Below are 72,089 nucleotides of genomic sequence, written 5' to 3'. Positions count from 1 at the left end.
ACGTACGTGGAAGATGAGGTGGTGAAAGATAATTTCACTGACCCTACCTGGCAAGGTTACATACATAGCGAGGACAGCACCGCAGAGGGAGAGGGAGGTGTAGCATCACTACAAGCAGGAAGAAGTGGGGTGGTCACAGACACAAGACGGGCAACTGTTTCCCAAAATACTAATACGAGTGAAGTTGCCAGTCCAACAGTTTGGTCTTTCCGAGTCTGGCTCTTTTTTAAAGACTGTCCAGTTAACCCAAAAAAGGCCATTTGTACAATCTGCCATGTCAGCATCAGCAGGGGCAGCAAAACTACCAGCCTGACAACCACCAGCATGCTCAGGCACATGACAGCAAAGCACCTGACTAGTTGGTGTCTGCGGGTGACACCACTGCCTGTTCCGCTGTTGTGCATGCATGCCAATCCCCTGTCCATGACGCAGGTGAAGATGCCTCCCACCTCGTGCCTGTTGTTGCACACTTGCAATCATCACCGTCAGCAACCACGTCCTTGTCAAAGTGCAGCATTTAGTTGTTCCTCTCCCAATCCTTGGAATGCACTCGCAAATACATTGCCATCCACCCACAGGCCAGAATAATAAACTGCCACATTTCTTGACTGCTTACATTGGAAATGTTGCCTTTCGGATTCATGGAGACAGAAGCTTTCTGAAACCTCATGGCGGCTGTCTCTCGGCACTCGGTCTCCAGCCACCACTATTTCTCCTGGTGTGCCATCCCCGCCTTACACAAGCATGTGTCCCAGAACATTACCCATCCCCTCACCAACGCAGTTACTGGGAAGGTCCACCTACCCACGGACACGTGGACAAGTGCTTGTGGTCAGGCACGATACATTTCTCTGACGGCACACAGGGTTAATATTGTGGAAGCCGGGATCCAGTCGGACTCTGGGACGGAACACGTCCTCCTGATGCTGAGGGTTGCCCCCACAGTCTACAGCTCCTGCACCTCATCCTCCTCCTCTTCAGCCTCCATCTCTGAAAGGACCACATCAGTCGCAAGTTGGAAACACTTCAGCACTGCCTCGGCAAAGCGGCAAAAGGCCGTGCTGAAGCTTATCTGCTTTGGCGACAAACCACACACCACTGCAGAGTAGTTGAAAGCTGTAACAGAGAAGGCAGATCAGTGGCTCTCACCATTGAACCTACAGCCAAGTGAGCCACTGATCTGGATGGTAATCTCTAGTCCCTGGCCTCAATGATGATTTTGTGCTATATGAATATTTCTTTAGTGAACCTACAGCCAAGCATGGTCGTGTGTGAAAATGGGCAGAACCTGGTGGTGGCTCTGAAACTTGGCAACCTCGCACACATACCATGCCTGGCCCATGTTCTCAACTTAGTGGTTCAGCGGTTTCTCAAAACCTACTGTAGGATTTTGTACTCACTTACTGAGGTTGAGGTAGGCACACGAAGCGTTTTCATCAGAGAATCCAAGCTGGTTTATTTTGACAGCATAAACTGCTCATTAAGCAAACAAAAAACAACCTTTTCCAGCACAAAAAGATATAACAGAACCAAAGTCAAATTAACAAGTCCATATACTGCACGTCCTCAGCCATTTAAATAAAGTGCTTTTCCAGCACTTCAGCAAGTCTGAGCAGCCCATGCAAGGCCTGCTCACCTTGCAAAACGCACACAGACTTAATGAGACTGACGCAGCTGTCTTAAATCAGGCCTTTCAAGACCTGGACTGGAGGTAAGTGAGCAGCTGATCCCCCCCTGAGCTCTTTCAGCTGCTTGTAAAACCCGGCCCTATAATCCGGGCCCATTAAACGCCTCTCAGCACTATATGTGCTGGAGCCTGCTTTTCCGAGTCCTACATCACCAAAGCTTGGCACCTTGGGGACACATACCTCCCATCCACGACCTGTCCAGCTGCAACCTTACATACCGCCTCTCCTGCCCAAAGCTGAGGGGCTTGGCACCTTCTGACAACATACAATACACCCTAGACAAGGCATCAGCATTCCCATATTGTTTCCCAGGCCTATGCTCCACCTGGAAACTAAAATCTTCTAGGGCTAGGAACCACCTAGTTACCCGGGCATTGTTCTCCTTCTTTTCTCGCATCCACCTCAGTGGGGCATGGTCCGACACTAACCTGAACCTTCTACCCAGCAGGTAATACCTCAGAGAGTCCAACGCCCACTTGATGGCTAAACATTCTTTTTCCACTTTGGAGTAGTTCTTCTCACGTGGAAAGCTTCAGACTGAGGTACATTATAGGGTGTTCTTCTCCATTAATTTCCTGGGACAAGACTGCTCCCAGCCCAACATCCGATGCGTCTGTCTGGACCACAAACTCTTTGGAGAAGTTGGGCGCCACCAAGGCTGGCTGTTTACAGAGTGCCAGTTTTAGTTCCTGGAAGGCCGCTTCAGCTTCCGGGGACCAGTTAGGCATAGCAGACTTCGTCCCTTTCAGAAGATCTGTCATCAGGGCTGCTATCAGGGCAAAGTTAGGGACAAATCTCCGATAGTAGCCCATGATGCCTAGAAATGCCCTGACCTGCTTCTTCGTGAGGGGCTGTGGCCAGTTCAGGATCGCCTCGACCTTATTTATTTGTGGTTTTATTTCCCCTCTATCAACCATGTAGCCCAGATACTTGGCTTCCTCCATCTATATAGCACACTTCTTTGGGTTGATGGTAAAGCCGGCCTTCCTTAGGGTGTCAAGTATTGCTTGAACTTTGACAAGGTGACTTTCCAAGTCCTGGCTGAATATGTCTATGTTATCTAGGTAGGCTGCTGCATACTTGTCGTGGGGTGCTAAGATCCAGTCCATGGCTCTCTGGAAGGTGACCGGATCTCCCTGCAACCCAAACGGCATCCTGACGTATTGATAACATCCATCTGGTGTCGAGAAGGCTGTCTTCTCCCTGGCCTCTTTGGACAGGGGAATTTGCCAGTATCCTTTGGTGAGGGCCAGGGTGGTGATGTACCGAGCGGGTCCTAGTCTTTCATCTACCCTAGGCATTGGGTAAGCATTGAACTTCGAGACCTCATTCAGCTTCCTATAGTCGTTGCAAAACCGCCATTCTCCATCTGGCTTTGGCACTAAGACTATGGGACTGGACCAGCCACTCTTGGACTCCTCAATGACTCCCAGGCTAAGCTTCCACTTCACTTCTTTCGAGATCACCTCTCTGCGGGCCTCTGGTATGGTTTTAGGTTGATGCGTACATGAGTCTCTGTGAGTACCTCATGTTCTATGACCTGAGTGAGTCCTGTCAACTCCGAAAACAGGTCTTTATCTCACTGTAGCAACTCTTTGCACTGTTGCTTGGGCACATGACAGAGACTCTTCCACCTTGACCTCTTTCACATTGGTGTCAGCTTCAGCCACTAAACAAAGAGCTTCCATGGGCTCCCTATCTTGCCAAAGCTTAATCAAGTTGATGTGGTACACCTGGAAGTGATTCCTTCTCCCTGGCTGGTGGACTTTATCATTGACCTCGCCAACCTTTTCAACTATTTTGTAGGAGCCCTGCCACTTTGCCAGGAATTTGCTCTCCACTGTAGGTACCAGCACCAGTACCCAATCCCCAAGGTTGAAGTGTCTCACTCTTGCCGATCTATGGTATACCCTAGATTGCGCCTCTTGTGCTTTGAGGAGGTGCTCTTTCACGGTGGGCATTACCCTGGCAATTCTCTCTTGCATTTGGGCCATGTGTTCGATTACACTCCAGTAGGGTGTAGACTCTCCCTGCCAGGTCTCCTTTGCCACATGCAGAAGTCCTCGGGGGTTTCGGCCATACAACAGTTCAAAAGGGGAGAATCCAGTAGAGGACTGTGGTACCTCTCTGATGGAGAAGAGAAGGTACGGCAGTAAGTAGTCCCAGTCTCAGCCATCCTTCTCTACAACCTTCTTTAACATGGCCTTCAGGGTTTTGTTGAACCTTTCCACCTAGCCGTCTGTCTGTGGATGGTAGACTAAGGTCCTTAATTGTGTGATTTGCAGAGTTTTGCACAACTCTCTCATCACCTTTGACATAATTAGGGTCCCTTGATCCATTATGATCTCCTTAGGTAACTCCATCTTAGAAAAAATATGGACCAACTCCCGGGCTATACACTTGGAGGAGGAGTTACGTAGCGGCACAGCTTCCGGATACCGTGTCGCATAGTCGAGTACCACCAGGATATACTGATGCACTCTGGAGGACTTGACCAGGGGCCCCACCACATCCATGGCTATACGATCAAATGGCACCTCAATGATAGCTAATGGTGCTAAGGGGCTCCGAAGGTGTGTCACCAGGGAGTTCAGCTGGCAGGTAGGACAGGACCTACAATAATTAACAATTTCTCGATGACAATCGGGCCAATAGAACCTCTGGAGGATTCGTTCCTGTGTTTTTTCTACCCCCAGATGACCACCTAACAAATGTTCATGGGCCATGTCTAATATCTTACGCCTGTATGTCCCCTGCACCAGTAACTGCTTGATGAGCTCCCCTCTCACCTTGGTAACTCGGTATAGCAAGTCCCCATTGACGGCAAAGTACGGGTATCTGGTGTCACCCCCCCGGCTTTTGAGAAACACCGTTAAGTACAGACACATTATCAAATGCCCCTTTAAGAGTTAAATCCCTGAGTTGGTCAGTTCCAAAGTTTCCCTCGGACACCTCCAGCTCAGGGATGTTGGCATCAGGGGATGCTGTCCCATCCTCATCACCCACAAACACACAGATGGGAAACTCGTCGGTTACGGCCTGCGGCGAGGTTTCTTCAGGGGTGTTCTGGCTGTCGTCCGAGCAACCAGGTGTCATCGCTTTCCCCCACATGTCCCAGAATAATACACAGTCCCGTCCGATTATTATCGGGTGCAACAAGTATTTAATGACCCCCACTTCCTGAGCTGTGGTGCCACAGTCCGTGTTTACATCCACCTGGGCGACAGGATAGTTTTTAGCATCCCCATGGATACACCAGACACCCACCACCTTCCCAGGAACCAGCCGATGAGAAAGTATGGCCCTTATCAGGGTCACCAAACTTCCTGAGTCAAACAGTTCAGCCACTTGCACCCCATTTACGGACACTGAGCACACCTGAGGGCCCTCGCCATGTTGCGGAACAGCACTACAGGACGGGTAGGCAAAATAGGAGCAATGATGGCCCATGTTGAAGTCCATCGGTTCAGAGTTCAAAAGACACCGGGCGGCTATATGGCCAGGGTCATGACATCTCCAACAAAGGATGGAATGGGACTGATTACCCAGCTGTGATTCAGCGGCCTCCTGGAACTTTGGACGCCCACCCAATGAGGATTCGGGAGCCATCGCTCTTCGGAAACCCCAGAAAGGTGACCTAACCCCTGCTTGACCACCCAGGTAACCATCTACCGCCCGGTATCTCTCCACTAGGCAAACCAGTTTATCTGCATTTTGGGGATCTCCCTGGGCAACCCAGGACTAAATCGGCTTCGGCAGAGCGTGGATAACCCGATCCATGACAACTCTCTTGACCATCTGGGCTGGGGAACAAATCTCTGGCTGCAGCCACTTCTGGACCAGGGGCAGAAGGTCAAACATTTGTGACCGGGGAGGTTTGCCCCTCTGGAAGCCCCAGAAGTGGACTTGTGCCCTGACTGCCAGGGTTAGACCCAGCCGCTCCAGGATCTCAGCTTTAAGTTTGCTATACTCCTTAGCATCCTGCTGGGCCAAATCAAAGTATGCCTTCTGTGGTTCCCCGGTCAGATATGGCGCTAGAACCTCCGCCCACTGCTCTGGTGGTAGTCTCTCATGGTCCGCCACCCTCTCAAACAAGGCCAGGAACGCCTCGACGTCATCCCCCAGAGTCATCTTTTGCAATGCCCCTTTCATGGTTTTCCTCACCTGGGTCTCGTCGCTTTGGCTTGGAGGTGGGGGGCTGCCCTGCTACGGATCACCTTGGCTAGGAGCTCAATCTGCTGCTTGTGCTGCTGCTGCATCTGCTGCTGCTGTTGCCACTGCTGCTGCTGGTGTTAATGCTGCTTCTGCTGTGCCTGCTGCTGCTGTTGCCACTGCTGCTGCTGCTGCTGTTGATGCGACTGGAGATTAGCCTGCACCAGTTGCTTTATCAGCTCCTCCATGCTGCCGGACGACCCTTGCTGGTTGGCAGCCTTCACCCAGGACATATATGGTTTTCTGTAGTAGTCACACTGCCCCTTGGGATTTGTGCCCGTGCTTCTAGCACCAATTGTAGGATTTTGTACTCAATCGGCTGCGGTTGAGGTAGGCACACGAAGCCTTTTTGTCAGAGAATCCAAGTTGGTTTATTTTTACAGCATAAACTGCTCATTAAGCAAACAAAAATACAGTCTTTTCAAAAAGATATAACAGAACCAATCTCAAAATAACAAGTCTATATACCGCACGGCCTCAGCCGTTTAAATTAAGCGCTTTTCCTGCACTTCAGCAAGTCTGAGTAGCCCATGCAAGGCCTGCTTACCTTGCAAAACACACACAGACTGACTGAGACAGGCGCAGCTGTCTTAAATCAGGTCTTTCAAGACCTGGACTGGAGGTAAGTGAGCAGCTGATCCCCCCAGCTCTTTCTGCTGCTTTTTGAAACCCGGCCCTGTAATTCGGGCCCATTAAATGCCTCTCACCACTATATGTGCTGGAGCCTGCTTTTCCGGGTCCTACATCACCATGGCTTGGCACCTTGGGGACAAATACCTCCCATCCATGACCTGTCCGGCTGCAACCTTACACTACCCAGTTCTGCCAGAGCTGCTTGTGAAAGTACGCTGTGTGTGCCCATTTTCAAAATTCAGCTACAGTTTCCGCTGCACTGAAAGTGTTTCAGCAGCGTTTTCAGCTTCCAGCTCATCGACTGGTGTGTGATGTCACCATGTGTTTGAACTCAACGTTGGATATGTTGGGAAACATTTGTGAGTGGCAGAGGGTAGTTGTTGAGTACCAGCCGCAAAACGTCCGTCGGTATTCAGGTCAGCCTCCGCGCATAAGAGCTGATGCGTTGTATGGATGTCTAACATCTGTGCCATCCTCCAAAACTTTGAGGACTCAACAAAGATGTTGAGTGGCGAAGACATCATAATTAGCCTCACCATCCCGCTTCTCTGTCTACTGAAACACTTGCTGCTCACAATTAAAGAGGAGGCATTGCAGGGGGAGCACGATGAGATGGAGCAAGGAACTATACAGGGTGATGCTAATCAGCCCAGACTAATCTCATCTCAACGTAGATTGGGTGATAATAAGTAGGAGGAGCAGGAGGAGGAGGAGGAGGAACAGGAGCTGGTTTCCTGCACTACAGACGGTACTACCCACACCACATTCATACCATCTGTTCAGCGTGGATGACCTGAAGAGGGGGAGGATGAGAGTGAGGACCAGGAGGAGGATGAGGAGGAGAACATGGACAGTTTTTCTCTTCGTGGGGACAGGGAAGTCTTGCCGATTGGCAGTCTGGCACACATGGCTGACTTTATGTTCTGCTGCCTTTTCTGTGAACCTCCCATTGTACGCATTTTGGGCAACAGTAATTACTGGTTGGTGACACTTCTAGACCCACACTACAAGTGTTGAGCTACTCCCATAGTGTTCGGGTTCGGTTCGGTTCGTCGAACACCGGGATGTTGGTGGAACTGTTCGTCGAACACCTTAGAACACTGTCGAACAACGTCGAACACCGTTAAAACCAATGGCAGGCAAATAAAAACACATAGAAAACACCTTCAAAGGTGTCCAAAAGCTGACAAACTGCTCAGGAGACACTCTCTTTAAAAAAGCCGGCCGGCAATTCAGCATCGGTACCCGACAATTTAGAACAGAAAGAATAGAGCATCACACATAGATTAGATAGATTGAAACATGTCAGTCACATATATAAGAAGTACAGTGATAGTGTTGATTACTGTACTTGTCATTTAGTGTTAAAATAAAGGATTTATTGAAAATAAATTGGCGTGGGGCTCCCTATATTGTTGTGTCCGGCCAGGTGCAAATAGGCAGCTGGTGGTTGGGGGCAGCCTGTTCCTGCCTGCAGTACCTGGCTGGACACAAAAATAGGGCAAATAAATAAAAAAAATTATCTGCCTAGCCTTTGCTAGCTATTAAAATAGGGGGGACCCCATGTCATTTTTTTGGGGGTCCCCCATTTAATAGCTAGTAAAGGCTAGGTATTCAGCTGGGGGCTGATATTAGTAGCCTGGGAAGCTCCGTGGGTATTACCCCCTTCCCAGGCTTCAAACATCTGCCCCAGCTATCTGCTTAACCTCCGCTAGAGACTAAAATTACGGGGAACCCCACTCCAATTTTTTTTTTAATAAATCCTTTATTTTAACACTAAATGACAAGTACAGTAATCAACACTATCACTGTACTTCATATATATGTGACTGACATGTTTCTATCTATCTAATCTGTGTGTGATGCTCTATTCTTTCTGTTCTAAATTGTCGCGTACCGATGCTGAATTGCCGGCCGGCTTTTTTAAAGAGACGGTGCATGAAAACACTATTATTTTTTTTAATAAATCCTTTAACACTAAATGACAAGTACAGTGAGCAACACTGTCACTGTACTTCTTATATATGTGACCGACATGTTTCTATCTATCTATCTAATCTATGTATGATGCTCTATTCTTTCTGTTCTAAATTGTCGGGTACCGGTGTATGCCGCTGCTGAATTGCCGGCTTTTCATGTAATACATTCTACATTATTCTTAGTTGTTTTCCTTCATGTAGAATTAACCTACAAGGAAAGAAAAGGTTTATTTTCATTCCGATATTTGTGTCCCATTGACTTGCATTGGTTACCGGGATCCGAATCGGCGATATCCGATATTTTTGGGTATCGGTCCGATCCAATCCGATCCGATATTTCCCGACATCGGAAGGTATTGCTCAACACTAGTGATAATCTATTCTTTCTTTTCTAAATTGTCGGGTACCGATGCTGAATTGCTGGCCGGCTTTTTTAAAGAGACGGGTGCATGAAAACACTATTATTTTTTTTTAATAAATCCTTAAACACTAAATGACAAGTACAGTTACCAACACTGTCACTGTACTTCTTACATATGTGACTGACATGTTTCTATCTATCTAATCTATGTGTGATGCTCTATTCTTTCTGTTCTAAATTGTCGGGTACCGGTGTATGTCACTGCTGAATTGCCGGCTTTTCACGTTTCACTGTGAGCACTGTTCACATGATTTGGGCAACCACTGTATTGCCACAACCACCGTGGCTGTGGCATTACCGTGAGTGGCAGACAATCCCTGCATGATGTGAAAAAATCCAGTTACGCTTTTGGTTAACGAACAGTTATCGAACATAACCTCGAACAGCCAAATTTTTGGCAAATTGTTCGCGCTCGTCGAACGACTCGAACACCGCCCAAAACAGCTCGAATTTGAGATTGGCGAACAGTTCTAGTCGAACACTGCTCATCTCTAGCTACAAGGAGAATTTTCTATCTCTCCTTCCCGTGGCGGACAGGTTTAATAAAATGGTGCAGTACCAAAAGGCCCTTGTTGAAGAATTATTAAAAACAATTCCCATCTGACAACGCTGGAGGCAGAGGAAACAGTTCCTTGTGCAACCAAGGAGTACAGGCAAGGAAGACACAAACCAGATGCAGTAGAGGCAGGTGAACACTGTCAGTGTCTCACGGTCCGGGACTGTTTTCTCAGACCCTCCCAGCGCTCAGGCCCTGATGCACGGGGTACTCTGACAAAGAGGGAAAAAGGAGTACCTTGGCGACCGTACCAGCATCCTCCATGATTCCTCTGTGCCTTACAAATATTGGGTAAGGCACAGAGGAAACATGGAGGTTGAGAATGCTGACAGGCTGACTCTTATCAAAATTAATAAGGGCTGGATTGGCCCAGACTTCTCAACACCACCAGATGACAGCAGCAGAACAAAAACTCAAATCCAGTGGGGTTTTTTCTGGTCTAGTCCCATGCACCCCTTCACACCCAGACATGGGTATATGCTTCAGGATTTCATATTTTCTATGTCCTTCTCCTCATCCTTCACCACCATATCAACTGGGTGACCATCATGCAACGCCCCCAATATTTTTTTAAGAGTGTTTATTATGCCCGTAGGAACAATTTTTCGAGGCCTACCTCTAACATTCTGTAAAATATATATGTATACCCCCCAGGGGTAAATGTTTTTCAGCCAATTCACTAAGTGCATTGGCATTACCAGTCTAGGAGACCCACTAATTAATAACGGGAAAATTCTTTTTACTGAGGCCCTCCACTACATCTCTTCAAAGGGGTATTGGAGTAAGTTCTACTTTTTTGCAGCCCTTGCAATTTCTGCATATGCATTAACAGTATAGAAGACCCACTCGTTAATAATTTTTAATACAATTTTCTGAGGCCCTTCACTATGTCTCTGCAATGGGGTATTGGAGTCCGTCCTTCTTTTTGACAGCCCTTGCATTTACTGCATACGCATTAACAGTATAGGAGACCCACTCCTTAATAATGAGAAGGTCAATTCAAATTGATTCTATATTCTACAATATTACCTCTCTTTTCTTCAATTCATTTACGGGTGAGCTATCACCCTTTGGATAGTGAATTACAAGCATGCAGACAGGGATTATTGCCTTATACTTTGTGCTGCTACAATCAAACAAAAAAAAATCTATTCTATTCCCTATTGATATCACTGTTAGCTGCATTTAGGATAGGTACAGGTGCTGGGTATCATCTGCTGGAAATGAGTGTTCATTCTGGTGGCATACATCTCTTTCACAGTCTATAACTTGATTGATTCTTTTCGTTAATCCATTGACCGATTCATAATTTTTATGGTGATCTCTACTTAGAAATTCATCAAAGCAGGTAGGCTTGCTTGCATTCCTTCACAGTTTGGTGGCTGGTTAAAATCTGTTTTATTTTCTACAATATTACCTCTCTTATCTGCGATTCATGTACAAGTGATTTATCGCACTAGGGATAGCGTATTACAGGCATCTAGTCAGCGATTATTGCCTTATATTCCGTGCTGCTACAAAAAAAGATCAATTTTTTAGCTATTTATACCGCTGTTAGCTGCATTTAGAATAGGGACAGGTGCTAGGTGGTAACATCTGCTGGAAATGAGTGATTCTGGACAAAAACATCTCTTCCACAGTCCATAACTTGATTGATTTTTTTCCATACACTCATTGATCGATTCATAATTTTTACTGTGATCTGTACTCAAAAATTCATCAAAGTTGACATAACTTTAATATAGTTGACAGAAATTCATCGAAGTTGGCAGGAATTTGTAAAATTTGACAGAAATTCATGAAAGTTAACAAAATTTACTGATTTAATGTGTTATTCGCAGTTTGTCTTCAGCTTCTGAATGTAAGAGGAAGTGATGGGAAACTTGATGCTACTGGAGCTGGAATTATCAGTTCAGAACTCTCCAGTGCTTTGTTTCCAACCACTTCTGGGTGCATCTTGAAGTATGTTTGGGGTCATTGTCCTGCTGGAAGACTCATGACCTAGGATGAAAAGCCAGCTTTATTACACTGGGCACTACCTTGCGACCCAAAATCCTTTGGAAAACTTCACATTTCATGATGCCTTGCACACAGTCAAGGATCCCAGTGCCAGTGGCAGGAAAACAACCCCTAAATGTCTTTAAACCTCCACCATATTTGACTGTGGGTACAATGTTCTTTTATTTGTAGGCCTCATTCTATTTACAGTAAAGAGTTGAATGATGTGTTTTACCAAAAAGCTCTATCTTGGTCTCATCTGTCCGTAAGATGCCTACTGGCCCTCTAAAAACAGTGGAGGCCGCCAGCTGGCATTCTATAAATTGTGAGGGCTACCTGATGGACCTCCAAATTTCAAACTTTACAGAAAATATTAAAAAAAGAAAATTTGACCACCATGCACCATATTCTTTGTATGGCACCATATGGCCATGCAAAGAATAGCCTCCTGCTGGCCCTCCAAGTTTCAATCTTTACAGTATTAATATGAAAAATATAAATTATATTTATATATTTTTTTGGGATAAATTATGCAAAGCAATAGGGAAGGCTGACTGATGGCCCTCTAACAATAGTAAGGGCCGCCTGATGGTCCTGCCTGCAAAAAGAGGCTTTGTGACTTTCAGAGTCCATCCTTTATAAATGAAACAGAATGTGTCTGATTATGTCTCACACCACATGGCCCGATAAGGTAATACAATTTTAAAGTTACATTTACTGGTGAATGTATTTTTCACCGTTGAAAGAAATGCCAAAGTGCAAAAATGCATCAAAAACTCTAAGTGTGAACAGAGCCCAAAATGTGGAGGAACATTTTTTTTCCTGCTATTTATTTTGCCTTATATACAAGTCATTAGCCTGGAAAGAATGTTTATTAACATTTTTTCCAGGAAAATCAATTTTATCTTCATTTTTGTATGTTTTATTGTCAGTCCATAAAAGTAGCTTAACAATCTGACAACATTTTCACAGCAACGACCTGGGATTCAGAGATGCTTCCAGAGGTCATCCCCATGCTGTTCCCATGCCATTTTAGCACTGTTTCCATCGATTTGACCAATTCTTTGACCCCCTCCAGATCTCCAGGGAGGGGGTGGGGGTGCTATAAAAATGCCCGAGTTTTCCACTGACTTCAATTATACTTGTTACTCGGATCGAGCACTCGAGCATTACGATTTGCTCCACCCGAGTAACGAGTACCTGAGCATTATAGTGCTCGCTAATCACTAGCCAGCATAAGTAAATTTTTTTTACAGAGTTCATAATTTGTTTAAGTAGCTATGGTATAAAAAAAACTTGATTATGTTATCAATGTAATCATACTGATCTGGAGAATCATGTTACCAGGTCATTTTTACTGCACAATGAAGACTTAAAAACAAAACCCAAAACAACAATAGAAGAAGTGTAATTTTTTCTTCACCATTTCAACTCACTTGAAATTTTTTCTTACTCATTTTTCAGAACATTATATGGTAAAGTGATTATTTCATTCAGGGCATGCTCACACTAGCGTATAACACGGCCGAGTTCTATCCGATGTTTTATCGGATAGCATTTGGCCTAATGTTGTACTATTTGGAAGTGCAAGTCTGCTTTTCTCATGCCGATTCATGCTGTGAATGCATCCGATTGGATCACGCGTGCCCATACAAGTCTATGGATGAGTGTGAAACATCAGACTGCACTCGGATGTCATCCCAGTGCAGTCTGATGTACGTGCACATACATAACGAAGAAGATGGAGAAATTAAGATCTCCATTTCTCCGCACTTGTGTTGCAATTCTCTCATGCGAGAATCGGATCACAATCAGGTGACACTTGGTTCAAACTCTGACAGAGATTGAACCAACAGTTATTCGCATAATTAGCCTCTTTTCTCACATGAAACAATCCTCGAAAGGCCACGGCCCGACTATCAGTATTTGGTTAGTATTCGTTCAGTATTTTTTCTCAGGATTGGGAGCCAAAACCAGGAGTGGGTGATAGATGCAGAATTGGTGCATTTGTTTCTATTATACCTTTTTTCTGGTTGTTTCTCACATGTGTTTGGCTCCAACTCCTGAGAAAAAATACTGACCAAATACTAAGAGTGTGGCCATGGCCTAAGTGTGAGGAAACCCTCAAAACTTCAAATCCTGCCACAATAAACAAGCCCTCATATGGCTATGTCAATGGAAAATGAAAAAAGGTATTGCTCTCATAAGGTGAAGAGGAAAAAATGATCGTGCAAAGACAAAAATAGCCACATCTCCAAAGAATTAAAATTAAAAATCTACAAAACTTTACATTAGCAAAAGAATTAGCTTACAAGCAGCCCAATTCATCCTTTGTGATGTATTGCAATCACTTTCTCTTTTTTGTCTTGTATTCACAGATTTCAAAGATTAATTTTAAAACAAATACTTCAAAATGGTGCATGTGTTGCATAAAATGGGTGAAAAATCAAAAAATGATCTTTTTTTGTCTTTAACCATTTTTTGAGATTTTTTTTTCGCACCAAAAGTTGCAAACGATTTGAAAAGAAAGTGCACCGGATCGAAAACTTTTTCTGAAAATTTACTGGAGAGAGATGCAGATGCATCCAAAAAATATGATATTTAGTTAACATTTCATGATTTTTTCCAAAACATCGGGGTTGTCTAAACAAATAAAATAAAACAACAGAAAACTGTAAAAACATCAATGATGAACCAGGGCCATGTTTTTTTTTTATTTATTTTTTTATAGAAAATGGACTTGAGTCTAATACTTTAAGTACTTGCCCAATATTCCTCTCACCTTTGGAAAAAACATCTGTATAAAACTAAATATCAGTAGTGTCAGAGATATCAGTATATTTTGCAAAAACAGTCCTTTGCAAAATATGTAAAAGCTTTATCAAAAATAAATATCCAAGTCTCCTAACACATTGAGAGGAAAGCTAGCTCTCGGCTCCCTCTGCCTGTGCAGAATTAAGTGTACGGGCTACAGCTGTGCATTAGTCACCATGGAGACATTTTGAGTTTGACTATAACTATAAATTTAGATGCACCACTTCGCTTTGGTGTCTCAAAAATAGGCATTTTAGCCTCCCGATCACATACAGACAAGAAAATGAAAGCGAAAAAGAAGCATAAATCCTTATGAGTGTTCAGATCCAACAGGTCCATTTACTTTAACCTTCTCTGCACCAGGCATATAGCATCTATGTGATTCTATTATATGTCAGAGCATAGAGAGCGGTGCTTTATTAACACCCCGGCCTGCTCTTTTTTGCATGAGATGTTTTAAAGTCTTTTCAAGTGTGCTCTCATAATAATGACTCACCTAGTTAGTTCTACAAAGATTATCTGCTAACACAAAGCAGAAATAAGAGGATTATTACTGGGATACCATTAGAACCAGGCATAATAATAAGCAGTAATCATAACTGAAAAAGTACATATTAGAGCTGCGGTCAACCACTTTCCATTTACTTACCACTCAGAAGCTAATTATCTACAAAAATACACTTTTTGGTTCTACTACAGCAGAACTTTCTCATCCTATTTCCAGCCTCTCTACAGTCAATTACCCAGTGCGGTATTATTTTATTAGCATGATGCGCGACTTAAAATCTTTGTACAGTTCTGGTTCCTTGCTGAACAATAGATATAGATGACTACAAATTTCTTAGTGGATACAGCATCAAATCTGCTCTACATTAAACACATGACAATAGAAAGTAACATTTTAGTGAGATTATTTACATAATGTACATAAAAGTTGGATAATTATACTTTATATACTAATTAATCAGCTCATCTGCACCATCCGTGCACGTGATTACCAATCTACAGAAAAGGCACAATCCAAAGGGTCGGATTGAGCATGTAAGTAAAACAAACTTTACTTTTCTTCTGTAAATTTCACAAGAAGATGTTCCATAACAAAAAAGTGTCCAAAAAGGAAATCATAAATCCCGCAGGAGATGTAACATATTGCCACGTTTTGAAGCATGCTGCTTCTTATTCACAATCTTAGTATAATTATTGGTGATGAGCGAGCGTGCTCGCAACTGCTCAGTACTCACCCTAGCATCACCCTGCTCGACAAGCTCGGCGCTTGGTGAGTATATCCTGGTTGCTTGGGCAGGAGCTCGGGTCCCCGCCCTGCATGTTTGGCACGCTTTAGAGAATCAATAAACATGCAGGGATTGTCTGCCACACACTGTAATGCCAAAGCCATGTTGGTTGTTGCATTACAGTGATTGGCTGGCTGCATAGTGTCATGGGGTCTATAGAAGACCTGGTGACTCTAGTCTCGTCACAGCATATCCCGGAAACAGACAGAGTAGGGAGAGGTGCTGCTGTATGAGGGACAGAATTGGTGGTGTCCTAATTAGGCATAGGTAGTGGTACTCCAGGAGAACATATATATCCATCTGAACTAACAGTCCTTCTGAGGACTAATCCAGCTGCATATATTCATCCTGATAGCAGGAGTTAGGCAGGCAGGTCCATTGCATGTTCTGTCTGCTCCTGCTGTTACAGATATCCATAGACATAGTCCCAGATATCAGGGGCTAGGGATATTTTTTTTTTTATCTTAATCCTGATTACTTGCTTAAAAAACAATACAGAGTACACCATTTTAGTGCTCCATTTGCTTGTAAGTACTGCAGAATACAACAAGATCTTTTCCATCATCAGACATGATTGCATATCACAGCGATAAAAATTCATAAATTTGTAGTGAAATTTCAAGCCCGCTATTTAAAACCGTGGGTGTCCGTCAGACGTATCACATATAACTGCGGTACAAATCCAGCCATTTGTAGGGAATGTGGAAAATATTGTCCTCCATTTAAAGTTGTGCATCAGTGTGTCAGGGCAGCTATTCACATGTGGTCACTGTGAAGAATAATAAACTACAAGCACGCTATTTAAAACCGTGGGTGTCCGTCAGACGTATCACATATAACTGTAGTACAAATCCAGTCATTTGTAGGGAATGTGGAAAATATTGTCCTCCATTTAGAGTTTTGCATCAGTCTATCAGTGAAGCTATTCATATGTGGTCACTTTAAAGACTAGTAAACTACAAGCCTGCTATTTAGTACTGTGGGTGTCCCTCAGACGTACAACCTATACAGTTTGTAGCAGTATGTCAGTGAAGCTATTCGCACGTGGTCACTGTGAAGAATAGTAAACAACAAGCACGCTATTTAAAACCATGGGTGTCCGTCAGACGTATCACATATAACAGCGGTACAAATGCAGCCATTTGTAGTGAATGTGGAAAATATTGTCCTCCATTTAAAGTTTGATGCAGTGTGTCAGTGAAGCTATTCACACGTGGTCGCTGTAAAGAATAGTAAACTACAACGCCGCTATTTAAAACTGTGGGTGTCCGTCAGACGTATCACGTATAACTGCGGTACAAATCCAGCCATTTGTAGGGAATGTGAAAAATATTGTCTTCCATTTACAGTTTGTAGCAGTGTGTCATTGAAGCTATTCACAGTTGGTCACTGTGAAAAAAGGAAACTGCAAGCCTGCTATTTAAAAACGTTGGCGTTCATCAAACGTATCACATATAATAGCGGTACAAATCCAGCCATTTGTAGGGAATATGGAAAATATTGTCCTCCATTTAGAGTTTTGCATCAGTGTATCAGTGAAGCTATTCACATATAGTCACTTTAAAGACTAGTAAACTACAAGCCCACTATTTAAAACTGTGGGTGTCCGTCATACGTACAACATATACAGTTTGTAGCAATGTGTCAGTGAAGCTATTCACACGTGGTCACTGTGAAAAAAGGAAACTACAAGCCTGCTATTTAAAACTGTTGGCATTCGTCAGTGGTATCACATATAACTGCGGTACAAATCCAGCCATTTGTATCGAGCGTAGAAAATATTGTCTTCCATTTACAGTTTGCAGCAGTGTGTCAGTGAAGTTATTCACACATGTTCGCTGTGAATAATAGGAAACGACAAGCCTACTATTTAAAACCGTTGTCATCCATTAGACGTATCAAGTATAACTGCGGTACAAATCCAACCATTTGCAGCGAGGGGGGAGATTATTGTCTTCCATTTACAGTTTGTGGCAGTGTGTCAGTGAAGCTATTCACACCTGGTCACTGTGAATAATAGGAAACTACAAGCCCGCTATTTAAAACCATTGATGTCCGTCAGACATATCACACATAACTGCGGGAACAAATCCAGCCATTTGTAGCGACCATGGAAAATATTGTCTTCCATTTCCAGATTGTAGCAGTGTGTCAGAGAAGCTATTCACACACGGTCACTGTGAATCATAGGAAACTACAAGCCCGCTATTTAAAAAAATATTATCTTCCATTTAAAATGGGCAAGACGCGTGGCAAGGGACGGGGAAGTGGACATAATGCTGATGGTGCATGCAGAGACCGAGGCCGAGGCTGTGGGCAAGCTGAAATTGTGCCACAACAAACACCCACATATTGTCGCCTGACCTTCCTGTCCGAATTGCAAGGGGACCACAGCACACCACTATTGAACCCAGAGCAGTGTGAAAAGGTTATTGGTTGGATAGCAGATAATGCTTCTAGTCAGTTTGCCACTACCACCACCACCCTGTCTTTCACATGGTCAATTTTCAGTAGGAATAAGTCTGGAACACATATTCCTCACCCTGATTCTCCTTCCTCCCACCATGCCGAGTGCCCGAAGTCAACTGATCCCACACTTGGACACTCAGAAGAGCTGTTCACTTTTCCATTTGTAGATTCGGGCTTCTCGCCCGGCCAGCTTCAAGAGGGGCAAGAGGAGAATGCATGTAGCGATGCCCCAATATTTGAGCAGCCAAGGTAACATAAAGGCAATGGTGGGAAAGCGCAATCACTGTCGCAAGAGGTGGATGATGATCATGAGACACAATTGCCAGAAAGTCAGGAGGAGGACCAGGGTGCGGAAGTGGAAAAGGAGGTGGTGGACGATGAAGTCACTGACCCAAACTGGCAAGGTGACATGCAGAGCGAGGACAGCAGCACACATGGGGAGTGAGAAGTAGCACCACCAGAGGCAGATACAAACAGAGTGGTGGCCACAGACACTATGCGGGCAGCCGCTCCCTGGAACAACAACACAACGGAAGTTGCCAGTACAACTGTTGGGTCTTCCCGAGTCTAGTTGTATTTTAAAGACTCTTCAGATAACCCCGAAAAGGCCATTTGCACCATCTGCCAGGCCAACATCAGCAGGGGTAGCAAAACTAGCAGTCTGACCACCACCAGCATGATCAGGCACATGACAGCAAAGCACCCGACTAAGTGGGCCGAACGCCAGGATCCAGAAACAGTGTCTGCAGGTGACACCACTGCTTTTTCTGCTGTTGTGCATGCACGCCAATCCACTGTCTATGGCGCATGTGAAGATGGCTCCTGCCCTGCACCTGTCGTTGCACACTCTCAACTACTACCATCAGCAACCACGTCCACAGTCTTGTCTCAGGGCAGCATTCAGTTGTCCCTACTTCAGTCCTTGCAACGCAAGCGCAAATACGCAGCCAACACCCCACAGGCCGAACTACTAAATTCCCACATTTCGCGAATGTTTGGCCTCGAAATGTTGCCTTTTAGGCTCGTGGAGATAGAAGCTTTCTTCAACTTGATGGCAGCGGCCGTCCCTCGGTACTTGGTCCCCAGTCACCCCTATTTCTATCGGTGTGCTGTCCCCGCATTACACAAGCACGTGTCTCAGAACATTAGCCATGCCCTCAAAAACGCAGTTACTGGTAAGTTCCACCAAACCGCAGACACGTGGACAAGTGCTTGTGTGCAAGGATAGTACATTTCGCTGATGGCACACTGGGTTAAAACAGTGGAAGCCGGAACCCAGTCAGACTTTGGGAAGGAACACGTCCTCCGGATGCCAAGGATTGCGGGCCCTTTGTCAATCAGGGTTGCCTCCACATTCTACAGCTCCTGCTCCTCCTCCTCTTCAGCATCCATCTCCAAAATGCCCACATCAGTTAAAAGCTGGAAGCACTGCAGCACTTCCTTGGCCAAACGGCAACAGGCTGTGTTGAAGCTAATAAGCTTAGGTGACAAATCGCACAACGCTGAAGAGTTGTGGTCAGCTCTGAAAGAGCAAGCAGATCTGTGGCTGTCACCACTAAATCTACAGCCAGGCATGGTAGTGTGTGACAATGGCCGAAACCTGGTGGCGGCTCTGAAGCAAGGCGAGCTCACAAATGTACCATTTCTGGCCCATGTGCTTAACCTCGTTGTTCAGCAGTGTCTCAGAGCCTACCCAGATCTACTGCATCTGCTTGTCAAAGTACATTGCATGTGTGCCCATTTTAGTAAGTCAGCTCCAGCTTCCGCTGCCCTTGTCGTGATTCAGCAGCATTTGTAGCTTCCAGCTCACCGACTAGTGTGCGATGACCCCATGCGTTGGAACTCAACTTTGCATATGTTGGGAAGGAATTGTGAGCAGCACAGGGCAGTTGTTCAGTACCAACTTCAAAACATCCTTCGGTATTCAGATCAGAGTCCGCACCTTAGAGTTGAGGAGAGGGCATGGATGTCAGATATCTGTGCAGTCCTCCAAAACTTTGAGGACTCCACCAAGATTGTGAGTGGCAATGATGCCATATTAGCATCACCATTCAGCTTCTTTGTCTAATGAAATGCTCTGTGCTCTCAATTAAAGAGGATGCATTGCAGGTGGAGCATGATGAGATGGAGCAATGAACCATACAGGGTGATTACACACAGCCCAGCCTCACCACAGTGTGAATTGGGTGACATTGATAAGGATAAGGAGTTAGAAGAGAAGCTAGTTTCCTGCGCTATAGACGATACTACCTGCACAACTGTCATACCAGAGAAGGAGGAAGAGGAGGAGGATGAGGATGAGAGCATGGTAAGTCATCCTCTTGGTGAGGATATGGAAGTCTTGCCTCTTTGCAGTCTGGCACACATGGCTGAGTTTATGTTATGCTGCCTTTACCGTGACCCTCGCATTGTCCAAATTTTGGGTGACAGTTATTACTGGTTGGTGATTCTTCTAGAGCAATGCTACAGGGAGAAATTTTTTTATGTCTCTTATTCCTTTGCAGGACAGGCCTAATAAAATGGGGCAGTACAAAAAGGCCCTTGTTGCGGAATTAGTGAAAAAATTCCCAACTGAAAACGCTGGCGGCAAAGGTCACAGTTCATTGGACAACCAAGGAGTACAGGAGAGAGAGCCACAAATGCAATCCAGCGGAGGCAGGGGAACACTGTCAAAGTTCTGGGACAGTTTTCTTAGACCCTCCCATCTCACAGGCCCTGAGGCGTGGGGTACTCTCACAAGGAGTGCAAAGTTTTGGAAGATGGTGAGGGAGTACCTTGCCGACCGTACCAAGGTCCTCTGTGATTCGTCTGTGCCTTATAATTATTGGGTATCCAAGCTGGACATGTGGCATGAACTGGATCTCTACACCTTGGAGGTCCTGGCCTGCCCTGACGCTAGCACTTTGTCAAAGCGGGTTTTTAGTGCCGCCCGTGGAATTATAACTAGAGATAAGCGGTGTTCGACTCGAACTGTTCGCCAATCTCAAATTCGAGCTGTTTTGGGCGGTGTTCGAGCCGTTCGGCGAACACGAACGATTTGAAAAAAAATCGTCTGTTCTAGGTTATGTTCGATACCTGTTCGTGCACCAAAATCATAACTGGATTTTTTCTCAGTAATGCTGAAAATTAATGTTAATACGCAGTTTGAGTGTACAGCAGGGCGGGGGGAGGGGCAGGGGATGGATCTCTGCAGGAATAATGAAGATCTCCATTTTTTTTTCTCCTATCAGTAGCGCACACACGGAGCGAAGTGCTTTTTTTCACACAAGCAAGGGCAGGTGTCATTGGCAGTGTATGTCACTTGTCCTTGCCCTATAAGACCCAGCCATTTTCCCCGTCGCCACCATTTTCTCACTGCTGCAGCTGCATGTTAGACGGCACCGCTGTTGCTGTGTGCACTATACTTTGTTAATTTAAAGCCAATTTTCGCACAAATCTACAGATAGCTTGGGAGTAGGGAAGAGTTGTGATTGCAGTCCTTTTAAGGACTAGGTTACATCATTTCATACGACTTTTATCAGGCAGGTCTGTGCTCTTAAATAGATAGGTTGGGAGTAAAGACTAATTGTAATTGAAGTCCTTTTCAGGGCTAGGTTACATCAGTTCCTATCACATTTTGCCAGGCAGGTCTGTGCCAGTGCTGTGCAAGTTTTTTTCACAGCATTTGGCAAAATCTAGCAAAGCAATTCCTTTTTGTCCTATTGCAGAGTGTGTTAGTCAGTGGAGTAGCCTATCTGTGTTGCAATCTATACCACCTGTGTATAGAATACAATTTTTTTTACTGCACCTAGTGAAGTAAAACCTTTTGGGCATAGCATCATTCTATTAGTCCATCTATACTAACCTCCACCAGGTTGCAAATTCAATATAATTTTTTTCTGCATCGAGCTCTGAAAAAATATTTAGGCTTCTAGCAGTGTGTGGGACTTGTTCTATTAGTCCATCTATACTGACCTCCATGTGGTTGCAAATTCAATATAATTTTTTTCTGCATCGAGCTCTGAAAAAATATTTCGGCTTCTAGCAGTGTGTGGGACTTGTTCTATTAGTCCATCTATACTGACCTCCATCAGGTTGCAAATTCAATATAATTTTTTTCTGCATCTAGCTCTGAAAAAATATTTCAGCTTCTAGCAGTGTGTGGGACTTGTTCTATTAGTCCATCTATACTGACCTCCATCATGTTGCAAATTCAATATAATTTTTTTCTGCATCGAGCTCTGATAAGATATTTCAGCTTCTAGCAGTGTGTGGGACTTGTTCTATTAGTCCATCTATACTGACCTCCATCAGGTTGCAAATTCAATATAACTTTTTTCTGCATCGAGCTCTGAAAAAATATTTCGGCTTCAAGCAGTGTGTGGGACTTGTTCTATTAGTCCATCTATACTGACCTCCATCAGGTTGCAAATTCAATATAATGTTTTTCTGCATCTAGCTCTGAAAAAATATTTCGGCTTCTAGCAGTGTGTGGGACTTGTTCTATTAGTCCATCTATACTGATCTCCATCAGGTTGCAAATTCAATATAATTTTCTTCTGCATCTAGCTCTGAAAAAATATTTCAGCTTGTAGCAGTGTGTGGGACTTTTTATATTAGTCCATCTATACTGACCTCAATCAGGTTGCAAATTCAATATAATTTTTTTCTGCATCGAGCTCTGAAAAAATATTTCAGCTTCTAGCTGTGTGTGGGACTTGTTCTATTAGTCCATCTATACTGACCTCCATCAGGTTGCAAATTCAATATAATTTTTTTCTGCATCGAGCTCTGAAAAGATATTTCAGCTTCTAGCAGTGTGTGGGACTTGTTCTATTAGTCCATCTATACTGACCTCCATCAGGTTGCAAATTCAATATAACTTTTTTCTGCATCGAGCTCTGAAAAAATATTTCGGCTTCAAGCAGTGTGTGGGACTTGTTCTATTAGTCCATCTATACTGACCTCCATCAGGTTGCAAATTCAATATAATGTTTTTCTGCATCTAGCTCTGAAAAAATATTTCGGCTTCTACCAGTGTGTGGGACTTGTTCTATTAGTCCATCTATACTGATCTCCATCAGGTTGCAAATTCAATATAATTTTCTTCTGCATCTAGCTCTGAAAAAATATTTCAGCTTGTAGCAGTGTGTGGGACTTTTTATATTAGTCCATCTATACTGACCTCAATCAGGTTGCAAATTCAATATAATTTTTTTCTGCATCGAGCTCTGAAAAAATATTTCAGCTTCTAGCTGTGTGTGGGACTTGTTCTATTAGTCCATCTATACTGACCTCCATCAGGTTGCAAATTCAATATAATTTTTTTCTGCATCGAGCTCTGAAATAATATTTCAGCTTCTAGCAGTGTGTGGGACTTGTTCTATTAGTCCATCTATACTGACCTCCATCAGGTTGCAAATTCAATATAATTTTTTTCTGCATCAAGCTCTGAAAAAATATTTCGGCTTGTAGCAGTGTGTGGTACTCATTGTATTAGGCCATCAATACCAAGCTCCTCCAGCTTTGAAATTAATAATAATAATAATAATTTTTAGTTGCATCTAGCCCTGAAAATAATTTTTCTTCCCACTACTGGTAGCAATAGAAATATGGGGCACGCGCCTGGCTAACAAAAATATATGCTTCATAACAAAAAACAACAGCCTAGCGCACTGCATTAATAAGATGGCATCATCGTCTTTCCCAGTGCTAGGCCTACTACGCCGGCTAGCATTCCTGTGCCTAAAACACAATGTATGGGTCCGCGCTAGCCACGATGCTGAGGGGTCTAAAGCTGCTGCTAACGCTTTATCACAATTCAATTGGCAGATTTTCACAGAGCTCTTCCCCAATGCCCACCCATCGGGCAACAGTTGCCCACCCTCACTATGGGATCTAGTGGCGAATAGTTGATGCCATCAATCAGAGCGTCAGTTGCCCCGTCGATGTGGCAAGCATACGGTAAGTCATGGGAAGAGTGGACTCGACTAGTAGCAGGCAGACGGGTTGACCAATGTGAACAAGCCAGATCACAAGTCACGATAGAATTTCTCCACCAGCTAATGACGAGGGGCATATCAGGGGCGTCAGCGCAGCGGTGTCTGACTGGAGTAGCATTTCACTTCCAACTACTGAATTGGGGAGTTGTGACAAAGATTCATCATCAGACAATCCATAAAAGGGTGGAAAAGGGGTCAGCCAAGTCAGGAGTGTAGACGTCCCATCCCGTGTCACTAAAACTGATTTCTCACATCATATCCCTAACACCATTAACATGACACTCACAATTTGAAGCAACACTACTGTCTACTGTATTTGCGATCGCCTTCTTCGGGGCACTATGCATAAGCGAATTAGTCCCTCAATCCAAAATTACCACCAGTGGAGGCTTATTACACCAGGACGTAGTCATAGCCAATAATGCAATACGTCTACGCGTACGCCAATTGAAAACGGTTCCAGCGGGCAGGGGCACTTGGTACTTCTACAACCCACAAACGGTACACTGAGTGGGGTAACAATAGTAAAAACATATACAGTTATATGAAAAAGTTTGCGCACCCCTATTAATCTTAAGCTTAATGTTTTCTTAAAATTGGTGTTTTTGCAACAGCTATTTCAGTTTGATATATGTAATAACTGTTGGACACAGTAATGTTTCTGCCTTGAAATGAGGTTTATTGTACTAACAGAAAATTTGCAATCTGCATTCAAACAAAATTTGACAGATGCATAAGTATGGGCACCCTTATCATTTACTTGTTTTAAATACTCCTACCTACGTTTTACTGACTTACTAAAGCACTTTTTTTGGTTTTGTAACCTCATTGAGCTTTGAACTTCATAGCCAGGTGTATGCAATCATGAGAAAAGCTACTTAAAGTGGCCACTTACAAGTTGTTCTCCTGTTTGAATCTCCTCTGAAGAGTGGCATCATGGGCTCCTCAAAACAACTGTCAAATGATCTGAAAACAAAGATTATTCAACATAGTTGTTCAGGGGAAGGATACAAAAAGCTGTCTCAGAGATTTAACCTGTCAGTTTCCACTGTGGGGAACATAGTAAGGAAATGGAAGAACACAGGGACAGTTCTTTTTAAGGCCAGGAGTGGCAGGCCAAGAAAAACATCAGAAAGGCAGAGAAGAAGAATGGTGAGATCAGTCAAGAACAATCCTCAGACCACCTCCAGAGAGCTGCAGCATCAACTTGCTGCAGATGGTGTCACTGTGCATCAGTCAACTATACAACGCACTTTGCACAAGAAGAAGCTGTATGGGAGAGTGAAAGAAGCCGTTTCTGCAAGCACGCCACAAACAGAGTCGGCTGAGGTATGCAAAAGCACATTTGGAGAAGCCAATTTCTTTTTGGAAGAAGGTCCTGTGGACTGATGAAACTAAGATTGAGTTGTTTGATCATACAAAAAGGCGTTATGCATGGCGGCAAAAAAACACAGCATTCCAAGAAAAACACTTGCTAACCACAGTAAAATTTGGTGGAGGTTCCATCATGCTTTGGGGCTGTGTGGCCAATGCCGGCACCGGGAATCTTGTTAAAGTTGAGGGACGCATGGATTCCACTCAGTATCAGCAGATTCTTGACAATAATGTTCAAGAATCAGTGATAAAGTTGAAGTTACGCAGTGGATGGATCTTTCAGCAAGACAATGATCCAAAACACCGCTCCAAATCTACTCAGGCATTCATGCAGAGGAACAATTACAATGTTATGGAATGGCCATCCCAGTCCCCAGACCTGAATATCATTGAACATCTGTGGGATCATTTGAAGAGGGATGTCCATGCTCGGCGACCATCAAACTTAACTGAACTGGAATTGTTTTGTAAAAAGGAATGGTCAAAAATACCTTCATCCAGGATCCAGGAACTCATTAAAAGCTACAGGAAGCGACTAGAGGCTGTTATTTTTGCAAAAGGAGGATCTACTAAATATTAATGTCACTCTTCTGGTGAGGTGCCCATAATTATGCACCTGTCAAATTTTGCTTGAATGCATATTGCACATTTTCTGTTAGTACAATAAACCTCATTTCAAGGCAGAAACATTACTGGGTCCAACAGTTATTACATATATCAAACTGAAATAGCTGTTGCAAAAACACCAATTTTTATAAAACATTAAGCTTAAGATTAATAGGGGTGCCCAAACTTTTTCATATAACTGTATAACCATCAGATCACAAATTAATTTCTTCCTATCGCACATTGATGGAACGCCATTATCAAGATACCAGTTCCAAGCTATATTTAATAAATGCATAACATCGGCAGGGAACCACCCCAAAGATTCCGAACACACTCATTCCGCATAGGTGCGGCCATGGAAGCAGCAAGAGCAGGACTGTCAGAAATGGAAGTTCAGAGGATAGGGAGATGGCGATCCACGTGTTTGGCGAGATACATAAGACTGGACTTGTTATCCTAGCGTGGTTTGTTTCTTTTACAGGTGAAGCTAAGCCAACAGTGAGGGTGATAGGCCACTCGTATATATATTGGGCAGAAAAAAGGGCGAATTTCCACCCAGGCAGGAGAAAATTAGAGTTTCATAACACATATTTCAACTGGAGAGGTATTAGAGGCCTGCTATGGCCACAGGTACTAATGGAGGTAATCAAGGTAGTGAAAGAGGCAAGAGTTCTGGTCATCTTAGTTATACAGGCCGGGAGAAACAACCTAGGTCATCACGAGAGCGCATAACTAATGGCAATAATGAAACTAGACACTGAGCGCTTCAGAGAATTTTTCACAAAACTAACTATACTATGGTCCGAGATTGTGCCAATAGCGGTAGAGCAAGGTGCGCGAGACATCACGGCCATCGAACGGACAAGACGGGTGGCAAAATTTAGAAGAGACAGAGGCGGTGTAGTGGTACGACACCGACAACTGGAAGGAGATAAAGCAGGCCTCATACGGCCCGACGGTGTTCACTTAATGGATATTGAACTGAACATATTCCTGTCAGGAGTCCAGGATGGAGTGGAACAAGCATTAAGAGTGATGGGTGGGGGTCAGAGTCCTGCATACGAGTATGCAGGATCCTTCGTGGCCTGGAAATAGAAAGGACATGTTGGAGAGTTACACTTGTTGGCCAACTTGCCGGAGTGGAGACCCAGGGCATGCTGCAACAAGCTGAATTATTTTAGAAATAAAATGTCTTTCTAATGGAATGAGTATAAAGAGTTAATAAAGCTGTGACCGATCCTCACCCATCCAGTTGTAAGAGTTACATTATTGTATTTTCAAGGAAAGGGGGGCGGTAGGGGGGCTGAGCTTCTGGGTTTGGTTGGGGGTTCCCACAGTCTGCCTAGGCTAGATGCATTTAAAAATTCTTATTAGATACACAGTTGGTGCAGCTTGCTTCGCAGCTGGGCTACTACACCCAAAGTTATGCCTAGGCTAGATGCAGTTAAAAATTCTACGCTGACTAGCAGACACTGAAGCTTTGGAGCAGACCTCTGAGTAAACAGCTCTTCAGACTCAACCATCTGTGTTACCCAAAGCCATAGTGTATGTAGTTTCTTACAGTTAAAAGGGGGGGGGAGCGACCCAACCCACCTGAAATTGACGATGCCAACGTCACGTAAGACACAGCAAGGGGACTACAAAAAGAGTCTCCATTTTTTCCCAAAATTGTGGCTCAGACACCACTTATCCCTAGAACGCATACCAGGGGCCTCGCAGGCCCACCCTGTTAATTGTTTTCTATTTTCTGCAAGATTGCTTTAGTTAGAATTTTGAAACTCTAGGTATTCTTCATGTATATAGTTGTTTGTCATTTGACTTTGAGTTATTCCATGTTATCTGCACACGGGCCTAAAAGGCCCCAGGTATGTGAAAGTGTAGATTTTTATGGTGATGCGTTCTAGGGTTAAGTGGCATCAATTGCCCCACAGTGGCTTAAAACGGTTGGTGAGGTGATTTTACCAAATCCTCAAGCTTTTAGTCTCCCCAGGATGACACAGGGGTAGAAAAGTCCTTGCAAATCCATGATTTGTTCATCTTTATGAACGTGAGCCTGTCTATATTCTCAGTGGACAGCCGCGTGCGCTTATCTGTCAGCACACCACCAGCAGCGCTGAACACACATTCAGAGAGAACACTGGCTGCAGGGCATGACAAGATCTCCAAAGCGTGAGTGGCGAGCTCTGGACATTTTTCCAGATTGGAATCCCAAAATGAGCAAGGGTCCAGTGACACAGTCATGGCTTAGATGTTCACTTGGAGATACTCCTGTACCATCCTCTCTAGGCGTTGAGTATGTGTCAGACTTCTTGTCTCCTGTGGCCTTGCAAAGGATGGTATAAAAAAGTGGTGAAACGATTCCACAAAATTGCTGTTACCAGCAGATACTGTGTTACTGTTACGGTTTGAGTGATGAAGACTCGACAGTCACACGGTTTGCAAGTTAGAACTGTGAGATTCACTACGTGCACCACTGGTGTTTTGTGAAAAAGCACATGTAAGATTCTGCAACAGCGTCTGCAGATACTCCTGCATGCGTGAATCCCTTTCTATGGCAGGAATTATTTCGGCAAATTTACTTTTGTACCGGAGATCTAAGAGTGTGGCAACCCAGTAGTCGAGATTACTCCAAATTCTGACTATCCGAGGGTCATGTTGCAGGTAGTGCAGCAAGAAGGCACTCATGTGTCTTGTGCATCCAGGAGTACCAAGTCCTTGTTGTGTTGGTAGCGAGGTAACAATCATGCTTCCTTCCTCTGCCCTCTCCCCCCAACCTTGCACAACAGAAATGTGATCAAGGTCTCCCTCATCTGATGAGTCTTACATGTCCATTGCCAGTTCATCCTCCACTTCTTCCTCGACTCCTGCACCTTCCTCAACAGTTTGGCTGCTACCATGTGCCCTGGTTAATACCTCTCCCCCACCCTCCCATGCCTGCCGCCTTGGTGCTGCTGACCATCTGGACCTTGGAGATGTTATCCCTTCCGCATACTACTCCTCCTCTACTTCCTCCACCTCCTCTTGTCCCACCACCTGACTCTGAATTCTGTTTAATGTGTGCTCCAGCATGTAAATCACCAGAATAGTCATGCTGATAATGGCATCGTCGTCAGCACTAAACATCTTCGTCGCCATTTCAAAACTGTGCAGAAAGGTGTGTGGCGCCCCTGAGGGTGCAGTCGCCACAGAGTTACTGCATCTCACCCAGAGGTGTGATATCTCACCCTCAGGTAAGGAAGGAGTATGGCTCGGGACCCTAACACCTGCATCCAACACATACCCGCAGTGGGGGTAGGGCGAGATTGCTCCTAAGGGAGAACACAGTCCCAGGTCACTAGCTGGCGGGAGGGTCCTATGTAGTGGGTGCTTAGGGGAGCAGCTTAGGGGAGCACATGACAGGGAGAGTATAAATAGGAAGCCATCTTATAAAGAGCAAGCCAGTCAGAGGAGGAGAAGTGACAGGAGCAGAGGCTCTGCATGAGCTCTGCTCCTGAGGCGGGCCTAGCCTGGGAGGCCCAGGACTGAAGGAGAGAAGAGAGGAGTGGGAGCAGGAAGGCTCCAGGAACCGAAGGGACCCTAGGGGTACGGGCAATGCAGAAGGCCACCCGTACGCCCGCTGCTACCAGGAGGTAGAGGGGTCAGGCCAGATAAGGGGAACCGGTCCCTCTACTAGCGGAGAACCAGCAAGGCTCAACTAGAAACCGGAGGCTGCAGCATTTCATGTGATGCAGGCCAAAGACCACTAAGTCTCACTAAAAAGGTAGCCACATAGGACCCAGGGGACGGAACACACGTCGCCCGCCAAGGCCCGAGGATACCGGATAGAAGTGTCTCTGGGTGTGAGGTGCAGGAAGAAGGCCAGAGAAAGGACACAAAGAAGGGGGTCCTGCTAAGTACTCCAGAGCTATCTGGGGGTGGACTGAGCCCCTCACTGAGTACGCACAGCACGACGGGGGAGATTGCTCTGGTACCTGTAATCTGGACTGCAACAACTGTGAGTAAAGATCTTGGGACTGCATCACACGGACTGTGTTCATTACTGACTCCCTGCACCGCAACCACCATCATCCACCCACACTGCCCTGAAGCTACACTCTTCCTGTGGGGAGTAATAATACCATTGCTGCAAAACCACCAGCTTCAGAGGACTGTTCCGCAGCGGCGGCCCCTTTGGCCGCACTCCTCAGGTGGCGTAGTCGGACATTATAAAACCCATATATACAAATTACCCTTAGATTGACCGCCCTAGGTCACGGACCTCCAGTGGAGACAACCATTGATGAAACTGGGTCTCCAGAGCTGACCACAACTCCTCAGCTGTGTGACTCACATGTCCCAGACATTTCAAAGTAAACACTAATGCCGTTGAGCCCTGCTGCCAGCATAGTAAGGAGTTGTGCAGAATTCCTTCTGTGCAGTTAGAAAGCAGGTGGCATTACCAGACAGGCTTTGGGTGCAGGTGGAGGACCGATAGGAGGTTGAGGAGGCAGAAGCAGTGGAGGAACTTCGAGATAAAGAGGATTGACGCACAACTCGTGGGGACGGTAAGACTTGGACAGCAGCCCCTTGTCCTGCTGTCACCATAGTTACCCAGTGCCCAGTCAGCGACATGTAACGCCCCTGTCCATGCCTACTCATCCAAGTGTCTGTGGTGAAATGCACCCTGTCACACACAGAGTTTCTCAAAGAAGCGGTGATGTTGTGTGCGACATGCTGGTGGAACACTGGCACACCTTTCTTTGAGAAGTAGTGCCGAATGAGCATCTGGTACTGGGGCACTGCGACGGACATAAGGTATCGAAAATCCTCTGTGTCCACCAGGCGGAAAGGCAGCATTTCTGTAGCCAAGAGCTTGCAGATGGTGAAATTCAACCTCTTAGCTTTGTCATGGCTAGGAGGAAATGATATTTTACTTGTCCACATCTGAAGGACCGAGGGCTGGCTGTTGTGCTTAGACGGGGTTGAGTAGGGTGTCCCCGGCAAACTGCCGGTCTGTGAGGAAGATGCAGGCGGACATGTTAGGTTGCCTTGATCCAAAGGTGGTGCTCTCGATGTCAGAGAGCGCTCAACACCAGCAGGTGTTTCCACTTCCAAATGAACTGACAACCTGCCAATCAAACTGGCTTTTGCGGGTAAAGAGGTGGCAGGTCTGCGTCCAAAAACATGTGTAACTGCTGTCCCCCCAGTCACAGAGGATGAAGAGCCCGCGGATGCACAAGATGGGGCAGACGGTGGTTGGCTAGGCCACATTGTAGCAAGGGTGAGCTTCCCACTGCAACTTATGCTTCATATCCATGTGACGGTTCATGCATGAAGTACTCAAACTATGGATTTTTTGGCCTCTACTTAGCTTTTCGTGAGAAATATTACAGATAACACAAGTTGGGTCATCCTTATCGATCTGAATAAATGCCCAGGCTATGCAAGGCTTAGAGCCCATGCGACCTGAAGAGCCACTACGACTTGTGGTCAGAGGCAGAGTTGTGGTTGAGGATGCAGTTGTTGACGTGCTTCCAGTACTCCGTCTCTGTCCACTAAGGCGCAACCTAACCTCGTCGTCAATAGCATCTGTGACGCCCCGCTGCGCTTGGTATCACAGATCCTAGAAGAGTGTATTGATGGAATCCTCCACAAGAGGCCCCCATAAACATTCACACATCTCCACCTTCCACCTCAGACCAGCAGAGGGAGCCCGTTAGGGATATAAATAGGGAAGGTGGAGCTAGGCAGTTCAGTTCCTCTGAAGAGTTCCTGCAGTAGAGAAGCCTAAGAGAGGTCAGTCTGCAGTGTAGCTCAGTCTAGTCTAGAGAACTCAGTTAATAGTTCAGCAGTGGATCACGAGGCTCCTGCTAGCTAGATTCACGGAGCCCAGTTACAGCTTAAGGTGTGCCGGCGCCATAAGATCGGTGAAGCACGGCAAGCTGCCGTTAGTGTGTATAGCCTAGTGAGGGCCAAAGTAGGCCGAAGGCGAGTGGCGAGTTAGTACATAAGGGGCAGAGGAGCTTAACTAGTTCACCCTGTAGCATTTACCGGACACCGGATCCGAGCTTACCGGAATCTCTATGACCCTGTAAGGCATAACCGGAATCCCTGGAGAACTACAAGTCCAAGGATTGCTAAGGTGCTGATACGTAACAGAGCCAGGAGACGCTTAGGCCCCGCATACTGGGAGCGTGAACTCCAAGACAAGGCCCTACCATAAGGTCAGCCAGCGCAGGACAGAGACAAAGTTAGGCCTAGCTCCAGGCAGGTCAGAAACTTACTACGCAGAGGCAAGAAACAGGAGGCCCTACACCGCTCATTGGGGAGGATCCTGATATGCACCCTTCACCCTACAGTGCTCCGGGATGTGCCTGAATTTCCACCAGTAAAAGGTACTGAAGTGACTACCGTGTCCGTTCTCATTCTTACTCTGACCCAGCTGGGTCTCGCCTATCCTGCATTCCCCCTGCATACACTTTTCTGAGGCCTAGCTCCACCTGTGGGGAGCTATACCATCGAGCTGCTTTATCACCGGCCTCAGTGGACTGCTGCAGCGCTGGTGCTTCTCACCAGATACCACAGGTGGTGTCACGAACTCTTATAAAATGAACAATTATCCACCCTTTTAAAGAGTGACCCCAGAGTACTGTCCCGGGAGCCGACCACCGCAACATCCCCAAGGCCAGGCAAAGGCCCGGGTACTGAGTCCCCTGGGCTAGTCACATCCTCCTCCACCTCCTCTGCTGACCTCATCGACTGGCTGACTGTGGGTTGACATTAAGTGGGATCTCCAACCTCGTCATCGTCACCCTGTGTGTTCTCACACCCGTCATCCTCAGAGCCAACCTCTTCCTGCCCTGACCAAAAAGTCAAGATGTCGTTCAAATCAGGTATTTGAGTCTCATTATCGTCTTCATCATTGTCTCCACCAACAGGAGTTACAGTTTGGGAACGAGGGTCTACATTATGCTCAGAACCTTCTTCATCTGGTCCTGGATCCGACTTATAAAGATTATGGGCATCAGTGCAGATCATTTCCTCGTCTGGATTAACAGAAGCTCTGGAGCAGACCTCTGTTTCCCAGGCTATAGTATGAGTAAACAGCTGTGCAGACTCAACCATCTGTGTTACCCCATACTCAGACGAGCAGCTGGAGACTTGGGAGCTGTGAGAAAGCAAGTGCGATTGGGGTGACACCTCTGAGGACTGGAGTATTTGTGATGTTGAAGTTGAGGTGGAGGAGAGCCCACTTAAAGGAGCACTTGATATCCATTGAAGCACCTGCTGTTTTTTTGCCTCATCTGGAATTTGTAGCGATGGGCATGTCCGTAAGAAAGGGATCGTATCACATTGTCCACGAAAAGAAGTAGACATCTTAGTTTGGCTGGAAGATGGTCTTTCTTCTGCAGATGCTACCCCCCCCACCACAGGGGGGGCTCGACCCCCCAGCGGACAGGCACCAGTATTGGGAGAGGGGGGCTGGCCGTCAGGGTCCACCGCGGCTCTGGCACAAACCCGGCGACACGGAGGTCGCACGGGTAGGAACGGACTGGCCGTGTCGGCTTTGCACTTTTTTGGTTTTAGAAGGGCATGACATGCCTATATCTGTGTCTCCCCCTCCTTTCACTCCTCCACCTCTTTTCTTTTGGCATGACTATATGTACTTGTCACTTTTCCATGTGTTAGGTGTGTCTTCTGAGCAGTTTGTCAGCTTTTGGACACCTTTGAAGGTGTTTTCTATGTGTTTCTATGTGTTTTTGTTTGCCTGCCATTGGTTTTAATGGTGTTCGAAGGTGTTCGACGAACAGTTCGGCGAACATACGGGTGTTCACCGAACCGAACTGAACTCGAACACTACGGTGGGGGGCTCAACACTAATTATAATCGATAGGCGCATTCACCTGTCAACTGAAAATGCTGACAGGCTAACTGTTATAAAAATGAACAAGGGCTAGATTGGGCCCGACTTCTCAACACCACCGAATGATAGCAGCGTAACATAAACTCAAATCCAGTGTCTTTTTTTGGGGAGGTCTAACTCTATTCCCACGCACCTCTGTCTTCACACCCTGACGTGCGCTTACACTTCCTGATTTTGTTTATTTGCTCTTGTCCTTCTCCTTCTCCGCATCCTCATTCTCCACCACCATATCACCACCATATGTACCATATCAACATATCTACGTCTCTTGCAAGGGGCATTGGAGTTCCTCCAAATTTTTGGCATCCGTTGCTTCACTGCATAGGCAAACACTATGGGAGACCCACTTCCTAATAATGGGAATATTGTTTTTAGGAGGCTCTCTGACCTTTAAGTCTCATGCAAGGGGCACGGGAGTGCCTCCAAATTTTTGGCAGCCCTTGCAGTCACTGCATACGCAATAACAGTATAGGAGACTCACTCGTTAATAATGAGAACAATAAAGCATAGCCGGCTGATGGTTCTCTAACAATAGCGAGGGCCGACTGCTGACCCTTTAAGAATATTAAGGGCCACCTGATGGCCCTATAAAAATTGTCTTTGTGACTTTCAGAGTCCCTCCATTATAAATGAAACAGGATGTGTCTGATGATGTGTTACACACCACATGGCCAGATAAGGTTGTAAACTGTTAAAATTACATTTCTCGGTGAATACATTTGTCTTAAAAAATAACGTAAAAAAAAAAACATAGTAGGATCTTTCTTTAGTATAAAAACCAGAGTCGCCTATGTAACCTCAATGTAATCACATTGTTCAGCTCCTGCACCTCCTCCTCCACTTCGGCCTCTATCTCCGAAACACCACATCAGTCACAAGCTGAAAGCACTACAGCACTACCTTGGCCAAGCGGCAACAGAGTGTGCTGAAGATAAGATGCTTAATGCTTAGGTGACAAACCGCCCACTGCTGCAGTTGTTGAAAGCTGTAACACTGCAGCCTGATCTGTGGTTCTCACCGCTGAACATACAGCCAGGCATGGTCGTGTGTGACAATGGGCAGAACCTTGTGACAAAGAAATGACAGCCGGAGTAGATACAGTTTCCCAAAAGTCAGTCCTTTCACCGAGCTAAAAAATATGGCTGTGGTGAAATACAACTCACCGACAAGCATTGGACTGGCTCCTTACTGTCCATGGCCACATTAATTTGTCCACGTGTTTGTGTTTAGGCAGTCCTTCTCAGTAAGTGTACTGGGGAGGGCACGGTTAATGTTGTGGGACCCGTGCTTGTGGAAGGCGGAGATGACACCGGGAGAAATAGTTGCAGCTGGGGACCGAGTATGGACACCCGGCCGCCGCCGGCATGAGGTTGTGGACAGCTTCAATCTCCACGAGCCTAAAAGGCCACATTTCAAGTGCAAGCAGCTGTAGAGGACTTCCTTGGAGAAATGACAGCTGGAGTAGATACAGTTTCCCAAGTCCTTGCACCAAGCTAAAAAATATGGGTGTGGTGAAATACAACTCTCAGAAAAAAAGCTGTAAACTGGCTCCGCACCGTCCCTGTCAATAGTTGCGGCTGGGGACTGAGTATAGACACCCGGCCGCCTCCATGAGATTGTGGACAGCTTCTGCCTCCATGAGTCTAAAAGGCCACATTTCATGTACAAGCAGCTGTCAAAAATTTGGCAGTATAGTATTGCAGCCTGTGGGTAGGTGGGTGGCTGGCTGTATATTTTTGCTTGCATTCCAAGGAATGGGGTAGGGACAACTGAACGCTGTGCTGGGACAAGGACGAGGACGGTGATTGTTGCAAGTCTTCAAGGACAGGTGCATGGCGGGAGGCATCTTCGCACGCGCCAAGGATCACTTATGATGCTTTTGTTGCCATTTTCTGAGACCCGTTATGTTTTCATTTATCTCGATATGGGGCTGTGTGAGAGTTTATTTTTTGTTCCCTGAGCTGATATTTTTATGATACCATTTTGGAGTAGATACAATGTTTTGATTGCCTCTTATTGCATTTCATTGCAATGTTGTGGCAGCCCAAAAAAAAGCGTAGTTCTGGCTTTTTGATTTTTTTTCGCTACTTACCTTTTTCATATTTTTAAAAACTTATCTTTTAACTTTTTACTGTATTTAATAGTCCTCTTAGGGCACTTGAAGCTGCGATCATCTGATTTCTTGTGCTATACATAGAATTGCATCAGTACTGCTAATGTACGTATAACTAAAATCACAATCTTCCTGGATCATAATGACAAGCACGGGGTTCATCAGCAGACTCCTGGCTGTCATGGCAACCCATCAGCGCCCTGCAATCACATCACGGGCACTGGGAATGATGCACCCCTACAACCCCCCACTGATGCGTTTTAAATTCTGCTGTCAGAGATTTAACAGGTTAACTGTTAAAGGCACATGATGGCTGGTTAAATGTGAAAAATGTGTGCTCAGTGTGTGAGCCCACATAAAAGTCAGGGATACGACTTTTGATGTACATGTATGTCAAAAGTTATGAAAGGGTTAAATATGAGGGACCTTAATGGTCGAGCCCAATGTAAGTCTAAGGGAGACACGAGCATTTTTGCGGCGGCACCCCCGGCAGTCTTTTAAAAGCCTAACAAGTGCCCAAAATGATAGTGACAGTGCTCAAATGACATGGGGACAGCATGGGGATCGCCCCAGGAAGCATTTGTGACCTCCAGGTCACTGTTGTCAACAACGTGGTCAGAGATATTAAGCCACTTTTACAGGCTCATAATAAAACGTTCAAAAACGAAAGTGAAACTTTTTCCCTGTGAAATATGTTAAGGAATTTCTTTTCCAGGGTAAAGGCTTGTGTATAAGGTAAAATAAATAACCAAAAACAAAAATACTCCTCCACACCTTGGGCTATGTTCACAAGTAGCATTTTTCATGCGTTTTTGCACTTTTGTATTGCTTTCAACCGTGACAAATGCATTCACCGGGAAATGTCATTTTAACATTTTACAACCTTATCTGGCCATGTGCTGTGTGACACATGCATACAGTGCTGAAAAGACATGGGGACAGCATGGGGAAGACCCCTGGAAGCATCTCTGACTCCCAGGTCACTGCCTAAAAGTGTGCCCATCAGAAGTGATCCTTGCCGCATCAGAAGATGCAGACTTGCAACTATCCCCATGCAAGTCCTTGTCCCAGGGCAGTGTTCAATTGTACCTCCCCCACTCTTTGCAATGCAAGCACAAATATGCAGCCAACCACCCACCCATCCGCAGGCTGCAATACCATACTGCTAGCTTGCACTTGAAATGGGGCCTTTTAGTTTTGAGGAGGCCGAAGCTGGCCACTACCTCATGGCTGCTTCGGCAGCGAGGTATCCATACTCAGTCCCCAGCCGCCCGGCGGCCGGGGGTCCACACTCGGTCCCCAGTCGCCAGGGGGTGGCGGTGTGTCAACGCTCGGTCCCCAGTCGCCAGGGGGCGGCCATGTGTCCACACTTGGTCCCCAGCCGCCCCGCTGCCGGGTGTCCACACACGGTCCCCAGCCACCTGGAGGTGGCCGGGTGTCCATAAACGGTTCCCAGCCGCTCCAATTTCTCCGCGGAACATCCCCACAGACTTATATTAGCCCGGCCTAGTTTAGGGCAGCATTGGAAAAGCCCACCAGAGAACCAGACTCCTCCCGTGGGCCCTGGATTCTCCATCAGGGCAGTTGAGAGTGCCAAGGTGAGGAGCATGATGATGATGATAGAAGTTAGCATCTGCTTTGTTTTGTTGGAATGCAAGCGTAAGTGTGCAACGTGCCACCCACCCACCCCCAGGCTCCAATACCATACTGTGAGCTTGCCTGCACTTGAAATTGGGCCTTTTAGGCATGTGGAGGCAGACGCTGGCCATCATGTCATGGCTGCGTTGGCGATACATTTATCCATACTCAGTCCCCAGCCGCCCGGTGGCCAGGTGTCCACGCTCGGTCCCCACCAGCCAGGGAGCGGCCGGGTGTCCACACTCGGTCCCCAGCTGCCCCGTGGCCGAGTGTCCACACTCGGTCCCCAGCCGCATGGGGCGGCCGGGTGTCCATAGACGGTCCCCAGCCGCCCCGATTTCTCCTGTTACCAACCCACACACTTTTCTTAGCCTGGCCTGCTTTAGGGCAGCATTGGATGAGCCCACTAGAGAACCAGACTCCTCCAGTGAGCCCAGGCTTCTCCATCAGGGGAGTTGAGAGTGCCAAGGTGAGGAGCATGATGATGATAGAAGTTTGCATCTGCTTTGTTTTCTTGGAATGCATGCACATGTATGTAGTAGCGGCTAGGCCTTAGTTGGTCAGCATTTTGGCGCATATCCTACCTCCTCCGAGAATTGCTGGATGTTTTCCTGCTACTATCCCAGTTCTATGACTCCTGTTAAAACAAAGCTTCAGGTGATAAATGATGAATGAGGTGATGGCAAAGGAGAAAGAGCAGGAGGAACAGGGACCATTCACATCAATATCAGGCCTGTCAACCACATATGTCTTGTAGTATATGTTTCTGTAACAAAAGATGCGGTTCAGCTACACAGTTATAGGGCATACAGTGAGTGCAATGCCTACTGAACATTTCAAGGCACTCCAATGCCCCTTGGAAGTGACATGGAGGTCAGAGGGCCTTAACTAAACTGTTTTTTCCATTTATAGCAACTGGGTCTCCGGTACACTGTTGGCCTAAGCAGTGAATGGAAGGCATTCCAAAAATTATGAGGAACTGCAATGCCCCTTGAAACAGACGTGGATTACAGAGTACTTAAAACTTTCAACCCATTATTGGGGAGTGGGTCTCCGTTAGTTTTCGCCTTTGCATTGAAAAGCAAAAGCTCACTAAAATTAGGAGGAAATGCAATGCCCGTTTGAAGAGTCGTGGAGGTTAGAAGTAATTAAAAATAACATTTCAATGTCCCTCGGAAGAGACGTGGAGGTCACAGTAGCTTAACAAGACGGTTTTAATGCCCCTTGAAAAAGTGGTGGAGGTCACAGTAGCTTAACAAGATGCTTTTAATGCCACTTTGAAGAGACATTGAGGTTGCAGTAGCTTAACAAGACGGTTTTAATGCCCCTCAGAAGAGACGTGGAGGTCGCAGTAGCATAACAAGATGCTTTTATTGCCCCTTGGAAAAGTGGTGGAGGTCGCAGTAGCATAACAAGACGGTTTTAATGCCCCTCAGAAGAGACGTGGAGGTCAGAGTGGTATAACAACACACTTTTAATGCCCCTCAGAAGAGACATGGAGGTCTTAGTAGCTTAATAAATGCTTTTAATGCCCCTCAGATGAGACGTGGAGGTCGCAGTACCTTAACAAAACGGTTTTAATGCCCCTTACAAGAGCCATACAGTACAGCATATTACAAACATTATTCCCATTATTGGGAAGTGGGTCTTCCATAGTCTTTGCTTATGTCATCCAAGCAAAAGCTGCCAAAAATTAGGATGGAGGAACTTGCAATGCCCCTTACAAGAGACATGCAGTACAGCACATTACAAACATTATTCCCATGATTGTGGAGTGAGTCTCCCATAGTATTTGCTTAAGCCTTCCAAGCAAAAGCTGCCAAAAATGATGAGGAAATGCAATGCCTGTTCGAAGAGTCGTGGAGGTCCCAGTAGCTTAACAAGACCGTTTTAATGCCCCTCAGAAGAGACGTGGAGGTCAGAGAGGTATGACAACACACTTTTAATGCCCATCAGAAGAGACCTGGAGGTCAGAGTGGTATAACAAGACAGTTTTAATGCCCCTCAGAAGAGACGTGAAGGTCACAGTAGCTTAACAAGACACTTTTAATGCCCCTCGGAACAGTGGTGGAGGTCGCCGTAGCTTAACAAGATGCTTTTAATGCCCCTTACAAGAGCCATACAGTACAGCATCTTAAAAACATTATTCCCATTATTGGGGAGTGGGTCTCCCACAGTCTTTGCCTAATTCCTTCCAAGCAAAAGCTGCCAAAAATTAGGATGGAATAACTTGCAATGCCCCTTACAAGATCCATACAGTACAGCATCTTAAAAATATTATTCCCATTATTGGGGATGAGTCTCCCACAGTCTTTGCCTATGCCTTCCAAGCAAAAGCTGACAAAAATAAGGATGGAGGAACCTTCAATAATGGCAACACGGACCACGTTCACCCTGGTGGTATTGTGGTGGTGTAGGCTGAGGATAAGGAGAAGAACATAAAACAGCCGAAATGAGGAAGCGTATACCCATGTCTGGGTGTGAAGCGGTGCATGTGAATACACCTCCCGAAAAAACACAGTCGATTTGACTTTATGTTACTCTGCTGTCATTTGGTGGTGATGAGAAGTCTGGCCCAATCCAGCCCTTGTTCATTTTGATAAGGGTCAGCTTGTCAGCATTGTCAGTTGACAGGCAAGTGCGCTTATCAGTTATAATTTCCCCAGCAGCACTAAAAACACGCTCCGATAACACGCAAGCCAGGACCTCCAAGGCGTACAGAGCGAGTTTATTCCAAGTGTCTAGCTTGGATACCCAATAATTAAAAGGTACAGACAAATCACCGAGGACGCTGGTACGGTCGGCAAGGTACTCCCTCACCATCTTTTGAAACTATCCACTCCTTGTGAAAGTACCCCGCGCCTTAGGGCCTGTAAGCTGGGCGGGTCTCAGAAAACTGTCCCAGAACATTGACAGTGTTCTCCTGCCTCTGCTGGATTGGAGTTGCCTCTCTCTCGCTTGTACGCCTTGGTTGGTCAACGAACTGTGTCCTCTGCCGCTAGCGTGTTCAAATGGGAATTTTTTTAACAGTTCTGCAGCAAGGGCCTAATGGTACTGCCCCATTTTTGTAGACCTCTCCACCTCAGGAATAAGAGAGTGAAAGTTCTCCTTGTAGCAGGGGTCTAAAAGTGTCACCAACCAGTAATGACTGTCACCCAACATTTTGACAACGCGAGGGTCATGGTTAAGGCAGAGTAACATAAAGTCAGCCATGCATGCCAGACTAGTAACGGGCAAGACTTCCGTGTCCTCACCAAGATGACGAATGACCATGCTCTCCTCCTCCTTCTCCTCCTCCCCCACCCTGTCCTCAGGCTACCCACGCTGAACCGATGGTATGACAGTTGTACAGGTACTATCATCGACAGCGCATGACACAAGCTCCTGTTCTTCTTCCTCCTCCTCCTATTCCTCCTCCTCCTCTCCCTCATTGTCCCCCAATGCACATTGGGATGAGATGAAGCTGGGCTGTGTGTAATCGACCACTATGGATTCTTGTTCCATCTCATCATACTCTAGCTGCAATGCCTCCTCTTTAATTCTCTGCAGAGAGCGTTGCAAAAGACTGACAAGTGGAATGCTGATGCTAATGATGGCATCATCGCCACTCAACATCTGGGTGGACTCCTCAAAGTTTGTCAAGATGGTACATATGTCAGACATCCAGGTCCACTCATGAGGCCTTATGTGTGGAGTCTGACCTGAATATCGACGGCCTTGTTGCAGCTGGTACTCCACAACTGCTCTCTTCTACTCACAAATCTTTTTCAACATGTGGAGGGTAGAGTTCTAACATGTGGGGACATCACACACCAGTCAGTGTGACGGAAGCTGCAAACGCTGCTGCAACACAGCAAGGGCGGCGGAAGCTGTAGCCGACTTGCGAAAATGAGCTGACAGGCGGCGTACTTTGACGAGCAGATCTGGCAACTTGGGGTACGATTTATGAAACCGCTGAACCATGAGGTTAAGCACATGAGCCATGCATGATACGTGTGTGATCTCGCCTCGCCTCAGAGCCGCCACCAGATTACGGCCATTGTCACACACGACCATGCCTGGATGTAGGTTCAGCGGTCTCAGCCACAGATCTGCTTGCTCTTTCACAGCTGTCCACAACTCACAAGCAGTGTGAAGTTTATCTCCTAAGCTTATGAGTTTCAGCACAGCCTGTTGCCGCTGGGCGGATGCAGTACTGCAGTGCTTCCAGCTTGTAACTGATGTGTTGATATCTGAGATGGAGGCTGAACATGAGGAGGAGGAGGAGGAGGATGATGCGCAGGAGCTGAACACTGTGGGGGCAACTCTGACTGACATAGGGCCCGCAATCCTCGGTGTGGGGAGGATGTGTTCCGTCCCAAGGCCCGACTGGGTCCTGGCTTCCACTTTGTTTACCCAGTGTGCCATCAGGGAGATGTACCGTCCCAGGCCACAAGCACTTGTCCACGTGTCCGCTGTCTGGTGGACTCTCCCAGTAACTGCATTGTTGAGGGCACGGCAGATGTTTTGGGACACGTGCTTGTGTAGTGCGGGGTTGGCTCACCGGGCAAAATAGTGTCAGCTGCGGACCGAGTACCGAGGTATGGCCACCGCCATAAGGTTGCGGAAGGATTCCGCCTCCACCAGCCTAAAAGGCATCATTTCCAACGCAAGCAGTCATGAAATGTGCGAATAGAGGACTGTGGCCTGTGGGGCGTTAGCTGCGAATTTCCACTTTCGTTCAAAGGTCTTGGATATGAACAATTGAATGCTGGGGTGGGACGTGGACGTTGATGCTGTTTCTTGACAAACTGGCATAACAAATGAAGACTGAGAGGAGGGAGCATCTTTGCATGCAGTATGGACAGGGAATTGCCTTGCACACACAACAGGGGGTTCTATTGCATGCACAACAGCGGAAGAAGCAGTATTGACACCCGCTGACACTGGTCCTGGACCCTGGGGTTCGGCCCACAAAGTCGGGTGCTTTGCTGCCATGTGCCTGATCATGCTGGTGGTGGTCAGGCTGTTAGTTTTGTCAACCCTGCTGATGCTGGCATGGCAGATGGTACAAATGGCCTTTTTTGGGTTATCAGCAGAGTCTTTAAAATAATTCCAGACTCTGGAAGACCTACCGCTTGTACTGGCAATGTCCCTCGTGTTTGGTGTTACGGGGAACGGTTGCCCGCCTTCTGTCTGCGGCCACCAAACTGCTTCTTCCTGCCTGTTGGGGTACTCTGCCTCCCTCCCCCTGTGTGCTGCTGGCCTCACTCTGCATGTCCTCCTTCCACTTTGGGTCAGTTACTAGATCATCCACCACCTCCTCCTCTTCCACTTGCGCACCACGATCCTCCTCCTCACTTCCTGGCAATTGTGTCTCATCATCGTCCACCTCTTGTAACAAATTGCCAGCATCTACTTCCTGTGGCCATGGCTGTTCAAATATTTGTGCATCGCTACATGGGATCTCCTCTTCCACCACTTCAAGCGGAGCAGGAGAGGGGCACAAATCTGGAAATGGACTAGTGAACAGCTCTTCAGAGTGTCCAAGTGTGGGATCAGTTGCTGTCTGAGGTCACTCGGCATTGTGGGAGGAAGGAGCATCAGGGTGAGGAGGAGTATGCGGTCGAGACACACGGCTACTAAGAATGGTGGTGCCCAGGTAACTGGAAGTATTATCTGGTATCCAATTAATAACCTGTTCACACTGATCAGTTCACAATACTGGTGTTGTTCTGTGCTTCCCTAGTAATTCGGTCAAGAAGTGGGAGCAAGAAGATGTGGCTGTTGGTTGTGGCACATTTTCACCTTGGCCATGGCCCCATCCTCTGCACGCACCATCACCAGAACGTCCACTTCCACATCTCTTGTCACGTGCCTTGCCCATTGTAAAGTAAGTAAAATAGCTTACACTCGCACTATCAATGGAAAAAGGGTAATAAAAAGTAGATTAGAACCGTGGGAGAGGAAAACCTCAGTTCTATTTCTCTGGCCTACACCCGACTCTTTTAAACAATCAGGGAGAAATTATTACTGTTTTTCTTTACGGAAAAAATACCAAAATCTGAATAGTAGAGATTTTTGACCTTGGAACAGCAAAACCACAGTTTTAATTTACTGGTGTATACCAGACATTTTTAAATTTATATATATTTGCGGCTGAGCAGAGAGCGACACACTTAAACTGTTTTTTTTAGATACAAATGGCCCAAAAGTGGATAATACAGAGGTTTGAACCGCGGAACTTCAAAACCACATTTGTATTTCTCGGGCCTACACCAGACTATTTTCAACAGATATATTTGTGTCCGAACAATCAGGAGACACTATTATTTTTTTTTTACGGCCAAAAATTGCAAAAAGCAGGATAATACAGAGATTTTACCCGTGGAACTGCAAAACCACACTTGTATTTCTCGGGCCTACACCAGACTATTTTCAACAGATATATTTGTGTCTGAACAATCAGGAGACACTATTACTGTTTTTCCTTATGGCAAAAAATGCCAAGAGCAGGATAATAGAGATTTTTTACCGTGGAACAGCAAAACCACACTTGTATTTCTCAGGACTACAACAGACTATTTTCAACAGATATATTTGTGTCTGAACAATCAGGAGACACTATTTATTTTTTCCGGCAAAAAATTCCAAAAGCAGGATAAAAGAGATTTTTTACCGTGGAACAGCAAAACCACAGTTATAATTTACTGGTGTATACCAGACTTTTTTAAATATATATATATTTGCGGCTGAACAGTGAGCGACACACTCAAACTGTCTTTTTTTTTAAGATACAAAAGGCACAAAACTGGATAATACAGAGATTTCACTCGTGGAACTGCAAAACCACATTTCTGTTTCTGTGGCCTATACCAGACTCTTTTCAACAGATATATTTGTGTCTGAAAAATCAGAGACACACTTTTTTTTTGGGGGAGGGACGACACTAATAGGTTAATAAGACGGGTATTTGTACAGTGTGAAAGAGGAAAAAAAAGAGGATTTAGATGAACAAAAAGTATTTTTCCTGGCCCCCGAGACCTGGAGCTAAGTCCAGCAATTTCAGAAACAGGAGCACACAGGACAGTAATGCAGCGTTTGCTGGTATAACCCCACTGCGTCTCCTATACAGCCTGCCTGTCTGCCTGATGTCTGGGATGGATATTAGTCCTGAGAAGGACTGTTTGTTTGATCTGGCATGCTTTACAGACCCTACACTAACTATTTTGCAGGATAAATCTCTCCCTAGCTCAGCATCGCTGTCCCTACACTGTCTAATCCAAAGCGACTGTGTCCAAGATGGCGGCGCACAGATTTAAATACTCGAGGTGACGCTGTGCTGCCAGCAAATCACTGTAATGCCCATAAACAACATGGCTGCGGCATTACAGTGACAGGCTGGCAATCCCTGCATGGCTCTGTAAAGAGCGCCAAACATGCAGGGCGGAGACCCGAGCTCCCGCCCGAGTAACCCGGAAATGCTCGGTGCTCGCCGAACATCCCGAGTAGCGTGATGCTCGGGCAAGTACCGAGCAGTATCGAGCATGCTCGCTCAACACTAATGTTTAACTTTTTTATACATTGCACATAGCATTTTACATGGAGTAGCACCATATTATTTGAGAGACTGAAGAAGGATAAGTGTATGATGCCCCAAACCTTCACTGTTTGCTGGTATTGAATTGTTTAGATCAAATTTTTGTTTTCTTTTTGGAGACAAATTTTAAATGTTTTGAATCGTATAGACCGAAAATCATGGCAATATATATAAACCATAATTCAAAATCAATTATGATATAAATGAGCACTCCCAATTAGATATAGCCTACAGTGAAAATGGAGTAAATAAACCCCATAACGAGTCATTACAACATCATAGTGACTTAAAGTAAGAAAATCAGCTTTATTAAATATCAAAAAATATAAAAAGAATGTCACACAAACCTTCCTGAATTAGTCACAAACAATAAAATAGCAGGTCATAGGTGAGGACACAAAGAAAACAGAAGGACAACAAGTTTAGTCCACAATAGGGTGCATGAGGAAAAGCAACAGTAAATCCAATCCAGATATAAATAACATGGATTAATGGTACAATAAATAGGTGGCACCAAAATAATGGAAGGGAGAATCTCTATTCAGCATGCACAGAGTTCTAAGTATAGGGTAACAGTCAGAAGTATGCTGACAGTACCTGGAGAGAGACTTGTCATGCTAAGTAAAGGTAACATCATAACTCAATCATATTGGTATCAGGACTGGTGTTGCCTTGAAGCCCTGAAGCGCGTTTCGCATGAGCTTCCTTGGGGGGTGTTGTTTCTTAAAATGTTGCTTCTTTCACTGTATATTATTGCATATTCACAATTTTGAAATTTGTTAGTGTAAAATGCATTTATGGAATGCCACAGAAATAACAGAAACTACCCAAGATACTTACAAGATTGTATGCTACTATAACTAGTCAATTGAATTCTTTGGGAAACAGAAAACTTAAAGGGAGTCTCAGCACAGAATGACTGTTCAAACCAATCATAGCATCTTGTAGGGGGCAAAGACCCAGGGGCGTAACGATTGCGGTTGCAGAGGTCGCGACTGTCACCAAGCTCATGCGGGTGAGGGCCAGCTGACGCCAACACATAATTCAGCTGGATGCGCATCTTAAACCACATATTCAGCTGAATGTATTGCAGTTCACAGCTACAGATTGGTTCGCAAAAAGTATGATTTTAATTAGAGCTATGTCATCTTCAAGGTGCTGTGCTTGGTTTGAACAGTCATTTTGTGCTGGCAGACTCCCTTTGATATAATTATAGCAAAGCTCCACCTTACGACATATAGATATCAAATAAAAGGAAAGGTCCAGGATATTAGCAAGACATGAATATATCAATTACACATGTAGAATGTCAACTAGCAGGGTAGCTGCTGGTTATTATTCCCATCATGGCTTTTTTACCATTATTATGCCTGTCTGGATCATTAACACCTTCATACTCCCTGTAAAATTGATATTTGAATATTCTATTGTGTAGGAAAGGTTATTGCCACATGTTATATTGGCTAGAAGGTCAGAGAGCATGACTCATGAGTGATGCTCTTTACTAACGACAGAAAAAAGTGACCTTTCTTTCTTACTTCTAAGTCAATGAATCACATAGTAAAATAAGGAATAAGTGGTTTTAAAATACTTCCAATTTCAACTATACTTTTTTAGATAATTCAATTATTTAGGAACTAGAAAAGTATTTTATACATCAAGAAAATAATTGATTTTGGCTATTTGTGAATTCACTTATTTCTACATTTAATATAAATTTCACCTTCCTCTACCCACTCAAGTAAGCTCTGTACAGCCTCTGATTATAGCTTTGTGTAAAGCTAACTGAATCTTTGGCCTGGAAAAAATTGTGTCAATGAGGTATCAGCCTCATCAAGCCACAATGTAGAAAATATGCAGTAATGGCGAAGAGGAGAAAGCACAAAAAATGTAAGGTAAAAGAGTACAGGAAAGATTAATCCTAGTTAAAGAGGTTGCCCACTACTTTAACACTGATGACCTATCTTTAGGATAGGCTATTAATGTCTGATCGGTGGGGGTACGACATCCGGCCACAGCTGATCGGTGTCTTATAGCATATTTTGGTAGTATCTCTTCCACAGGTGTAAGAGGACATCCACACGATGCAAAAGAAAATGTGACTCACTCGTAGATTTGCTTCTATTTGACTTGATTTTCATCTAATTTATTTGATTGAATTTGCTCCGATTGCCAATTAAAGACATTTAAAAAATAAAAATATAAAAATATATGGTCTAAAAAAAATAATAGTAAATAATGATTGATAATTTAAATGTATGTAATGTAAATGTATATATAATGATATATAAATTTAGATTCACCCGACCCCCACATGTTCTGCTTCTGCTACTCCCAAAGCTTCTCAATCTCCAGCTCTCGACTTCTTCTTTTCAGACTTCACTCTTCAGCACCTCCAGGACTGACTAGGCCTCATGTAGACAGCACGGCCATCTGATCTCAGTGCTGTAGTTTAGTTATAATATAAGTGCTGCAGCCTATAAAAAAAGACCACAGCAGTGTTAGGAGAGACATCAAGGCAGCGGGATGGGTGAATAAAAGCTTAGTTTGCTGTCTTTTAGATTGCTGAGCGTATGGAATAATAATATTTGAAACGGGATATTCCCCTTAATAAAGATTATACTGATTTTATAGACCTTTATACTCTTGTATTTGGTGAAGGCTTGTTGTGTGTGTTACATAGTTACATAGGTTGAATAAAGACCTAGGTCTATCAAGTTCAACCTTCCACCTCCAATTGTACATTTTGTCTAATTTAACTGTAACCCACAATGTTATGTGTATTGAGGAAATCATCCAGCCCTTTTTTGAAAACTGTTATAGTGTCTGCCATTACTACCTCTTGGGGTAGGGTATTCCACATTCTGACTGCTCTGACTGTAAAGAACACCTTCATATTTAGCTGTCGGAATCGCTCCATGGTCCTTAGTATAGTCTTTGGAAGAAATAAGTCATGTGCTCGTCCTTTGTACTGACCACACATATATTTATACATATACATGAGATCTCCTCTGAGGCATCTTTTTTCTACTCTAAACAATCTCAACTTTTTCAACCTCTCATCATATGAGAGGCCTTCCATCCCTTATAATAATCTAGTTGCCCGCCTTAGAGTGAGTTCAAACTTCTGAATATCCTTTTTAAAATGTGGAGCCCAAAACTGCATCCCATATTCTAGATGAGGCCTCATCAGTGATTTATAAAGGGGTAACAATGCGTTGGGATTACGGGATTTTATCTCTCTTTTTATACATACTAAAATCTTGTTTGCTTTTGCGGCTGCTGCTTGACATTAGTAGTACTGCTGTTCAGTAGTCCTGAGTATACTCCCATTTAATGTACATGCACAAGTAGGATTACTCCATCCTAGGTGCGTTACTCTACCTTTGTCTACATTAAACCTCATTTGCCAAGTGTTTGCCATTCAGACATCTTATCCAGATTGGTTTGAAATATCATAATGTCAAGATCAGATTTTAATATACTACATAGTTTGGTGTCATCAGCAAAGACTGACACTTTACTCTCAATTCAATCCACTAGATCATTAATAAAGAGGTCAAAAAGAATCAGTCCTAGCGCAGATCCCTGCCGTACCCCACTGCTGACTATATCCCATTTAGAGAACATACCATTTATGATGACTCTTTGTTTCCTATCATCTAGTCAATTCCTTACCCATCTGCATATAGTTCCCCCAAGTCTTTGCTTTGTTGGCTTCAGTATAAGGCTGTTATGTAGTACAGTATCACATGTCTTTGCAAAGTCCAGATAAATCACATCAGCCGCATTACCAATACCCAGATTTGCACTTATCTCCTCATAGAAACCCAACATGTTGGTTAGACACTACCTATTTTTCATGAATACATGCTGATTATCATTTATTATATTATTCTCTGAAATATAATGCTGCAGGTCATCTCTTATGATGCCCTCAAATACTTTGCACAGTTGTGATGTCAGACTTACCAGATGGTAGTTAGCTGGATCCATCTTCTTACCTTTCTTAAATATCAGTAACACATCAGCCATCCTCCAATCCTGTGGCACCACTCCTGTTAAAAGAGTGTCTAAGAATAAGAGATACAGCGGTCTGTCACTTACTGAGCTCAATTCTCTCAGTGTCCATGGATGAATGCCATCTGGGCCAGGGGATTTGTAATGTTTAATTTGCTCAGACGCAGGTGTACTTCATTTTGTGTTAAATTAGTTATATCAGGTGGTGAATTTTGATTTTTGCCTTTTTAAAAGATCCGTGGAACAGACGGTTTGTTGGTGAACATGGATGAAAAGTGCCTGTTTAATATCGAAGCCTTTTCTTTGTCCTCTATAATTATCTTGTTATTATAGTCTTTTAAAGGGCTGATACCTTCTGTTTTTTTCTTTTTGGCATTGATGTATTCATAAAAAAAATTGGGATTTATTTTAATGTCGCTGGCGATTTGTTTCTCTGTAGATAACTTTCCTAGATTGATTTCTTTTTTACATTTCTTATTTAGATCTTTATTCTCTTGAAATGCTATTTCTGTTTCTTGGCCTTCAATATTTTGAATGCCCCTAATGGTGTCTGCTCTCCGGTGGCTTCCTCTGTCTTCGGCATCCTGCGGCGTTCTGAAAGGACCTGCAGTGACATCATTTAGTCATGTGATGGTCACGCGACCTTTGACGTCGGTGGTTGCGTGACCTGTCAGCTGACTAAATGACGTCAGTGCAGGTCCTTTCTGAACACCGTGGAATGCCGAGGACAGAGCATGCCACCGGAGAAGGAGACCGGGGGCCACCGGAGAGGTAAATATATATATATATATATATATATATATATATATTTTTTACGTTTTAATTATTTTTTTTACTATTGATGCTGCATTTAAAGCAGCATAAGTTGATCACACACTATAAATCCATGCCAGTTGCATGGATTTATGTTGTGACCAACTTGTCAAGAACTTTTCCAAGTGTTGCTCCAAATCGCTTGGAAAAGAGCTTGAAAAAACGCTTATTCTTGGCAGAAAAAACGCATGTAAAATCTGCATGTTTTTTTTTCTGCCAAGAAGATGCAGAAATTCTCAGGAAATGTCTTCTTCATTTCTGCATCGTGGGCACATAGCCTGAATTTTTGGATAGCTAAAATCCCCCATTAAGAGGACCCTATTATTATTTGCTGCCTTTTTAATTTGTTGCAGCATTTCATCCTCTACCTGTTCAGCTATATTAGGTGGCTTGTATAAAATTCCAATTAGCAGTTTTCCATTGTTGTCATCCCCATGTACATTTACCCATACTGACTCTACATTGTTGAGGCTTCCCCTAATGTCATAATTGAACACAGGTTTTAAGTTGTATCTTACAAAAATACACACCGCACCTTTCTTTATCTTTCCTGTCCTTTCTAAATGTAGTTTATCCATCTACGTTTGTCACGCAGTCATGGCTTTCATCCAGCCAGATTTCCATAATTTCCACCACATTGAAATCTGTGACCGACATAAGAGTCTCCAGTTCATTCATTTTGTTTGCGAGACTTCTTGCATTTGCCAGCAGACATTTAATACTACAAGCACGTTTGTTACTCCTACTCAGCTCCCTACTTTCCTTGCTCATCCCAGCCCCCCTAAATCCCAATTAACCCCTACTGTCTCACTCTCTCTGTATTTTCTATCTATCCCCTTATTAGCACAACTACCCTCCCTCCTCCAGGTCCTAGTTTAAAAGGTCCTCCATCCTCCTGACCATTGTTTCCCCAAGCGCAGCTGCACCCTCCCCAGTGAGGTGCAGTCCGCCCCTATCGTAGAGCCTGTAGCCGACAGAGAAGTCTGCCCAGTTTTCCATGAACCCAAACCCTTCCTTCCTGCACCAATTTCTAAGACACTTATCTATCTCCCTATGCTCCCGCTGTCTTTCTAGTGATGCTCATGGCACTGGCAGTATTTTTGAAAACACCATCCTGGAGGTCCTGGCCTTCTGCTTCTCTCCTAGGTCCCTGTAATCATTTTAAGGACTTTCCACCTCCCTCTAACTTTGCCATTGATACCGATGTGTACCATGACCGCTGAGTTTTCGCCAGCCCCACCCAGCAATCTGTCTATCTGACCCACAATATGTCGAACCCGAGCACCCGATAGACAGCACACTGTTCGGCATTCACGGTCTCCACGGCAGATGACCCTGTCTATCCGCCTAATTATAGAGTCCCCTACCACAAACATCTGTCTTGCCTTTGCTGCACTTCTATTTCCTTCCTTCTTCAGTGTTTTTTTCCTGGTTGATAGAAACAACATCCTGCTGTAGTGATCACAGTCCTGGGCTTGCATCTCCGATATCAGCCAAACAGGCATATTTACTAGGTCGTGCCATATCAAGACAAGGTTCTCTGGCACTTTTCCACCTATCCCTTATTGTAACATTTACCCATCTACATACTTCTCTGTACTGATCTTTCCCACCTTCACTGGTCCCAGCCAGCCCAAGCTCAGTGAGCTGTAAACTCCTCTCCAGGTTTGCAATGCTCCTGAGTGTTGCTAGCTGCATATTTTGATCCTGTATCTGGGCTTCTAAGCATGTAACTCGCTGACATCGAGTGCAGACATATTCATTCTCAAATGGCTGTTCAAGGCATGCATACATCTCACAAGATGCACACCTGGTAGCATTGTCCATGGAGCACATATTAAAATTGGAATAAACTGTACAGATAAAAGCAGAAAAAAACAATGGAAGACTATTAAGGAAAACACCAAACTATGCTCTTGTGTTAAACTATGATATTGTGTTTAACTATGCACTTATCTGTCTTCTCTGTACTCTGTGCTCACAAGCATACTATCTATCTATCAATCTATCTGTCGGTTTATCTGTTTATCTATCTATCAATCAATCTATCTATGTGTTTGTTTATCTGTCTATATATTGGTTTATCTATCTATCCATCTATCTATCTATCTATCAATCTGTTGTTTTATCTGTCTGTCTATTAATCTGTTTGTTTATCTGTCTATATATTGGTTTATCTATCATCTATCTATCTATCTATCTATCTAGCTATCTAGCTATCTGTATATCTATCTGTTAGTTTATCTATCTATATGTCTATCTGTCTGTTGATTTATTTGGCTTTCTATCCATCTATCTGTCTGTTTATCAGGCTGTCTATCTATCTATGTATCTCTATATCACTCTATGCACATTTCTTAAAGTTAGTAAGATAACATTTCTATAGCATCTTAGGATCCTTGACATAGCGGAAATTCTCTTTTTTACATGCAAATCAAGCATGAAATAACAAAGAATCCTTCTCTGTGCTCTGTAGCAGACAAGGTGTGATCTTCTTTCATCTTAGACATTGACATATCTTACCACTCATTTATTTGCAAGTTACTCAAATCACTTTAAATTACACTGTCACATAACTTGAATTCAATAGCTAGACACAGCAGATAGAATGTCATTAACGCTTTTATAACTGGTGTTTTTGACAAGGTACTGATTAGTTATTCACTTCATAAACAAAAGAAAGGTTCTCTTTTTTTGCCTGGAGCTTGACAGCCCTACTGGGAGATAAAAGGTGAAATCATTTGTCTGCTATTGTGTTTGCAGTCTCAAACTGTGCAATTGCAGAGAAATGTAAGTGTAAAATGTCGGTTATGGCCATTTAGCAGTTAATGAGTCTCTCAGTACACGCAGGATGCATATAAGCTTCCTCTGTGCAGTATAACTGGCATAAGACTGGAGCTATTCATGCAATCTGCTGGATAAGCAGCCTTGTGAGAAATGACAGACTTGGAGGGAAAAAATTATGCTAGAGGCAGGATTTCTTGTGTGATTGTCGCAAACAAAAACACTATGTTTATGAATTGTATTGATATCATGAAAATCTGCAGTCTCTCCCAGTGTCTGTAAAAGTCTGTCTCTTCCATTAGAATGTGTCACTAAATAACAGACACTACCCTTGCCATTGACATCCCTCATCTATTACAGGCTGTTGAGAAGTGATGACAGCTGTACTCATGAGGTCAACTAAGGCTTGATTTAATACCACACTCCTCTGATAATATTGATAATCGTGACACCCCGTGAAGGACAGTATCTGCATTTTCTGCCCATCCAGTATGTGGAAGACAGAAAAGAGTTAACATGTTTATAATTGATAATGTCATTAAGTAAAAAGATCTTAACTTTGGCAATATAATTAGTGACAAGAAACAGAGCATATAAAACACAAGAAAATGCCATTGAATCTTAAATGATGGATCACATAGGAAAATTAAAGGTCATGTCTCAAATGTCCTTTAATGTGCACTCACAGTGCAAATAGTGTTTGTTGTAATGTGTTTGTCCTTAAAATGTACTGTTAAGTAACTTTTCAGAATAAGCTATGTTGTGTGTGTACATAAGGTGTAACATTATTTCTTCCTATTATATGTATCTTTGTGTTTTCATCAGTTTTCCCCTTTGCAAAACTCTAACTTTAATATTCAATTGACTCTGAGCTGGTTGGAGAAGACAGGAATTCTTGCTCTTCATTCCACAGAGAGAAGCAGCAGCAGCATGGAATACATAATATATTATACTGTACTTTACACAGCAGTACTAAGCTGGGTAGATATGAATCCAGCTCTGGAGTAAGGTAAAAACTTTGTTAAAAGCTCTTGATCTTTTTATGTCTCCCTCTGCCTGTTTTCTCTCTCTGCTCTTCAATCCTTAACTCCCCTCTCCATATAGTACAATGGACTGCGTAATATGAAACTTTGCTGCGGTGGCAGTCCATCTTGTCTTGATCAAATTTGATTTTTTTCAGAGTTAGAGAAAAGTTCAGAGGACGGGGGAGTGGAACAAGTTTCTAATAAGGGTATAAATAAGCATATAAGATATATTGTAAAGTTTCATATATCCTCAAGTACTTTTTGCATTATGTAAAGTCTTTTGAAAGTACAGTTCTGACTCGCCCCCTGGGCCGTGTGGGGAACCCGGAACCGGGCCTCTGGTGGGATGCTGGGGGTGGTAATCTCAGTGTGGCGGCGACCCGGTCTGTGGCTCAGGGTGGTCAAACCAGTGGCAGTCTTAGTGTAATAACAAATGTCCGACTACGCCACCCGTGGATTGCGGTCAGTGGGGACCGCCGCTGCGCTGCAGGCTGCTGAGGCTGATGTTGTAAGCGCAGCAAAGTATGGGATAACTCCCCACGGGAGGAGTATAGCCTCAGGGCAGCTAGTATGGATGATGGGAGTGATGGTGTGAGCGTCCCAGTACTGATGATGCTGGAGCGGCGATGAAACACAGAGACGTGGGGTTGCAGTTTCCAATGCTTTACTCACCGTTGTTATTCGTGTCAATCCTGCAGGCGATGACTGCCCAAGCCGTGCTGCGTCCACCAGGCAGGGGACTCGACCAACTCCCAGGCAATTCCAGAGCGTGGCACAGGGCTCCCTTCTCTTCCCTTCTCTTGCCGTCCTCACCAGTGACCCACCTTTGTCCAGCTTCCTCGGGCCTTCTATTGGCGAAACCTATCTCCGGTTTCCCTGACCCTACGTGGTATGCTTTCCTGGTGGATGTAGTGAGGGGTCGCACCAAGATGTGGTCACAACCTCCCGTCTTTGGCTGAGGAATCTGTTGCCTCCACCAATTTGGGTCCCGGTACCCTGCTCTGCCAACCCTTCACCCGCAATCTCCTGGGCCTTTGGGGTTCTTTCTGCCTTCGTGTCTCTGGGCCTTTCTCTGTGTTCCAGTTCCTTGTTTCCTTTCTCACTTCCTTTGCTGCTCCTTCTCCTCTCTCTCTCTCTCAGGCCCCGGCCTCCTGACAAGGCCTGCCTGGAGAGCAGAGCCCATGCAGCAGCTCTGCTCCTTGTCACTCCTCCTCAGACAGCACTCCTCTCTGAACTCACTCACTCTGTCCTAAGATGGTGCCCACCTTTTATACCTTACTCTAGCACCCGAGCCCAGGTGACTAGCAACCAATGGGCTCCTACCTATGCCCAGAGACCCACCCCTGTCTGCTCCTACACCACTGGGTTTTCCTTCCCCTCCCTACTCCAGCCAGAGACAGAAGCTGTCGTGCCTGCACTTCTGTGGGAGCACCGTTGAGCTGTCCCTCGGAAATGGGGTGTGTGTGGTGCATGCAGCCTACCGAGTCCTGGTCCACACTCCATCCTTACCCGGGAGTGGAATATCACACCTCTGGTTTAAGGTGCAATACCCCTGTAGCAGCCGAGCCCTCGGGGTGCTACAGTTCCATTTTAAAAAACCTCAGTTCAAGGAACATCATGTAATGTTTTTATAATATTCAAGACTCTCTCAATGAGCCAGAATGGAGTTACTGTATTACATGTGACGCGCCCCCTGGGCCTGTGTTGTGCAGGGGAACCCGGGACCGGGCCTGTTGTAGAATGCTGGGGGTTGTAGTCTCCGTGTGGCGGTGACCCGGTCCGTGCCCAGGGTGGTCAAACCAGTGGCAGTCTATTTGTATTGGAATAAGTGTCCGACTACGCCACCCGTGGATTGCGGTCAGTGGGGACCGCCGCTGCGCTGCAGACCGCTGAGGCTGATGTTGTTTGCGCAGCCGAGTATGGGATGACTCCCCGCGGGAGAAGTATTGCCTCAGGGCAGCTAATGTGGAAGATGATGGGAGTGATGGTCTGAGGGTCCCAGTGCTAATGGTGCAGGAGCGGCAAGGAATCACAGAGACGGGAGGTGCAGTTTAGGGTCTTTACTGATGGTACAAGGCAGACCCTCCCGGGAGTACTGGCTAGTATAAGGGGCCTGGTCAGTCTGCGAGCAAGCAGGAGTTCCCCTGGCCAGGTGGAGTTGTAGGCCTCCCCGTTTATCTGCACTCTTCCTGGCTACCTTGCTGTCAGCGGTTACAAGTAGCCCACGTCCCTGAGTATACCGTGTGGTGCTCACCCGTATGGCTGGTGACTTGGGGCCTTTTGTTAGCCTCCGCTCCTGGATGGCGGCGCTGGTCCCTTCTTTGTGACTGAGCCTCCGGGCTTCTATGGCCAGAGGACCTGGAATCCCCTGTCGGCTGGTTTCTGCTGCTGGGTGTATATCAGTCCCCACAGCCTCGGACTCCTGTGTCGGGTTTTAGTGTCTTTGTCCAGGGCGAGCTCTGCTCATCTCCAGCCCCTGGACTTAAGCTACTGCTCCTCCAGAGCTCCTGATCTTACTTTCCCTCTCCAGACTCTGACTGCTCTGCTTGTTCTGCAGTCTCTGTCTAATCTAATCCCGCCCCAGACCCAGTTTAAAAGGGCAGATTCCTCCCCTCCCAGGTCTGGGCGGACCGTGTTGCATGTTTAGGGATCCTGACCAGAGAAACCTCCCACTTGCTCTCAGACATAATGTCTCTATTACTGTGGCAACCAGACCCCTGGGGTGTCACACATGTATGGGTATTTATTTAAATTCCCACCATGTGAAGCCATATTTCTCCTGTTTGCCTAGATAAGGCATGCCACATGGGGCGTAATGACCATAGTCACAGAGGTCGCGACCTCGAGCGGGCTTATGTGGATTAGGGACCATGCGGGTGGGGGCCGACACCAACAGAAGTTTCAACTGGATGTGCGTCCTCGGAAGTGTATTGCAGTGCACAGACTCGTCGGGTCCGTGCATGGCAATACACGCTACTAGCCAATCAGAGGCCAGCAGCTGACATTGGCGTGCACGTGACTGGAGTTGCAAGGCAGTGATATCATGTTCTCCCATCGCTTGCACGCTGAAGTCAGCTGCTGGATTCCGAAGAGGACGCCGTGCAGGGAAGTGGAGGAAAGGTGAGTATGTTTTTTTTTCTATGCATTAATTAACATCAAAAACTACAAAGGACAAAAATATATCTCATACCCTACCATCATTATATATAAATGTAAAGCAAAGTTGCATAATAAATATAGGGTACTTAGTGAACTATTTTTGATCAAAAAAAGTATACAAGCCGTCCCACCAGCGGCAAGGTGACCCTAAATTGGGACGGTACCTATACTGTCTCTATTAAAAACCTTACTGTATATCAAAGTTGAAGTAATGCATATAAAAGGGTAGACAAATAGGACCGGGTCCCAACTCCAGACCACCTAGGCCCGTGGTAAGCTACATATATACTAATCAGCTCAACAAAGGGGATGCCACACCCTTAAATTGCACAGAATGCAAACAAGACAAAAAACCAAGCAATGTGAACTGAGGTCTAAGATGGTAGACATGCAAGAAATAGGAGCATGCTCACACTAGCAAAAAGAAGCAAAACCTACAAAAGACAAAAATATATCTCATACCCTACCATCATTATATATAAATGTAAAGCAAAGTTGCATAATATATATAGGGTACTTAGTGAACTATTTTTGATCAAAAAAAGTATACAAGCTGTCCCACCAGCGGCAAGGTGACCCTAAATTGGGACGGTACCTATACTGTCTATATTAAAAACCTTACTGTATATCAAAGTTGAAGTAATGCATATAAAAGGGTAGACAAATAGGACCGGGTCCCAACTCCAGACCACCTAGGCCCGTGGTAAGCTACATATATACTAATCAGCTCAACAAAGGGGATGCCACACCCTTAAATTGCACAGAATGCAAACAAGACAAAAAACCAAGCAATGTGAACTGAGGTCTAAGATGGTAGACATGCAAGAAATAGGAGCATGCTCACACTAGCAAAAAGAAGCAAAGCCTACAAAAGACAAAAATATATCTCATACCCTACCATCATTATATATATATGTAAAGCAAAGTTGCATAATAAATATAGGGTACTTAGTGAACTATTTTTGATCAAAAAAACTATACAAGCCGTCCCACCAGCGGCAAGGTGACCCTAAATTGGGACGGTACCTATACTGTCTATATTAAAAACCTTACTGTATATCAAAGTTGAAGTAATGCATATAAAAGGGTAGACAAATAGGACCGGGTCCCAACTCCAGACCACCTAGGCCCGTGGTAAGCTACATATATACTAATCAGCTCAACAAAGGGGATGCCACACCCTTAAATTGCACAGAATGCAAACAAGACAAAAAACCAAGCAATGTGAACTGAGGTCTAAGATGGTAGACATGCAAGAAATAGTAGCATGCTCACACTAGCAAAAAGAAGCAAAACCTACAAAAGACAAAAATATATCTCATACCCTACCATCATTATATATAAATGTAAAGCAAAGTTGCATAATAAATATAGGGTACTTAGTGAACTATTTTTGATCAAAAAAAGTATACAAGCCGTCCCACCAGCGGCAAGGTGACCCTAAATTGGGACGGTACCTATACTGTCTATATTAAAAACCTTACTGTATATCAAAGTTGAAGTAATGCATATAAAAGGGTAGACAAATAGGACCGGTTCCCAACTCCAGACCACCTAGGCCCGTGGTAAGCTACATATATACTAATCAGCTCAACAAAGAGGATGCCACACCCTTAAATTGCACAGAATGCAAACAAGACAAAAAACCAAGCAATGTGAACTGAGGTCTAAGATGGTAGACATGCAAGAAATAGGAGCATGCTCACACTAGCAAAAAGAAGCAAAACCTACAAAAGACAAAAATATATCTCATACCCTACCATCATTATATATAAATGTAAAGCAAAGTTGCAAAATAAATATAGGGTACTTAGTGAACTATTTTTGATCAAAAAAAGTATACAAGCCGTCCCACCAGCGGCAAGGTGACCCTAAATTGGGACGGTACCTATACTGTCTATACTAAAAACCTTACTGTATATCAAAGTTGAAGTAATGCATATAAAAGGGTAGACAAATAGGACCGGGTCCCAACTCCAGACCACCTAGGCCCGTGGTAAGCTATATATATACTAATCAGCTCAACAAAGGGGATGCCACACCCTTAAATTGCACAGAATGCAAACAAGACAAAAAAACAAGCAATGTGAACTGAGGTCTAAGATGGTAGACATGCAAGAAATAGGAGCATGCTCACACTAGCAAAAAGAAGTAAAACCTACAAAAGACAAAAATATATCTCATACCCTACCATCATTATATATAAATGTAAAGCAAAGTTGCATAATAAATATAGGGTACTTAATGAACTATTTTTGATCAAAAAAAGTATACAAGCCGTCCCACCAGCGGCAAGGTGACCCTAAATTGGGACGGTACCTATACTGTCTATATTAAAAACTTTACTGTATATCAAAGTTGAAGTAATGCATATAAAAGGGTAGACAAATAGGACCGGGTCAAAACTCCAGACCACCTAGGCCCGTGGTAAGCTACATATATACTAATCAGCTCAACAAAGGGGATGCCACACCCTTAAAATGCACAGAATGCAAACAAGACAAAAAACCAAGCAATGTGAACTGAGGTCTAAGATGGTAGACATGCAAGAAATAGGAGCATGCTCACACTAGCAAAAAGAAGCAAAACCTACAAAAGACAAAAATATATCTCATACCCTACCATCATTATATATAAATGTAAAGCAAAGTTGCATAATAAATATAGGGTACTTAGTGAACTATTTTTGATCAAAAAAAGTATACAAGCCGTCCCACCAGCGGCAAGGTGACCCAAAATTGGGACGGTACCTATACTGTCTATATTAAAAACCTTACTGTATATCAAAGTTGAAGTAATGCATATAAAAGGGTAGACAAATAGAACCGGGTCCCAACTCCAGACCAACTAGGCCCGTGGTAAGCTGCATATATACTAATCAGCTCAACAAAGGGGATGCCACACCCTTAAATTGCACAGAATGCAAACAAGACAAAAAACCAAGCAATGTGAACTGAGGTCTAAGATGGTAGACATGCAAGAAATAGGAGCATGCTCACACTAGCAAAAAGAAGCAAAACCTACAAAAGACAAAAATATATCTCATACCCTACCATCATTATATATAAATGTAAAGCAAAGTTGCATAATAAATATAGGGTACTTAGTGAACTATTTTTGATCAAAAAAAGTATACAAGCCGTCCCACCAGCGGCAAGGTGACCCTAAATTGGGACGGTACCTATACTGTCTATATTAAAAACCTTACTGTATATCAAAGTTGAAGTAATGCATATAAAAGGGTAGACAAATAGAACCGGGTCCCAACTCCAGACCAACTAGGCCCGTGGTAAGCTGCATATATACTAATCAGCTCAACAAAGGGGATGCCACACCCTTAAATTGCACAGAATGCAAACAAGACAAAAAACCAAGCAATGTGAACTGAGGTCTAAGATGGTAGACATGCAAGAAATAGGAGCATGCTCACACTAGCAAAAAGAAGCAAAACCTACAAAAGACAAAAATATATCTCATACCCTACCATCATTATATATAAATGTAAAGCAAAGTTGCATAATAAATATAGGGTACTTAGTGAACTATTTTTGATCAAAAAAAGTATACAAGCCGTCCCACCAGCGGCAAGGTGACCCTAAATTGGGACGGTACCTATACTGTCTATATTAAAAACCTTACTGTATATCAAAGTTGAAGTCATGCATATAAAAGGGTAAACAAATAGGACCGGGTCCTATTTTTGATCAAAAATAGTTCACTAAGTACCCTATATTTATTATGCAACTTTTCTTTACATTTATATATAATGATGGTAGGGTATGAGATATATTTTTGTCTTTTGTAGGTTTTGCTTCTTTTTGCTAGTGTGAGCATGCTCCTATTTCTAGCATGTCTACCATCTTAGACCTCAGTTCACATTGCTTGTTTTTTTGTCTTGTTTGCATTCTGTGCAATTTAAGGGTGTGGCATCCCCTTTGTTGAGCTGATTAGTATATATGTAGCTTACCACGGGCCTAGGTGGTCTGGAGTTGGGACCCGGTCGTATTTGTCCACCCTTTTATATGCATTACTTCAACTTTGATATACAGTAAGGTTTTAATATAGACAGTATAGGTACCGTCCCAATTTATTGTCACCTTGCTGCTGGTGGGACGGCTTGTATACTTTTTTTGATCAAAAATAGTTCACTAAGTACCCTATATTTATTATGCAACTTTGCTTTATATTTATATATAATGATGGTAGGGTATGAGATATATTTTTGTCTTTTGTAGGTTTTGCTTCTTTTTGCTAGTGTGAGCATGCTCCTATTTCTTGCATGTCTACCATCTTAGACCTCAGTTCACATTGCTTGATTTTTTGTCTTGTTTGCATTCTGTGCAATTTAAGGGTGTGGCATCCCCTTTGTTGAGCTGATTAGTATATATGTAGCTTACCACGGGCCTAGGTGGTCTGGAGTTGGGACCCGGTCCTATTTGTCTACCCTTTTATATGCATTACTTCAACTTTGATATACAGTAAGGTTTTTAATATAGACAGTATAGGTACCGTCCCAATTTAGGGTCACCTTGCCGCTGGTGGGACGGCTTGCATACTTTTTTTGATCAAAAATAGTTCACTAAGTACCCTATATTTATTATGCAACTTTGCTTTACATTTATATATAATGATAGTAGGGTATGAGATATATTTTTGTCTTTTGTAGGTTTTGCTTCTTTTTGCTAGTGTGAGCATGCTCCTATTTCTTGCATGTCTACCATCTTAGACCTCAGTTCACATTGCTTGGTTTTTTGTCTTGTTTGCATTCTGTGCAATTTAAGGGTGTGGCATCCCCTTTGTTGAGCTGATTAGTATATATGTAGCTTACCACGGGCCTAGGTGGTCTGGAGTTGGGACCCGGTCCTATTTGTCTACCCTTTTATATGCATTACTTCAACTTTGATATACAGTAAGGTTTTTAATATAGACAGTATAGGTACCTTCCCAATTTAGGGTCACCTTGCCGCTGGTGGGACGGCTTGTATACTTTTTTTGATCAAAAATAGTTCACTAGGTACCCTATATTTATTATGCAACTTTGCTTTACATTTATATATAATGATGGTAGGGTATGAGATATATTTTTGTCTTTTGTAGGTTTTGCTTCTTTTTGCTAGTGTGAGCATGCTTCTATTTCTTGCATGTCTACCATCTTAGACCTCAGTTCACATTGCTTGGTTTATTAATTAACATCAGCAGAACGGGGGACTTATTCCAGCATGGGGCACAGGATAAGGGACATAAACCAGAATAAGGGACATATATACCAGGATGGGGCCCAGATAAAGGACATATTCAAGGATATGGAACATATTACCAAGATGGGGCCCAGGATAATGGGCATACATAAGTATAAGGGACATATTACCAGGATGGGGCCCAGGATAAGGGACATATTACCAGGATGGGGCCCAGGAAAGGGACATATACCAGGATAACTGACATATTACCAGGATGGGGCCCAGGATAAAGGACCTATACGAGGATAAGGGTCATATTACCAGGATGGGGCCCAGGATAAGGGACATATACCAGGATAAAGGACATATTACCCTGATGGGGCCCAGGATAAGGGACATATACCAGGATAAGGGACATACTACCAGGATGGGGCCCAGAATACGGAACATGTACCAGGACAAGGGAAATATATACCAGGATGGGGCCCAGGTAAAGGACATATACAAGGATCTGGAAAATATTACCAGGATGGGGCCCAGGAAAGGGACATATACCAGGATAACAGACATATTACCCGGATGGGGCCCAGGATAAGGAACATATATCAGGATAAGGGACATATTACCATAATGGGGCCTAGAAAAGGGAACATATACCCGGATAAGGGACATATTACCAAGATGGGGTATAAGGGACATATCCTGGGTCCCATCCTGGTAATATGTCCCTTATCCTGGTATACGTCCCTTATCCTGGGTCCCATCCTGGTAATATGTCCCTTATCCTGGTATATGTCCCTTATCCTGGGTCCCATCCTGGTAATATGTCCCTTATCCTGGTATATGTTCCTTATCCTGGGCCCCATCCTGGTAATATGTCTGTTATCCTGGTATATGTCCCTTTCCTGGGCCCCATCATCGTAATATGTTCCTTATCCTGATCCCCATCCTGGTAATATATCCTTGTCCTGGGCCCCAATCTGGTAATATGTCCCTTATCCAGGGCCCCATCCTGGTAATATTTCCCTTATCCTGGTATATGTCCATTATCCTGAGTCCGATCCTGGTAATATGTCCCTTATCTTGGTATAAGGGACATATACCAGGATAAGGGAAATATTACCAGGATGGGGCCCTGGATAAGGAACATATTGGCAGGGTGAGGCCCAGGACAAGAGACATATTACCATGATGAGGCCCAGGACAAGGGACCTATATCAAGATAAGAGACATATTACCAGGGTGAGGCCCAGGACAAGAGACATATTACCAGGATGGGGCCCAGGACAAGGGACCTATATCAGGATATGAGACATATTACCAGGGTGAGGCCCAGGATAAGGCATATATAACTGGATAAGGGACATATTACCAGGATGGAGCCCAGGATAAGGGACTTATATACCAGGATGGGGGATATATATACCAGAATGGGGCCCGGGCATGATGTCTTTGTAAGAAAAGAAAAATCCCATCAAGGGAATATTGATATATTGAGCATAAATTAAGAATTGAGCAGAATTCATAAATTATGAATCAATGCTTTATGTTCAGATTTTTCATATATTTCTATGCCGATTTGAAGAAGGTGAAGTCCAAAATGAAAATATGCAAAATATGACTTTCTGTTGATTTACAATCCTTGATGCAATTCGATTCCATTCACATTTTTTATACAGCGTGTAGATGAGATTTATTGTTCTAATCCATTTTTCTCAAATTATAATACAGTGCTGATTTTCTTCCTGGAAAATGTAGGTGTTAAATCTGCACCACATGATATTTACATACTCAACAGTAATGTCTACCGTCTATATTTTTTCAAAGCACAATGCAAATAATTCCTGAAATTATCATAATTGCATCAGTTTAAAAATATAAATATACAGTATTGTAATGCAGAAACCAGTATATTTTAGCGTTTATGTTTTCCAGCCTTACTTCCACCAGAAGTATGTTATTTATGTTCTTGCTGGCATGGAAGGATGATCAGTCTAGTAGTACCCTTGAGAAAGTAAAGTCTACTTCCTTTTTTTTTATTTAGATGAAGATTTTGAAGGTTTCATCATCATACACAGATTCTCAGAATATATTTTGGCAACTGTTTCAGATGCCCCAGAGGCAAACACTGAATAAATTCATTGAAGATAGAGAGTTGAGAAGTGAATTGATGCTGAACAAAAAACAAACCTATTGTTGATAAGTTCACTTATGAGCAAAGACTATCTCCTGAATTCTACATGTGTGTTGCAAACTCAAAACAGAAAAGGAAAGATAAATATATTATAACGTTTATTTCAAAGTATTTGATGTTTTTATAATTTGGTTTAATATAAATTTACTTAAATTATGAAAATGTTATGAAAACCAATATCCTACTAGGAATATCTCTCAATGTTATCAAACGTTGGGTCAGAAGTTTGGACAAAATCTTTTTTTGAATGCCAAATGCTATGATTGTAAAATTGGGCTAAAATAATTAGTAATAAAAGATTCACTCTCTTTTTGCATTTTGGAGTCACTCCTACTTTTGTTTTACATATACTGATGATGTACAGACCAAGAAAATGTGATGTGTGAATAATGCCTTAATGTGTACATTACAGCATAAGGAGTATTGAAAAGCAAAAAGAAGTTTGATGGCATTAGTACTTTTTCATATGATTCTCCATTATTTATATTTTCCATAAAATATTCTTGAGATCTTATTTTGGAATATATGGGGGTCGTAATGTAGGGATCTTAAAGTATTTATTAATTATAATTATTTAAGATCGTATCTGGTTTGGATGGCCAAACAATCACAAGAGCTGACTAGTAGAATCAAAGCACAGGTCCACACTGGTTTAACCCCTGGACTGCCTGACTCCTGTCTGCCTTCTGACCCTACCCATGAAGTCCATATTAGGGATTAAATGCTGCAAGCAAGGGACTCTTTAATCCTGTTTAGCAAAGTGGCAGGCACCAGTCCTGACTATGGAAGTCCTCTTTCAGTTGACAGATTGTTACAAAGATCCATTTAAAAAGTTATTCCCAATACAGTATGCTATCGCATATACTATGTATCTCTTTATGGAGCAGAGGTGTGCTTACTCGACCTCTGATCCATTCAATGTCTGAGGGACTGCGAGAAAAAGCAGTACAGTGCTCAGGAACTTACTGCAGTCTGATAGACAATGAATGGTGCAGAAATCAAGTATGTATTGTATACCTTTGCTCCATTCAAGATAGGGCTCAGTTTCAAGACTCAAAAGCCCCATTCTCAGGTTTTTTCTGGGTCAAAGCGGTAGAACGCCCAATGATCAATATACAGTATTATACGCTATCTAATAAATAAGGGGTAACTTGGAAATAAACCTTTAAGTTTAAGAACATTTTGATTTAGGAATATATACAGAAGAATAAAAGAAGAAGGACAATATCACAATACCATCTGAGAAATTAAAGAACCTCATCCACAACTGCCACAAAAGACTTCAAGCTGTCATTGATGTTAGAGGGAGCAATACATGGTATTAAGTACTGCGGTATGTGAACTTTTGATTAGGGTCATTTGGATGTTTTTGGTTGTCATTAAGATTTAAAAAGATAAAACAGTAGTTTGACAATAAATGTCTTCACCCAACCAATAACCATGAGTGGAGAAAAACTTTTTTTGTTATCATTCATATTCTCTGAAACAAGGCAAAGAAAGGAAAAATTCCGCCTCGGTATGTAAACTTTTGAGTATAACTGTATACAGTACAGACCAAAAGTTTGGACACACCTTCTCATTTAAAGATTTTTCTGTATTTTCATGACTTTGAAATTTGTACATTCACACTGAAGGCATCAAAACTATGAATTAACACATGTGGAATTATATACTTAACAAAAAAGTGTGAAACAACTGAAAATATGTCTTATATTCTAGGTTCTTCAAAGTAGCCACCTTTTGCTTTGATGAATGCTTTGCACACTCTTGGCATTCTCTTGATGAGCTTCAAGAGGTAGTCACCGGAAATGGTTTTCACTTCATAGGTGTGCCCTGTCAGGTTTAATAAGTTGGATTTCTTGCCTTATAAATGGGGTTGGGACCATCAGTTGTGTTGTGCAGAAGTCAGGTGGATGCACAGCTGATAGTCCTACTGAATAGACTGTTAGAATTTGTATTATGGCAAGAAAAAAGCAGCTAAGTAAAGAAAAACAAGTGGCCATCATTGCTTTAAGAAATGAAGGTCAGTCAGTCCGAAAAATTGGGAAAACTTTGAATGTGTCCCCAAGTGCAGTTGCAAAAACCATCAAGCGCTACAAAGAAACTGGCTCACGTGAGGACCGCCTCAGGAAAGGAAGACCAAGAGTCACCTCTGCTTCTGAGGATAAGTTTATCCGAGTTACCAGCCTCAGAAATCGCAGGTTAACAGCAGCTCAGATTAGAGACCAGGTCAATGCTACACAGAGTTCTAGCAGCAGACACATCTCCACAACAACTGTTAGGAGGAGACTTTGTGCAGCAGGCCTTCATGGTAAAATAGCTGCTAGGAAACCACTGCTAAGGACAGGCAACAAGCAGAAGAGACTTGTTTGGGCTAAAGAACACAAGGAAAGGACATTAGACCAATGGAAATCTGTGCTTTGGTCTGATGAGTCCAAATTTGAGATCTTTGGTTCCAACCGCTGTGTCTTTGTGCGGCGCAGAAAAGGTGAACGGATGGACTCTACATGCCTGGTTCCCACCGTGAAGCATGGAGGAGGAGGTGTGATGGTGTGGGGGTGCTTTGCTGGTGACACTGTTGGGGATTTATTCAAAATTGAAGGCATACTGAACCAGTATGGCTACCACAGCATCTTGCAGCGGCATGCTATTCCATCCGGTTTGCGTTTAGTTGGACCATCATTTATTTTTCAACAGGACAATGACCCCAAACACACCTCCAGACTGTATAAGGGCTATTTAACTAAGAAGGAGAGTGTTGGGGTGCTACGCCAGATGACCTGGCCTCCACAGTCACCAGACCTGAACCCAATCGAGATGGTTTGGGGAGAGCTGGACCGCAGAGTGAAGGCAAAAGGGCCAACAAGTGCTAAGCATCTCTGGGAACTCCTTCAAGATTGTTGGAAGACCATTTCCGGTGACTGCCTCTTGAAGCTCATCAAGAGAATGCCAAGAGTGTGCAAAGCAGTCATCAAAGCAAAAGGTGGCTACTTTGAAGAACCTAGAATATAAGACATATTTTCAGTTGTTTCACACTTTTTGTGAAGTATATAATTCCACATGTGTTAATTCAAAGTTTTGATGCCTTCAGTGTGAATGTACAATTTTCAAAGTCATGAAAATACAGAAAAATCTTTAAATGAGAAGGTGTGTCCAAACTTTTGGTCTGTACTGTATATATACACTGCTCAAAAAAATAAAGGGAACACTCAAATAACACATCCTAGATCTGAATGAATGAAATATTCTCATTGAATACTTTGTTCTGTACAAAGTTGAATGTGCTGACGACAAAATCACACAAAAATCATCAATGGAAATGAAATTTATTAACCAATGGAGGCCTGGATTTGGAGTCACCCCCAAAATTAAAGTGGAAAAACACAATACAGGCTGATCCAACTTTGATGTAATGTCCTTAAAACAAGTCAAAATGAGGCACAGTATTGTGTGTGGCCTCCACGTGCCTGTATGACCTCCCTACAATGCCTGGGCATGCTCCTGATGAGGTTGCGGATGGTCTCTTGCGGGATCTCCTCCCAGACCAGGACTAAAGCATCCACCAACTCCTGGACAGTCTGTTGGGCAACGTGACATTGGTGGATGGAGCGAGACATGATGTCCCAGATGTGATCAATCGGATTCAGGTCTGGGGAACAGGCGGGCTAGTCCATAGCTTCAATGCCTTCATCTTGCAGGAACTGCTGACACACTCCAGCCACATGAGGTCTGGCATTGTCCTGCATTAAGAGGAACCCAGGGCCAACCGCACCAGCATATGGTCTCACAAGGGGTCTGAGGATCTCATCTCGGTACCTAATGGCAGTTAGGCTACCTCCGGCGAGCACAAGGAGGGCTGTGCGGCCCTCCAAAGAAATGCCACCCAACACCATTACTTACCCACTGCCAAACCGGTCATGCTGAAGGATGTTGCAGGCAGCAGATCGCTCTCACGGTGTCTCCAGACTCTGTCACGTGTGTCACATGTGCTCAGTGTGAAACTGCTTTCATCTGTGAAGAGCACAGGGTGCCAGTGGCGACGTTGCCAATCCTGGTGTTCTGTGGCAAATGCCAAGCGTCCTTCAAGGTGTTGGACTGTGAGCACAACCCCCATCTGTGGACGTTGGGCCCTCATACCACCCTCATGGAGTCAGTTTCTAACCGTTTGTGCAGACACATGCACATTTGTGGCCTGCTGGAGGTCATTTTACAGGGCTCTGGCAGTGCTTCTCTTGTTCCTCCTTGCACAAAGGCGGAGGTAGCTGTACTGCTGGGTTGTTGACCTCCAATGGCCCCCACCACATCTCCTGGTGTACTAGCCTGTCTACTAGTAGCGCCTCCAGCCTCTGAACACTACGCTGAAAAACACAGCAAACCTTCTTGCCACAGCTCGAATTGATGTGCCATCCTGGATGAGCTGCACTACCTGAGCAACTTCTGTGGGTTGTAGAGTCCGTCTCATGCTACCACGAGTGTGAAAGCACAACCAACATTCAAAAGTGACCAAAACATCAGCCAGAAAGCATTGGTACTGAGATGTGGTCTGTGGTCCCCACTTGGAGAACCACTCCTTTATTGAGTGTGTCTTGATAATTGCCAATAGCTTCCATCTATTGTCTATTCCATTTGCACAACAGCATGTGAAATTGATTATCAATCAGTGTTGCTTCCTAAGTGGACAGTTTGATTTCACAGAAGTTTAATTTACTTAGAGTTATATTCTGTTGTTTAAGTGTTCCCTTTATTTTTTTGAGCAGTGTGTGTATGTGTGTATATATATATATATATATATATATATATATATATATATATATATTATTGAAGTCCTACAGTAAAAAATATAAATTTAAGAGATAAGAGAGGAGAGTGAAAGATGCAGGCAATATATCCCAGAATTAATGTATAAGTACATCTATTGTTGTTAAGACTATTTTTTTAAATTATTCTTGTTTTTTCAGTTTATAATTATTCACTTATATTGAAATATGAGATGATTTAAAAGCACAAAATGTCTTATATATGATGTTGCCCTGCTATTTTGCCATTGCATAAGTTAACTATGGCATGGTAAGCAAATCTCTAAAATCTAAGACAATAAGGAATACTATGGGTCTGATTTAATATTTGCATTTTTTTTTTAATTACTATTAGTGATGGGCGAGCACTCAAATAACATGAGAACAGCATGGCGAAGACCCCTGAAAGCATTTCTGACTCCCCAGACACTGCTGTCAACAATGTTGTCAGAGGTATTACGCCACTTTTACGGACTCACAATAAAATATACAAAAACGAAACCAATTGGATTTTCCTAGGAAATATGTTAAGGAACATCCTTTCCAAGGTAATGACTTGTATATAAGGCAAAATAAAACTACAAAAATAAAAATGCTCCTCCACACCTTGGGCTATGTTCACACGTTGATGCGTTTTTGCACTTTTGCATTGCTTTTAACCAAGACAAATGCATTCACTGGTAAATGTCTTTTTAACATTTTACAACCTTATCTGGCCATGTGGTGTGTGACCCATCAGCCGACACATCCTGTTTCATTTATGATGGAGGGACTCTGAAAGTCACAAAGCCTATTTGTAAAGGGCCATCAGAAAGGGCCCTTTCTATTCTTAAAGGGCCAGCAGTCGGCCCTCGCTATTGTTAGAGAACCATCAGCCGGCTATGCTTTGCTGTTCCCATTATTAACGAGGGTCTCCTATACTGTTATTGTGTATGCAGTGACTGCAAGGGCTGCCAAAAATTTGGGGGCACTCGAATGCCCCTTTCAAGAGATGTAGAGGTCAGAGAGCTTCCTAAAAACAATGTTCCCATTATTAGGAAGTGGGTCTCCCATAGTGTTTGCCTATGCAGTGAATGCAAAAGCTGCCAAAAATTTGGAGGCACCCCAATGCCTTTTTGAAAATACGTAGAGGTCTGAGAGCGTCATAAAAACAATGTACCCAATATTAGGAAGTGGGTCTCCCATAGTATATGCCTATGCAGTAAATGCAAAAGCTGCCAAAAATTTGGAGGCACTCTAATGCCCCTTGCAAAGCACTTAGAGGAGGTGATATGGTAGATATGGTGGTGAATGATATGGTGATGGAGGATGAGGAGAAGGAGGAGGACAAAAGCAAATAGACAAAATCAGGAATCGTAGACCAATGTTTAGGTGTGAAGACAGAGGTGCATGTGAATAGAATTACACCTCCCAAAAAAAGACTGTGTTTGAGTTTAGGTTACGCTACAATCATTCGGTGAGAAGTCTGGCCCAATCCAGCCCTTGTTCATTTTTATAAGAGTCAGCCTGTCAGCATTTTCACTTGACAAGCGGATGCGCCTATCGGTTATAATTCCACTGGTGGCACTAAAGACCTGCTCTGATAAAACGCTAGCAGCAGGGCAGGCTAGGATCTCCAAGGCATAGAAAGCCAGTTCATTCCAGGTGTCCAGCTTGGATACCCAGTAATTATAAGCACAGAGGAATCACGGACGATGTTGGTATGGTCTGCAAGGTACTCCCTCACCATCTTCCAAAACTTTGCACTTGTGAGAGAACCCCACGTCTCATGGCCTGTAAGATGGGAGGGTCTGAGAAAACTGTCGCAGAACTTTGACAGTGTTCCCCTGTCTCTGCTGGATTGGAGTTGTCTCTCTCGCCTGTACTCTTTGGTTGTCCAATGAAGTTTGACCTCTGCCACCAGCGTTTTCAGATGAGAATTTATTTAATAATTTCGCAACAAGGGCCTTTTGGTACTGCCCCATTTTAGTAGACCTGTCCGCCTCTGGAATAAGAGATAGAAAGTTCTCCATGTAGCGTGGGTCTAGAAGTGTCACCAACCAGTAATAACTGTCACTCAAAATTTGGACAATGCGAGGGTCATGGGAAAGGCAGCGGAACATAAACTCAGCCTTGTGTGCCAGACTGCTAACAGACAAGACTTCCGTGTCCTCACCAAGAGGACGACTGACCATGCTCTCCTCCTCCACCTCCCTGTCCTCAGGCCATCCACGCTGAACATGCGGTATGACAGTTGTGCAGGTAGTACTGTCTGTAGTGCATGAAATTAGCTTCTCCTCCTCCTCCTCCACCTCTTCCTCATTGTCACCCAATCCATGTTGGGATGAGAGGAGGCTGGGCTGTGTGTAATCACGCTGTATGGTTCCTTGCTCCATCTCATCGTGCTCCACCTGCAACGCATCCGCTTTGATTGTGAGCAGAGAGCATTTCAGAAGAGAGAGGTCTTATGTGTGGAGTCTGAACTGAATACCGATGGCCTTGTTGATGTTGGTAGTCAACAACTGCCCTCTTTTGCTCACAAATCCTTCCCAACATCTGCAATGTAGAATTCCATAGCATGGGGACATCACACACCAGTTTGTGAGCCGGAAGCTGCGAATGCGGCTGAAACACGGCAAGGGCAGCGAAAGCTGTAATGGGCACACAGGCAGCATACTTCTTTAACAAGCAGATCCGGCAGCTCCAGGTAGGTTTTCAGAAACAGCTGAACCACAAGCTTGCGACTGATGTGGTAATTTCGGAGATGGATGCTTAAGAGGAGGAGTAGGTGCAGGAGCTGTAGAATGTGGTGGCAACCTTGATTGACCCTGGGCCCGCAATCATCGGCGTCGGGAGGACGGGTTCCGTCCCAAGACCCGA

Source organism: Phyllobates terribilis, unplaced genomic scaffold (genome assembly GCF_046119375.1).
Source record: "Phyllobates terribilis strain yellow unplaced genomic scaffold, ASM4611937v1 Scaffold_2__4_contigs__length_985480577, whole genome shotgun sequence".
In the NCBI taxonomy this organism is placed as follows: domain Eukaryota; kingdom Metazoa; phylum Chordata; class Amphibia; order Anura; family Dendrobatidae; genus Phyllobates; species Phyllobates terribilis.
This window is presented reverse-complemented; position numbering follows the sequence as displayed.